Genomic DNA, 72,089 nt, shown 5'->3' with positions numbered 1-72,089 from the left:
TACCAAAATAAATGCTGTTCTCGCAATATCAACACAGGTTTGAAACCAAATTAAAACAACATTAAACTGGTACGAAATGAATGAACTTTGAGGCCTTTTGTAGAACTCCTTCACAGTTTCCACCAAAATATTAAGCAGCACAACTGTTTTCAACATTGATAATCAGAAATGTTTTATTACCATCAAATCAGCATATTTGATCAGTAATGGTGCTAAAAATTCAGCTTTTCATCACAGAATTAAATTACATTTTAACACATATTCAAATAGAAAACAGATATTTTAAACTAATAATATTTTACAATATTATCATTTTACTGTATTTTTGTAATCAAATAAAGGCAGCCTTGGTGAGCATAAGAAACTTTTGAATGGCTGCAAACTTGTGTTAGCGTTTAGTGCTGTGCCCCTACCTGAATGAGTTTGACTTAAAGGATTAAACAGTCATTATTTACTCAAGACTTCAGACTTGAACATAAAAGGCAATGACGTCTGCATAACCTACAATGGTTCTCAACCCTGTTCCTGGAGCCACTCAACAGTGATCATTTTGTAGTTTTGAGTTTATTACAAGTGATCTAATAAAATGTGACTCTGGACCACAAAACCAAAAAAAATAGTATAGCAATAGCCAACAATACTTAGAATGGGTCAAAATTATATATGCTTAATTTATGCCAAAAATCATTAAGATATTAAGTAAAGATCATGTATCATATATAAAAACTTATTTTTTTATTAGTAATATGCATTGCTAAGAATTTCATTTGCACAGCTTTAAAGGTGATTTTCTTAGCATTTTGATTTTTGAGCACCCTCACATTGCAGATTTTCAAATAGTTGTATCTCAGCCAAATACTGTTCTAACAAACCATACATCAATGAAAAGCTTATTGATTCAGATGATATATAAATCTCAGTTAAAACCAAAAGACCCTTATGACTGGTTTTGTGGTCCAGGGACACATCAGCCCCAAATAATGTCCCATGTCCAGTGATTTCCTTATGTAGCAAGCAGATGTATAAAAAAAACAGGATAAGTGTACAAAACACAAACCCTAAAAACGACAGGATGTACATTACATTTACTCAATATAAGAGTTGATATAAAAGAAACCAGCTTATTTTTCTTTTTACGCAGCAAGCATAAATTGCACCAGCAAATGGATGAACCATAGTTTCAATAAGTAAATAAATAAGATTGCTCACTTTGCTGAAAAGGCATGCCAACACAGTTATAGGATTTCCTTTCAGAGAGAACAGCAAAGCCATGGGTAAATTGATGCTTTCGTAACGTTTGCTGATTCACTCTCATTGCAGGCTATGTGCACCGTTTATGGATCTGTGGGTCTTTTTATTTTTACAAATGTTTTACAAGAAAACATTTTATGCAAACATGTAATAAAGTAGCACTTAACCTGCCTCACAGCTTGCACAAAATATGAGCATCTAAAAAATATGTTTGCAGATTTGAGTCTCACAGCACATTTGACGAAGCCTACCCACCGGCTTCTTGACCGTAACTGTTATTAATAGCGAATCTGCCTTCAGTTACCAGATTAGCAGGGAAGGACATAATGTGACACTAATATGATAAACTCAAAAGGCCTGCGGTGGCTCTCTGCTATCTCTGTAGGCTGCTCAGAATTACAGAGTAGTCCTCAGAGTTTGTTGACCCATATTCACTATTGCACAATGCACACACAGACTAATAGAGGCCAAAGGGCAGGACGCAGATGGTTAAAAGGATGCTGTTGTTTTTTTAAAGAGCAGTTATGTCATCTGGTCAGCATGAGGGAACCCAGTGACATGACACCCCGTGATGGCTGGCACCTTGTCAGCTGTTGATGCAGATGACTCATATTCGTCTCAGTCAGCAATGCCATTCTTTCCCCTATGCGTATGGAGAGTTGTTCCCTTTAGGCCCGTAGATGCTTTGTAAACAAACTCACCTTTCCACATGCATTCATGTGGGTGCTCTCATGAAAAAAATTGCGTTAATAGCATGCATGCTTGTCTAGCATAAACTCAAGTGTAAAGATGCATAGGGAGACCTACCTTGGTGACTACATTTTTCTCTAGTCCAATTTGCAGCTCACATCCCGACGGCATACACATGCATTGTTTAGACGCATTAGTGGCGTTGCTTCCATTATTGACGGCGCTAAACGCCGGGGTCGACACATTGGGCGAATGCTCGCTGTTATTCGGCTGCATTTGAGCGCACTGCTGAGGCTCAGCCAGGAGAAAATTGTCCGAAAATTGGCTGAAGCCAATGAAAATGGCCGGGATCCATGTTAAAACGATCAGCTGTTTCTGAAATCTGCCAAATCCGCCCACGTTAGGCAAAACGCGGCCGTCGATCTGCGAAAGTAAATCGGGCGATTTATTAGTTTCGGGGGTGACGAAGCCGTTCTCCGGTGGATGAGGCTCCGTGTCCAGCTGAGATACGGCCATCACCGTCTCGCACAGACTGCAGCCCGGTTCGGGAATGCGTCAGAACCACACAACCCCCGTTTACACTGGATACACAAGCAAAAAAGAGAGCTTTACGTCCAGTGCTCAGGGAGTGGTTTGCGTGTCTTCACCCGTTTAAAAGGCGTCACAAACTGTTCGCGATTAATCAATAGACAAAAGTCGCCGGCTTGGCCCCGACCGCTACACTATCCAAACACGCTTCTGCTCGGAAAACACCAACGACGTTCAATGAGAGCGATTCGTTTCATCGGCAAGTTGCTGATCCGTGCCCATTTCCACCATTCGCAGCCACAGGTAACACACCTGTCCCGGTACACGCAGCCCCACAGACCCGCCGCGCGTGACATTACACTCAGACGTGCGTCATAATCCACTCAAGAGCTGAGGAATCTCTCCGTCTGACACAAATAACCTAGTTATTTCAATTCGCATTCACTCAATGGGCTCTCCAGTGATGATATGGACCGAACAAGCAGTCCTGAGGGCGGAACTTCGACCGAACGTCCCCCTTCAACACACTCATTGGATGGCATTGATTCTAGTCACAGTGCGCTCAGCTTCAGAACCCCACCAGGTTCTGTTTATGACTCGATTAGCGATTTGTTTTAGACTAAATAAGCATATTTTAAAGATTTACGTTTCATAATCGGTTAATCAAATAATTGTGAGGATAATAGACCTGTTTTCATTTTAACAGCAACTGCTGCCATCTACCGGCCCAAACTGGCATATCCCTCTATGGTACGCATTATGTCGCCATATGGCAACAGTGTACCACAGTGTACCACAAGGGAAAATGGCCAAAAATTAGTTTTTCTATTAAACTACCGTATGCACATTTCCTTTTAGAAATTGATGCATTCAATCCTAATTTCCATCGAAATCTGTCACACACACATGCAGACACATATACACATGCACAAACACTCATTTTGACTGACATCACATGGAAGAGCCAAATCTGCACTCTCCGTATTGCCCTTTCTGTGAAATATTGCTGTATCTATTTATTGAAAAGAATAAATAATTTTCTTATTCATGCATAAATACAACTATACTACAATAAACACTTCAAATAAATAAATAACTGCAATCAAATTACTGATGTTACTATCTATAAAAAATCCCAATGGGGAAATGCATTACTTCAGTTCCACTGTGGTACAGAGTTGCCATATGGCAACATACCTATTTTTCTGTAGTGGCACAGTGTTCCCATATGGCAACATTGATATTTTCTCATTTTGCAGTAAAACTATGTTAGATAATGTTGATTTGTAAATAAAAATATGTAATTTACTAACCGAAGATGATGCAAAAAATCCCCCTTGAGAAGAAATGTTCAGAAATGAGTTTATCACAGCCATTTCTGGAGCACATCAACAGGTGTCCTCCATGTGAGGGTGACGGTGGGAAAAGTGTTTTGGAGAAACATTCAAATGTCATTTGACCTAAAAACAGCACATCATTGACTACCTTAGGGCTGGTCCTTTTAATTACCATATTCCATATTGTATTTTTTTTTTTTTTGGAATAGCAAGAAAATCAGTAGAAATTAATTGTTGCCATATGGCAACTCCGTACCATAGAGGGATAAAGACAATTTAAATGACAATACTTTATCAAGTCTAGTGATTAAAATCAACCAAAAATGTATTATATGTTAAAAAAGGTAGAAAAAAGGTACAAAAGCTGTCACTAGAACGGAATAACATTTCAAAAGGCAGCCTACTATTTTGTACAATTAAGGTGCTAAGGTACTAAGCTTTTAGGTACTAATATGCACCCTGAGGGGTAAATAAGGTACAAAAGTACGCCCCATTGACACCTTTTGTACCTTTTTTTCTGAGAGTGTATGGACAGCTGGTCGTGTTTTATATGTTTGCAATATAGTTAATTGCAATATATATATATATATATATATATATATATATATATATATATATATATATATATATGCAATATATATGTATACTATATTTGCATACTAAAACGATGGAAAATATTTACAGATGAAAGTACTGTGGGCATTTACAATTAATAATTAAATTTACAATTTATAATAAAAAAAAGGAAAAAAGTGAAAAAAGATCAGAGGAGAAAAGTTGTGTTTATAAGACTCTGGGGAGCAAGTACTTGTTGGTAAAATTCAGAAAGTTTAATTGAAAGTTTTTTATGTTATAATTACACATTAAAAGACATTCTAAACCACCAAATGAGAGAAAATAAATCGAGGATTTTTTTTTCCAAACAGATGAAGCACTTTGAAGATATTGTCTTAGCCAATTTATTTATATAAATTATATAAATTACTGTTTAGAGAGCTAAAAATCAATCAAATTCAGACCACCTTTAACATATGAATTCAAAATTACGGATTTCCTAATATAATAATAATAATTTGTTGTAAATTGTGTAAATAATATATAATCATGTAATCCATAATAAAATGTAATTTAATCTAATTACAAGTACTTAAATCTGATTACCCAATCCAGATTACATGTAATGAGTGTAGGCTATACACAGCTGGTCTTTTATGTGTTTATATAGGTTTGCAATTATATGATTAATTGAATGTTAGAAGCAAAAACTCTACTAATATTTGTGGACAAGCATTATTTGATTAACCCTGCCATCTAGTGGTGACCAGTAGTGTTACAGGAATTGTCTTTATTGTAGTTGTGTTTCCGGAAGAGAGAAAACCTTTGAAGCAAACGAACTTGAGGATTTGAAGGCAGTGGTTGAACAGCTGGACTCCTTTTGTCCCAAGAGTAAAACACGTGCTTAAGGTTTGCTCGGAGAACATGTTTTTACTTGTATTCACATTCAGTATGCTCCTTTATTCACTAATCGAAAGTCACGTGACATGAAAACAAAAATAGCAATACTTTTTTAAATCCTTAGCCAAGACTTGTAAAGATGAAAGAATCCTTTCATAATCAAGTATGATCCAGATAAAGTGAAAGAGAAAGAGGGACTCCTACTCCAGTGTATTATTTACTTGCTTGTTTGTTCATTTTATTTAGATCACAAGGATGGACTGAGTTACTCATCCATTAGCATTACTCAGTTTTGCTACTTTATGTCCGTAACCTTGACATCATGATCTCTGCTTTTGTTATGTTTACACTGAACGTGTGAACGTTCACCTGTTATGAGACATGCTGGTCACACCCTTTTATTAAAGTCTTCAACCTTTGATTCCAGCCATGAGTCATAAACGCAGCCATGTGATACAAGACAGACACTGTATGGCAAGCCGTTTTAGCCTAAAATATACTATGAGTTACTCATCGTAATTTTTACTAGTAACAATTTCAATTAGAGAGCTCTCTAAATCTATTTTTACTTGTAACAATTCCAATTAGAGAGCTCTACAAATGAATTTTTACTAGTCATATGTCTCCATTGACTTCCATTCATTTTAAATTACAGAGCTCTACAACATAATTTTTACTACTAAGAATTACAATTAGAGAGCTCTCTAAATCAATTTTTACTAGTAATAATTCCAATTAAAGAGCTCTCTAATTCACTAGGTTTACTAGTAAGAACTGAATTAGAGAGCTCTTTAATTCAATCACAGAGCTCTGCAATATCTTTAATGTGTTTTTTTTTTTACTAGTAAAACATTGAATTATAGAGCACTGTAATCACATTTTACTAGCAATAATTAAATTAGAGAGCTCTCGAACTGGAATTGTTACAAGTAAAAACTGAATTAGAGACCTCTCTAATTGTAATTGTTACTAGTAAGAATTCAGTTGTAGAGCTCTGTAAATAAAATCAATGGAAGTCAATGGAGACATATGACTAGTAAAAATTAATTCGTAGAGCTCTCTAATTGGAATTGTTACTAATAAGAATTTAATTCGAGAGCTCTCTTTTTGGTATTGTCGCTAGTAGGAATTAAATTATAGAGCTCTCTAATTGAATTGTTACTAGTAAAAATGCAATTACGACGAGTGACAGTTATTAGTATATTTTAGGTGAAAACGGCTTGCCATACACAGTGCCGTTTTATTGACTTATTTCACAGTTGTAGTTCTAAACTAGATTAAAAAAAAAAAAAAAAGTTTGCCAAGACAAACTTTAAGTTGGCTTGAGAAAGCCTGATCAGAAAGTTTTTAAAAGTTTTAAAAAAAGTTTTTAGAAGTTGTAGAAGTTTTTTAGTCTAAAGCTTGAATGCTTTGAAGGCAATACAGTTTGTCAGATGGATGGATAAATGGATAGATAGCATGTTTTATGTTACTAGCATGATTGACATATTACTAGTGTTTCTAACTTGATTAGCATGTTACTAGCAAGTTGCTAGCACGCTTCTGGCATGATTAACATGTTGCTAGCATGTTTCTAACATGATTAGCATGTTGTTAGCATGTGCTTAGTATGATTACATTTTCTAACATTATTAGCATGCTACCATGTTACTAGCCTGATGTTAGCACGATTAACATTTTGATAGCATGTTTCTAGCATGATTAGCAAATTATTAACATGTTTCTAACATGATTAACAAGTTATTAGCTTGTTGCTAGCATGATTATGTTTCTAGCAAGTTTCTAACATTAGAATGTTGCTAGCATGATTTTAGCATTGCCAGCATGTTGTTAGTATGATTAGCAAGTCGCTAGCATGTTTCTAGCATCATTAGCAAGTTAACATTATTCTAGTTGCTTGGATGTCAATGTAAATCTGTGGGATTTTTCCCAGTTTTAATCGTCCTTTTTAGGAAAACCATAAGTCCAATCAGTTAGAAAAGATACAGCAACTCAAGTCAGACGAGTCTGAAGATCTGGGCTGAGTTTGGAGTTTGTGGGGTTAGGAGTAGCAGTCAGAAATTGTAGTCTCATAATAATAATAATAACTGTAGTTTTAAATAGCATTTCAGTAAAACTTAATTATCTTTAAAAGACAAATGTGGTATAGAGAAAACAGCTGCTATTTGTCACACGGGACGTTCTTACAAAAAAAGTAAAAAGTAATCATAAAGTTTTGATTTAAAAGTCTAAATGCTTGTTTTATGCTGTGATTTTGTCAAATTCATCAAATAATTCCAAATATTTTTGTGGGTTCTGACTCTCATTTAAATTCCAATATAATTTTTTAAATTGCTCTTGGGTAAATCAGTGAACACAATAAAACCAACTAGACACCAAGACAATGCTATCAAGACTTATGAAGATTTATGATCTGATTAAGACTGATCTTTGTTGTCAGATTGGGTGTTAAATACACAATTGCACTTTTAGACAATTGATTAATGACACTACCTGTTAATCTTTACCATATGCTGTTTAATGGATTGTTTTGTGCTCCATAACTGTTTATTTAGTCTGTAATGGTTTCAATCAAACCTTTATTTAAAATCAGCACTTTTAACAATGCTTTGACAGTTGTGTCAAAGCAAATTTACAGTATTACATAAGACAATAGTGTCAGGAGTTGCAGCAAAGGCAGATTTGCAAAGGACTCTTCTGGTTCCCATAGTCTTGCACCAGTGGCCGTCTAGGTGAGGAGTTCTTTACTGATGATCTGTCTCTGGGCCTCATATAGATTATGTGGTCTCTGCTGACATTCAAGGCTGTAGATGTCGTCTCTAGGTGTTGATCCACCATCCGGGCTGGGTCTGGTGGCTACAGTGACCTTGGAATAAGAACAAAACAGACTAATATTAGCGTGGATGACATTCTTCGAGTGCATCAGGTGTTATGGGAAGTGTTCCCGGTTCCGGTTGACCTAAATAATGCAGCCTAACAATCCTTTAAAGCAGGGGTCCCCAAACTTTTTTCTGAGCGGGCCACATAATTTTTTTTTTTCTTTAATGGGGGGCCGGGTCGGTTTATAAAAGAAAATTCCATGGGCTGGACTATTATTATTATTTTATTATGATTTTACCTGTATTTATTATACCTTTTAATGTTAGAATAATTTATTATTTTTTTATGCACCAGACAGACAAATGATCATTTCTTTTCAAAAGATATACAGGTGCTTCTCAGTAAATTAGAATGTCATGGAAAAGTTCATTTATTTCAGTAATTCAACTCAAATTGTAAAACTTGTCTATTAAATACATTTAATGCACACAGAGTGAACTAGTTTAAGTCTTTGGTTCTTTTAATTGTGATGATTTGGCTCACATTTAACAAAAACCCACCAATTCGCTATCTCAACAAATTAGAATATGGTGAATATGCCAATCAACTCAAAACAACTGCAAAGGTTTCCTGAGCCGTCAAAATGGTCTCTCAGTCTGGTTCACTAGGTTACACAATCATGGGGAAGACTGCTGATCTGACAGTTGTCCAGAAGACAATCATTGACACCCTTCACAAGAAGGGTTAGCCACAAACATTCATTGCCAAAGAAGCTGGCTGTTCACAGAGTGCTGCATCCAAGCATGTTAACAAAAAGTTGAGTTGAAGAAAAAAGTGTGGAAGAAAAAGATGCACAACCAACCGAGAGAACCGCAGCCTTGAGAGGCTTGTCAAGCAAAATCGATTCAAGAATTTGTGAACTTCAAAATCAATGGACTGAGGCTGGGGTCAAGGCATCAAGAGCCATCACACACAGAAGTGTCAAGGAACGATCGCGATGACACATTATGGCAATGTACCCTTCTGTTGGTGAATTTAACAAATAATTAGGCTATGTTAATAACTAAGGGAAATTTTAGGTTGAAAGCCAACCTTTATTATCAAATACCGACATGATATAAGTAAAACATATTTAAAATGACATTTTGAAAATATATCTCTGGCATTGTGGGCCGGTCCAAATGTGGGGGTGGGCCGCATTTGGCCCCCGGGCCTTAGTTTGGTGACCCCTGCTTTAAAGGATTTGGATTATAGAAGTGTGTTCATGTGTTAAGTGTAGGCCAGGTTAAAGAGTGTCTTTAATCTAGATTTAAACTGACAGAGTGAGCCTGCCTCTCAAACAGTGTTAGGTAGATTGTTCCAGAGTTTAGGCGCTAAATAAGAAAATGATCTGCCGCGCGCAGTTGATTTTGATATTCTTGGCATTTTCAAGTTTTGAGAATGCAGCAGACGTGAGGGACTATAATGTGAGAAGAGCTCGCCCAAGTACTGAGGAGTTAAACCATTAATAGGGAGCCAGTGCAGTGCTGACAGAACCGGGCTAATATGGTCATACTTTCTGGTTCTAGAAAGAACTCTAGCTGCTGCATTTTGGACCAGCTGGAGTTTGTTTATTAAGCGTGCAGAACAACCGCCCAATAAAGCATTACAATAATCTATCCTTGAGGTCATGAATGCATGAATTAACAATTCTGCATTTGACATCAAGAGCTATGTCATAATTTCTATATATTTTTTAGATGACAGAAATCGTTTTTGCAAATGCTATAAATGTGCCTACAAAAGATTGCTATCGAATAGCACACCTAGGTTCCTGATGACGAAGAATTGACAGAGCAGCTACAGAGTATTAGACAGTGTTTTAGGTTATTACATGCAGGTTTTAAGTCCAACAATTAACACCTCTGTTTTTTCAGAAATTAGCAGTAAGAAGTTACTCGTCCTCTAGTTTTTTTGTATTAACTATATGCATTTCATTCGTTTTTCAAATTGGCATGTTTTGCCGGGCCACAAAGAAATATAGAGCTGAGTATCATCAGCATAACAGTAAAAGCTAAGACCGTGTTTACTGATATCACCCAAGGGTAACATGTAAAGCATAAAAAGTGATGGCCCTAGTACTGAGCCTTGGGGTGCTCCATACTGCACTTGTGATTGATTTGATACCTCATCATTCACTGCCACCAACTGATAAGTATGATTTGAACCATGCCAATGCACTTCCACTAATGCCAACATAATATTCAAGTCTATGAAGAATGTTGTGGTCAATAGTGTCAAATGCAGTACTAAGATCCAGTAGCACTAATAGAGAGATACAAGACCGATCGGCTCATAAGAGTAGGTCATTTGTAACTCTAATAAGAGCAGTCTCAGTGCTATGATTCGGTCCAAATACTGACTGGAAATCTTCACAGATACCATTTTCTGTAAGAAGGGACATACTTGTGAGGATACTGCATTTTCTAGTATCTTTGACAGAAAAGGGAGATTTAAGATCAAGAGGCTTAATGACAGCCAGTTTATATGTTTTGGGGACATATCCTAATGACAATGATGAATTAATAATATTCATAAGAGTATCTATGACGTCTGGAAGCACCTCTTTTAGAAGCTTAGATGGAATAGGGTCTAACATACTAATAAGTATTAATGTTGAATAGATAATATAATATGGATAATATGGAAACAAAAGGTTTCTTTTAAGACCACTTACCCCAAAAGTCAACAATTCAAAGTTGAAAAGTTGAAAAAAAAAAGTGTCTGGTCAGGTTTTTTGTGTAGATTAGGCTATATGTAGATCTTTTCCTCTCCAGTTGTGGAATCCAACAGTAGTTAAAAAAAAGAAGTGAATAATGTTACATAAGGTGGATAAAGCCATGGTTAATAACTCTTCTGATCTTTGACGTTTGTATAGCCTATAGTGACAGTACAGCAGCATTCACTTAAAGATTTTACAGTCTTTTGTGATTGCGTAAGAGTGAAAATGGGTTAGTCTTTGTTGGTTGATGAAATCATTAGGTGTGCGTCATCTGTTGTAGTATCTGATGAGTTAGTTTCTAGTGTGTGAATGTGTGAAGTTTTGATGACTAAGCGACAGACCAAATCACAGAATGGTCTATCTGAAAGATGTTTCCTTGTCACACTGTCTAGATGTATTTTGTACTTTGACCCTTTCAAGTTCCTCACAAACTCGCTCTCGCTTGGAAAGAAAGTGCTTATTATTATCTACAATAAAATTTGCTATGATTGTCAGATACTTCTCCAGAAAAATAATAAATCAATCAATCAAATCAAAGCCTATCAAAAATGTCATTTTGCATTCTGTGTTCTTTTGCCAGGGAGTTTAGACAAGCTGGAGAATTAGCTGCTATGGGTGTGTCAGAATCAAGTGTGAGTAATGTGTTGTCACGAAAAAGGCTTATGCATAAACACAACAAGTGGTAACACAGCAGGTGTAGACATGGGGGTATTTGAGCAGCCACACCCGACTCATAGAGAAGCAGTGGGAAAAAAAAAGAAGAGAGGTGTTGGCTCACCTTGTGACCCATCCCTAGCAATACCTGGAAGTGATATTCTGTGGAACAGTTACTGTATAAACATATGTCTGGATAATGCACTATCCATGCATGAAAAGTCAAACGTAAAGGTGGCCTAAGCAACATCTATAAAATGTCTTTATTACTTACATATTACTGAAATATATGTCTAAGATGGATATAGAGTGACTGAAATCATGTTAAGCCTTTTTGGGCTTTTTGGTTTTTCATAAAGTGTTTTTTTAGACTAGTGGTAAAAAAAAAAACATCCAAAAGACACTGTTAAGTGTTTCTTTTTTGGCACTTTGTCTAGTTGTGTCAATAGATTTCAATTACAGTGCATATTTTTAAAAAGGTTTTCTCAAAATGAGTTTTTTTCTCTGACACTGAGCCATAAATCTCCACTTCAGTAGCACTTACTGTACACACACCAAACTTGATATATTTTTTTATTTTTGTCTATATCCTGAAGGTTTTTTTTTTTTACAGAAGGATTTGTTCATATATAATTAGCTTGATTTTATACAACATTTTATTCTCCCCAAAATTGTAAAAAAAAAATGTATTCAGTGTTTTCTGAATTCCCTCAGAAAATTCCCTCTGTAAAAACATTTGACTTTAATTTGTACAAAAAATTTATCAAGGATTTTGAAATTGCCCAGTGTTTAGATTTTTGTGCTAGAAATTCATTAACTAATTAATAATGTCTCATTTGCATATTTAAACCTAACATTTTAGAACACTTGTTAACAAAAAATGTTTACAAAAATGTAAGATCATAACTACTAGTTTTTTTTTTAAATCCTATTCACCTGCAGTGTCTCGCCTTAAGAAATATTTCCCTAAAATGTATTTCTGTCATCATTTACTCACCCTCCAGTTGTTTCTAAACCTGTATGAGTTTCTTACTTCTTCAACTGAGCACAAAAGAAGATATTTTTAAGAAAGTTGGTAACCAAAACAGTTCAAACAGCTGTTGACTTCCATTGTACTTTTTCCATACAGTGGAAGTCAATGGCTACCGTGAACTGCTTGGTTACAGACGTTCTTTAAAATATCTTCTTTTGTGTTCAACAGAAAAAAAGAAACAGGCTTGGAACAAGTGGAGGGTGAGTACATGATGACAGAATTTCATTTTTGGGTAATCTTCCTTTAAGGGGCGGGAAAGGGGCAGTACACTTTCCTTCCCTCAGGCTCATCTGATATGTCAAATGACTCGCCTTGACAGTAGACGGGAGTAGGCCGATACAATCAGGGAGGAGTGAAATAAGTGAAGTCAAGATGAACCATTCTTCTCGTAGTGGATCAGACAGGCAGATATCATCTGATTCATGCTCATGAGCTTTTTCCCTGATGCACTATTTAACCTACCCCCCCCAAAGACTTGTAATGTTTCTTAAAGAAGTATCTTATGCTCATCAAGGCTGCATTGTAATATTGCTAAATAAAATAATGTTTTTTAAATTTTATTTTAATATACTTTAAAATATAATTTATTCCTGTGATGCAAAGCTGAATTTTCTTCAGCTGTTAGTCCAGTCTTAAGTCTCACATGATCCTTCATAATTCATTCTAATATGCTAATGTTTTATTAGAATTATCAATGTTGAAAAAATTTTTTTGTAACCTGTGATTCTTTTTTTTAGGATTCTTTGATGAATAACAAGTTAAAAAGAACAGTATTTATTCAAAATAGATAGCATAGATTTACATTGTATTCAACAATGTAAATCTGTGCTATCACTTTTTATTAATTTAACACATCTTTGGTGAATAAAAGTATTAATTTCTTTCAAAAAAAGAGATATAAAGAATATAAAATTACTGACCCCAAAGTTTTGAACAGTAGTGTAAATTGTTCTATTTTAAATAAATGCTGTTCTTTTTAACCTTTTATTGACCAAAGAATGCTGAAAAAAGGTATCAAAGGTTCCAAAAAATATTAAGCAGCACAATTGTTTTCAACATTGATAATAAATCAGCATATTAAGATGACTTCTGAAGGATTGTGTGACACTTAAGACTGGAGTAATGTATCACAGGAATTAATTACATTTTAAAATATATTCACTTGATGAGCATAAGAAACATTAAAAATCTTACTATATATCTTACGGAGGTTGCACTGTGTGTAATTGTCAATATTATTATAAATGTAAAACATGATATCACATTATTAAAATAAAACAAAACATCACAATTGTTTAAACCAATGAGTTTTAAGCTGTGTCAGCAAGTCATATTCTAGCATACCTTTAGTCAGTGCATTTTTGCGGAGAGCAACTATGCAATCTTTGTTTTGCAATACTTCAGCATGACATCAGAGCACAATTGACGACATTCTGACACATTGACGCATCTTTAGGCATCTCATGGTGATTGGTTTTGTGCATATTTTGTCTACTGACTTCCATTCATACAGTATGCATGTGAGTGCATGAGACTGAAAATGCAAGCTCATGTGAAATTCATTGCATCACAAGTTCAAGTCTGGTAAACTCTGCACTGCGAATTCGTATCATGTAAAAATGTATGACCAAAAGAAGACATATGTCACTTCATGACCATTTTAAAAAGCATATCTTTTTTTTTTTTTTTTAAGGCAAGAATTATTCTTACCAGAGACCCTGAGAGAGTGGGTCAGGAGGGGTCAGCAGAGATTATTGGCAAGTTTGTGGCTTTATTGTTTTATTGCACTGTGTATTGTTTCTGTAGAAGTTCCGAAGTGAAAGTTCCTGACGAGGTCAGTCTCGTCAGAAAACCAAGCCAGCCTTACAAAAGACTGACCTTGTTTCTACCAACGTTGACCTCTAAATTACACTGCAAAAATGCTTTTCTTATTTAGATTTTTTGTCTTGTTTCCAGCCAAAATATCTAAAAATTCTTAAATCGAGAAGGATTTTAGATGAGTAAAATGTCTTGTTTTCCAGAAAAAAAACCAAGTCAAAATTAAGTGCGTTTTTGCTTGAAACAAGTAAAATAATCTACCAATGGGGTGAGAAAAATAATCTTGTTTTCTGTTTGAAATAAGATTTTTTTGCTTAACCTCATTGGCAGATTAGGTAGCTTGTTCTAAGCAAAAACTCTTTTGACATTTTGGCTGGAAACAAAACAAAAAATCTAAGTAAGAAAAGCATGTTTTGCAGTGTTCTCCACACAGCAAATTAATCAGTGTTAATTTAGCTCTGACTGAGTGAACGTATTGTCCCAATAGTTATACAAAACTTGCAATACTTGCAAGTGGCAAGGGTCCTTTGAGATCACACGGAAAGTGGGGGAGGTGGTAGGACTGGAAAATCTTACTCTGTTGAAAACATGTAAGTAAGGAAGTGGAGTTGGCGACAACAATCAAAGAGACGGCAGAGCTTGACCTGGAAGTGAATCTAAAATTGCTTATGCACTGCCTAGGTTTTGAGTTAAATGCAGGTCAAATTTTATTTGACACTGCAAATGAAAAAAGGATATTGGCAAATCCATTCCCATGAAATTATTTCCTTTACCACTCTGTTATGTTAACACCAATTTGTGACTCTTCCTTTTAGATAGTTTGAGGCCCCATGTACAGTGCTTTTTTTCAGGTTTTATGTTGCTGCCTTATGTTAAACTGTTTTACTTTGTTCCACATCAATCTACTCTCCATACACTATGATGACAATGCAAAAACACAATTGTCACAACTTCATACATTTATTAAAAAAACTCAGTACTTAGCTGAAGCACCTTTACAGCCTTTCGGTATGATGCAATAAGACTTGCACATCTACATTTGGCAATTCTTTCTCTTGACCTCTCAAGTCCTGTCAGTTTGGATGGGTTTCTCCGGAAATGCTTGATTGGGTTCAAGTCCAGGCTGTGACTGGGCTACTCGAGGACATTCACAGAGTTGTCTATAAGCCACTCTTGCTTTGTGCTTAGGGTCATTGTCCTGTTGGAATGTGAACCTTCGGCCAAGTCTGATGTTCTGAATGCTCTGGAATTGGTTTTTATGAAGGCCATCTCAATATTTTGGTGCGTTGAGTTTTTCTTCTACTCTGACAAGTCCCTCAAATCCTGCCACTGAAAAACAGTCCCAGCTACCAGCACACTTTACTTTTGGGATGGTACTCAGGACGTGATGAGCAGAGCTGGTTTCCTTCAAACATCTTGTTTCTCAAGAGTCTGAAGGTCCTTTAAGTGATTTTTTTGCAAATTCCAAGTGTGTTTTTATGTTTCTGCACTGAGGAGAGGATTGAGATTTGCAACGCCACCATAAAGCCCAGATCGGTGGAGTGTTGCAGTGATGTTTCTCCTTCTGTAAGCTTCTCCCATCTGCATACATAACCATGTAACTCAACAAGAGTGAACATCAGGTTCTTGGTCACCTCTCTAACCAAGGCCCTTCTCCATCAATTGCTCAGTTTGACCAGGAGGCCAGCTCTAGGAAGATTCCTATTTTTTTCAAACTTCTTCCATTAAGGGTAAAAAAGACTACATGCTTCTGTGAACCCTCAGTGCAGCAGTTTTTTTTTCTGAACTCTTCCCCAGATGTGTGGCTTGATGCAATCCTGTCTCTGAGCCCTACAGGATTTTTTTGTAACCCCAGGGCTTGGTTTTTGCTCTGATATGCATGATAGTCTTTTATTTAGACGTGTTGCTTTCCAAATCATTGCCACAGGTTAAATTCACTCAAAGTGTATTTGAAGTGTCGTTGCAATTGAATTATTTTAAGAAATTTAGATAAAACCTGTTGTTGCTTAAATGTAAAAATGTTAAATGTAAATGTTACGCCCCTTACCATGCCGTTTCTCAGCGCAACAAGACAGAAACGATAAAACCCATTATAAACAAGCTCTTTGTTGCATCCAGTGGGGACATAACTACTGATTATAATGACTCATACTGTGTTTTTACGCCTTGCGTTGCATCGTGCCATGTAAACATAACACCATGTCTGCATTTGCGAGAAACAATGAGAAACAACAAGCACTACTTTGCACTGCTCAAAACTCCCGTTTGAATAGTCAGTACTGAATTCTTTATATATGAAAACATATTTACAGATCATCAGTCGAAAGCGCAGACTGTCCTTGCAACATAGCTTTATAGCTTTAACTCTTTGTGGCTGGCATTGTAAACTGCTCTCCCAGGTTCAGGAAACAGTCCTCCATTAAATGCGCAGCAACCAATAGAATATTTGCGTTGAAGAGTGTTATAAATATAACTTAACCACTGATTTCTAGTTGAGTCCTCATTTGGAAGCAGGGTTGTTGCTAGACCTAAATCTCTACTATACCCCCCCCCCCCCATTACTTATATCACTTTTCTTGTTTGAAAGCCAGTTGCATTTACAACACAATTAACTATACAAACTTGTGTAACCAATTATTCCTACACTGCAACAAGCACTATAAGTAAATGTATACATTAATGCTTTATGAACACATTTATTTAAGCATCTTCATCATACTTCACATAAGGATTTTCACTATTTTTAAGGCAATTAATTCAGGGCACAGTGCTGCTAAAACTGAAGCGAATAGGTGCGTACCAGGCCGTGTTCGACCACTGGCTTCGTAATTTTTTCATAGCCCACCTCAACTGCATGCACTTCTGTGTGAAAGGCTGCGTGACATGCACATTGCAGTTAAATACACAGACGTGTGCAGGCATATGTATCTGCGTGCATAGTCTTTGGTTAAACTATGTTGCATGTGCCCCAGTAAAAAGGGTCTTACGACGCCCCTGTTTGGAAGGCAAATACTTTCGCTTTCGCACTGAAAGTACATTAAGCTTTGCAACTTTACAGATCTTATTTACAAACAGTTTGTAACACTCCCAAGACAAAGAAAAAACCAGAAACAGTATCATATGACCCCTTTAATCCTCCCACCTTAATGCATCCGTTGCCTACCAAGAGAGCGTTACATTGAACAGGACTCACGGCGGTAGTCTCTGGGCTTCAGCTTGGGTCATAATATGTGACCCTTTGCTACCTCTCGGGACAATCCTTTATGCTTTGTTTGAATCAAGCCCGACTCCAGTGGCTCCACCGCATAGAGGATACCATTGTGTGGATCACCCATTGGTATCTTGTTTCACAGCCCTTTAAGTTTGAGATTGTCCAATAGCTGGAGTGTAGATGGGTGGGGGTTTATGGCAGGGGTGAAGTGGTCTTGTGAGATCCACAAGGGGGAGTAGATCTTAGAGCCTGCTTGCTTTTTCCCACAACTTTGTTACCATGTGGTTAAGTGCTAATTACATTCTGCATGGTTGAGTGATGAGTCCAGTGCCAGTGACATATTCCACAAGTTGTGATGGGCCATTTTGCAGAATGAAGAAAAGAGTTGGCTGTTTCAACAGCCTTGAACTTGAACTCCTGAAACCAGGAATATCATTGTAGTCTGGAACACACAGAAAAATGCACTTTTATCCACATTTTTGTGTGGCCATTTTTAAATTTTTTGGGTCTTGCTTCCGGTCTCATCCGTGTCCTGCTCTTTTTAGGTGTACAAAACAGCTCACTTTGCTGCTTAATATTGCAAATTGGTGAGTCTTACCAAGTTGGTGTGTATTATCTTATTTAGAAACACATTGGCTTGTAGTCCAAACTGTTTTACTGTTTACTGCACGTTGTTATTTTTCTCGTTATTTCCCTACAGCGGATAATAAACCGGAAGTCCCACCCAAAGGCTTATTTCTGCCTTGAAGTAAAAGGTGGATAAGTGAAGGTTCTGAAGTTGTTGCAGAAAGTCTTGGCATTCTGAAGCAGGCAGAAAGAGCTTTGCAAGTGAAGTTTCTGAAATCAATCCACAGTATTTAATCTGAAACCAAGTCATCCATTTATGTTGTCCAGAAACTTCATGAAATGAAATGTTTCCACAGCATTGTTTGAAAAAGGGATTTCTGCCTGCTGTGCACTACAAAGGGAACTTCCCTGCATGTTCTTCCAGGTATTCTGCAATGAAGTGGTGAGAGACATTATCAACAAGTTTGCCTTTGTGTACCTACATAACGATTTGATTTTCTCTCATTACCTCCAGGTACACATTCAGCACATCTGGTGGAATGTCTTTGATAGAGTTGACCTCCACAAAGTTTCTCTTCCACTTCCCATTTATTATTCCAGCCATACTCTTCAGTTTGTCTTTAGAGGCAGGATTTGGGTTCTTTCCCAAAGACTGTGCTCCAACCTGTCTTACCAGTTAGCTTTAGTAATGGTAAAGTCACGGCAGTTCAATCTGCATGGTGGCAGGGCCTGGGGCATGTAGATGTACATCTGACAAGCCTTGACTTGGAACGAAGCACCTGAGGGGTGTCCAGCGGGCCTCCTGTTTCTTTGCAAGTTAGTCTAGCCAGACAATTTATAACTGCATTGCTTAAAAGTGCGCTATGATCACTTTACATAAAATGTCAGTGTTTTTTTTTTATACTATCAGTAAGTTCTATTTAGATTTTCATAAGAAATACAGCAGAAATTTACTTAAGCTTCATTTGGATATGTGTGGTGTGTGATGGGATTTTTTTGTACTTCACAAAAAATGTAACGTTTTTTGACGAAAGAGCAACGGTTTGTTTGTTTGTACATTACATACCATACCAGTGCTGCATTGTTATATCTATGTGTAATAGGGTAATTATCCTTTCAATCTGGGTGTTTGCATTCACATGAATGACATTTAGAGTCATTTTAATAAAATGTACCATTTCTAACAGTCAAGTAGTTAATTTATTAGTGATGAAAAACATGAATGACTACACAATAGGTGTAATTCTGGAACGTGTTTAGATGTGTACCAAAAAGTCACAATTTAACAGTAAGTATACTTTTAGCATGTAATTAAAGGACTATATGTGATCCTGGACCACAAAACCAGTCTTAAGTAGCACTGGTATATTTGTAGCAATTGCAGAAAAAACATTGTATGGGTCAAAATAATAAATTCTTCTTTTATGCCAAAAAACATTAGGATATTTAGTAAAGTTCATGTTCCATGATGATATTTTGTAAATTTATATTTCAAAACTTAAATTTTGATTAATAATATGCATAGCTAAGAACTTCATTTAGACTTTTTTTCTCAATAATTTGATTTTTTTTTTTTTTTTTTGGCACCCTCAGATTCCAGATTTTCAAATAGTTGTATCTCGACCCAAATATTAACAAACCATACATAAATGGAAAGCTTATTTTAAAAAATTGAACTGGTTTTGTGGTCCAGGGTCACATATTTCTAATGTGGAAAGAGTACTAATGACATTGTAACAATGTACTTGATTGTATTATTGTATTTTTATACTTTATATATTTTAAAGACACCACAAACATGTAGTGAAGTATATCATATAAAAGGAATGTTAACATAATCACAAAACATTTGAAATGAATTAATCCATAAAAATATGTGGGAAATACATTATAAATACATTTTGTATGTATTTATTATATATTATTTGTATATTTTAATATGCATGAGTATATTTAAAAGTGTATGAAAGATGGTTTCAATTACAAGTGATAACCATTTATTTAATAGCACAGCTGAGTACACTAAAATGTTCTAGATTATCTTAAGAAGTACATAATGGATCAATTTTAGAATATTAAGTACAAAATTAGTGCACAAAAACAGAGCACTTTAAGTAAATCATGGAAGTGTACTAAGTATACTTAAAAAAAAGTGCCCCTTTTTTTACCTGGGCCATGGAAGAACCTTTTTTGTCTAAATGGTTCCATAAAGAGCCTTTAACATCTAAAGATTCTTACTGTTTCATAAAATGTTCTTTGTGGCGAAAAAAGGTTCTTCAGGTTATAAAAAAGTAAGAAAGAGATGGTTCTTTAAAGTACTTTTGACTAAATGGTTCTTCGATGGCATCGCTGTGAAGAAGCACCTTTATTTTTAAGAGTGTTCTCTAACAGCAACGCATTAAGGAAACCAAATAATAATAATAATAATAATAATGATATAAAAAATAATTGTCACCCAAGCACTAGCTTCAGTGGTGAGTCACAGTATATTTACATTAACTACAATAATTACAACAATGGGCAAACACCCAGCCACACACACAAAAAAACTGTTTACAAATGCATGAACTTTATTATTTCACCATTATCAACAAAACTTTCAACAACAACCACTTTCCAACTCCTCAGCATATTAAAGACGAGATTCTTGATAGCTAACCAATGCACACATTAGTGTACACTCTCAGAAATAAAGGTACAAACGCTGTCACTGGGCCAGTACCTGTTTAAAAGGTACATGTTTGTCCTAAAGAGTATACCTAATACGTCCAAAATGTACCTTTTGAAAAGCTTTTGCACCTTTATTTCTGAGAGTGTAGGACATGTGAGCAGTATATGAGACAGAGAGAAAGAGAAAGAGAAACAAAATAGACACAATAATACAACCTCTGAGATTACAATAGGCCTATATTTAACCAGTTTGTTATTTTTTGCTAAATGAAAAATAAAAACAGACTGTCAAAATCATAAAAAGCAGGGTCAGAACTGTCACTAGTACCCCTTAAAAAAAAAAAAAAAAAAAAAACTAAACAAATCAAAATAATAATAAAAATATTTCCTATTTTAAAGAGAGTTAAACAGTATGTATGTTTTCCAGTTTCCAGTCCCACACATACAAATATACATATGCAGATAGAGTGTTTTAGTCTTGTGTTTAGATATTTTATTAATATTGACTGTTTGTCATATCCTGATCAGGTAAAGTGTGGTATCTTAGGCTTGGGCGATGTTCTTTTCTTGTTTAGTCATGCTTTTCAAGTGTGGCAGTCTTTCAGTCGCTACATTTTATAACTTAGGCAAGTTTGTTCATGCATAGGCTCTTTCTAGAAGTGTAACAATTAACTGTACTGAAAGAAATGAATTCGGAAAATTATTAAGGGCTTGACTGGTGTGTCTGTAGGTGTGTGCCACTCTGGTTAAACAAGATTAAGAGAGACACAGTGTTCCCAGCCACAGACGGCAATCAGCCACAAAAAAATATGCGCACAATGTCGTTCTCTCAAAAAGGATTTAAAATGCACTCGGAAAATGTAAAACTAATTTGGAAGAGACGTATTTACATAGCACTTTTTCAAGGTGGTTTGCACAGAAAGCAAAGTAATAAGAAATATTACTTATCTCTCTGGGCTCTCTGTCTTATCTTTATTTAGTTGCAGAAAGTTCACTTAAATGCACACATTCATGCTGTCTGTGCACACCAACATACTGATCAACTGCACAAGATAGCTGAAATGGGTTAAATAATAATGGGCCCAGTAGTGAGCCCTGGGGGACACCATCATTTTACATGACGCCTTGAGGAGTGTACACAATGTCACATAGTTGTCCTTGTCCCCTAAGTAGGACCTAAATCAGAGAAATACAAGACAGATAACATTCTTATATTTCGCTAATCTTGCCTGGAGCAGAAGCCATGCCAAAAATTATATTAAATTAACTTTAAGCATGACATGCATTCACAAGAAAACAACTCACAATATTACAAAATTACTTTATTTTAAGGTGTGAGCAAGACTAAGTTGGTCATTTCTATTAAAAAAACAAAAAACAAACAAAAAAAAAACTAGAGGCTTTTTTTTTTTTTTTTTGCTAATGATTAACCGGTTATAAGCAAAATTATAAGGGCTAGACCTTCAGAGGTTGGATTGATTTAACTGTTTCAACTGTAAACTTTACATTAGTTGAGTGTTGAGGATTTGAAACAAGATTTTAAATTTCAGATCTCCAGCTTTTTTAAGTTTGCACCTGATGAGCAGGTGTGAAAAAATAAAACTAAACTGGTTGGTTGAGATAAGCTTGTGCAAAAGCCTTGCTGTGTTGCAAAATCAAAATCATGGCTAGAATGCTAAAAACTCTAACTGCGCAAGTTGGCACGTAGTATCGCGCACATGCTATGTTGCAATAAAATCTGATTTGAATAATTATAGTTTTAAACGCTGAGATATGGAATCATTTTATGACTCATTTTGAATCTATTAGATTTAAAATCTCTTCCTAACTTTCCCACACTAAATGGTAAATTAATGTGATATGGCATTATGCGTAGTGCTTTTGACTTGTCAAACAGGCTAATGGACAATTACAAACTTTTTGTACTACCACCATACTACACTTTTTTCCAAGTTAACCTGTCAAGAACCTCCCTGTAATCACTGTGAAGGGTGTGTGAGGCTGGGTGAGGTGGGTGTGTCACTCTCCTGTGGACAACACGCACACAGAGGAAAGTCCTCCGCAGATAGAGTCTGTGCATTTGAGTCAGACGGGGTGTGCTTTATGTTTTTTTCTGATTCCCTGCAATCACGTGTAATTGATTGATACAATTTTACTATAAAATTGTATAAGTAAATAAAATATATTTGCAATCTTTAGCTTTTGAAACCAATTAATCAAAAATAAACATATACAGTTGAAGCCAAAAGTTTACATTCACCTTGCAGAATGTTCAAAATGTTAATTAGTTTAGCAAAATAAGAGGGATCATACAAAATGCATGTTATTTTTTATTTAGTACTGACCTGAATAAGATATTTCACATAAAAGATGTTTACGTTTAGTCCACAAGAGAAAATAATAATTGAAGTTATAAAAATGACCCTGTTCAAAAGTTTACATAAACTTGATTCTTAATACCGTGTGTTACTGGAATGATCCACAGCTGTGGTTTTTTGTTTTTTGTTTAGTGATAGTTGTTCATAAGTCCCTTGTTTGTCGTGAACAGTTAAACTGCCCACTGCTTTTTAGTAAAGTCCTTCAGGTCCCACAAATTCTTTGGTTTGCCAGCATTTTTGTGTATTTGAACCCCTCCCAACAATGACTGTATGATTTTGAGATCCATCTTTTGACACTGAGGACAACTGAGGGACTCATATGCAACTATTACAGAAGGTTCAAATGCTCACTGATGGTCCAGAAGGAAACACAGGGGTTAAAACTTTTGAACAGAATGAAGATGTGTACATTTTTCTTATTTTGCCTAAGTATTATATTTTTTCATTTAGCACCGCCCTTCAGAAGCTACAAAAGATGTTTCCCAGAAGACAAAATAAGTTACATTTACCCTGATTTTTAAATTCCAAAAGTTTTCACCCCCAACTCTTAATTTATCATATTTCCTTCTGAAGCATCAGTGAGCGTTTGAACCTTCTGTAACAGTTGCATATGAGTCCCTCATTTGTCCTCAGTGTGAAAAGATAGATCTCAAAATTAATCAGTCATTGTTGGAAAGGGTTCAAACACACAAAAACCAAAGAATGTGTGGGACCTGAAGGATTTAAGTGTTCAGGACAAACAAGGATCTCATGAACAACTATCACATTTTAATAAATTATTTATAAAGTATTTTCCCTTGTGGACTATATGTAAATGTCTTTTGTGTGAAATATCTTATTCAGGTCAGTACTAACTAAAAAATAACATGCATTTTTTTTGATCCCTCTTATTTTAGTAAAATAATTAACATTTTGCAGATTCAGCAAGGTGTATGTCGACTTTTGACTTCAATTGTAATTAATAAACAACAATGTAAAAAAAAGTTTTCATTTCTGAGAATGCTTGATAGTGCTTGCTCTGCAAAAAATGCTTTTCTTACTTAGATTTTTTGTCTTGTTTCCAGCCAAAATATCTAAAAATTCTTGAATCAGGAAGGATTTTCTAGACAAGTAAAAATTTGTCTTGTTTTTAGTAAAAAGAAGTCAAAATTAGGTGAGTTTTTGCTTAAAACAAGCAAAATAATCTGCCAATGGGGTAAAACAAAATAATCTAGTTGTCTGCTTGAAATAAGATTTTTTTTCTTACCCCATTGGCAGATTATTTTGCTTGTTTTAAGCAAAAACTCACCTAATTTTGATTTCTTTTTACTAAAAACAAGATAATAATTTTTACTTGTCTAGAAATTCCTTCCTGATTCAAGATTTTTTAGATGTTTTGGCTGGAAACAAGACAAAAAAATCTAAGTAAGAAAAGCAAGTAGGTGTGCTTCAAGTAGGGACAAAAATGTATTATTTAGTAAAATATATTTTGTATTTAGTTCTTCTAATTTAGTGACAACAACAGAAAAAAATCACAGGAAGTCCTCAGCTTTTGATGGAATGCATATGCAGCTTGTTGGCTGAAGTTCAAGTAGTGAAAAAAAAAAAAAAAAAAAAACTTATTTGACCGTATGAAAGAATTCCGTGGGAAAGTGTCGATGACTGATATCGCGCCTCAAGAGCCGCACCTTATGGGAACACTCTCCTTAGGCGGACGGACGAGGCAGTGAGAATGTGCAGGTGTGGTCTAACTGCAAAACCGGAACTATCCAGAGCACAGTGACCAGTATCTGCGCAGTTACCGACAAGCAAAGACGCGCAACAAGAGCAGAGGAGAACAGGAGGACTTTTATAACTTTCCTTTGGGTTCTTTGATTGAGACTGGTCACTGAATTGGTGCTGCGGTCCGCTACAGAGATGAGTTTGTCCGGATCTCAGACCAGGCTCCACCAGATCGGCCGCAGATCCAACTCCCGGCCTGATCTGACCACCGTGGGCTACAGTTTACCCAGGAATGACGGAGCAGGGTTCTACATGAGTGGAAATGGATACCAGTCGGACTTCAATGATGGCTATGCGCAGACCACCGTACACACTTTCTCCAGAAACTCACTTGGAGGAGGCGGAGGAGGAGGAGGAGGAGGACAGAGGTAAGTTTCCATTAATAAATTATCAAGTTTTTATTTTTATTCAGCAAGTCTGCAATAAAATTAGGGGAAATTATCTTATCTGAACTATGCATGTCAGTCCATTCAATAACTCTCTACGGTTACACTACAAAAATGCTTTTCTTACTTTTCCAGCCAAAATATCTAAAAATTCTTAAATCAAGACAAGTAAAAATTATCTTGTTAAAGTTAAAATTAAGTGAGTTTCTGCTTAAAACAAGCAAATAAACTGCCAATGGGGTAAGCAAAATAATCTAGTTTTCTGCTTGACAGACCCCATTGGCAGATTATTATGGTTGTTTTAAGCAAAAACTTAAACTCACTTAATTTTAACTTCTTTTTTTCTGAAAACAAGATAATAATTTTTACTTGTCTTGAAAATCCTTCTTGATTTAAGAATTTTTGGCTGGAAACAAGACAAAAAGTCTAAGTATGAAAAGCATTTTTTGCAGTGTACTTACTGTATGTCAACAATTGTTATTTTTGGTTACATTTAGTAAAACATCTGAAAGAAAGTCGATACTTAAAATGAAAGAGTCTACATCTATGTTTTATATTGCCAGTGGCAAATGTGACAGTTGTGCATATGGACTTTGAATGTATTGTGCATTTTTGTTACGTGGTCACACATCAGAAAATGCTATTATGTTGTGCGACTTTGGATGTCAATGCATGCATTGTAATGGTTTGGTACATGATGTACACTGCAAAAAAGTTCCTAAATCAAGAAGGATTTTCTAGACGAGTAAAAAACAGGAATAAAAATAAGGCAAAATTAAGTTTTTGCTTAGAACAAGCAAAATAATCTGCCAATGGGGTAGGCAAAAAAAAATCTTATTTCAAACAGAAAACACGATTCTTTTTCTTACACCATTGGCAGATTATTTAGCTTGTTTCAAGCAAAAAAAAATGTGCTTAATTTGGACTTGTTTTTTTCGTAAAACAAGACAAATTTTACTCGTCTTGAAAATCCTTCTTGATTTAAGAATTTAGTAAGTAAAGTAAGTAAGAAAAGCATTTTTTGCAGTGCAGTTCATAAAGTAGCCTGGCTTGTTTGTTTTTAAACACAACACGCCAATTACTATTCCCATTTGAGAATCTGTATCTGTCTTTTAAGTGAATCACAGTTAAATCTATTTAGCAAAACATTAAAAAACTATTTGCTCTGCTTAAATAATGCTCTGTTAAAATTGAACAATTCTATTGTATTTTAATTTATTTATTTTGCCTTTTTTTTTTTTTTTTAGCGTGTCATCCATTTCTGTTCAAAAAAGAGCTCAGATGCTTTACCAAGACTGTATGGGTTACCTGAATCGAGCACAGAACATCCTAGAGACTGTAAGTGCTGTTTACAAACACTTTGACAAAGATTTATGCACCGCTTTCCACATGATCCTAACTTTTTTCTCTGTCATCTTTTTGCAGATGGGACCAGCAGCCGAAGTGGACAAAAACATGAATGCAGCAATGGCTATAATGGAGCAGATGAGTAAATATGGCATGGATTTACGCAATGCCGGTCAATCCAATGAAATGGTCCTTCGAAGGTACCTGCAGTGTGTGAATGTGTGTTTTCACATGAATAAGTGGAAGCTGCCGTCACATAATGCACGCTTTAGCAGCCCTGCCCACTATGAGTAAAATGTCAATAACTAGAAATGTATTGTGAAATTTGTTCAGCAGCAATGGGTGTTTCTTCAACTGCATTGTGGAGTTTTAGATAATCAACTTTCTCATGTGTAATTACACATTTGTAATGATAAAGTTGTAATTAAGCAGGGATGGGTATGAAAAGTAATACAAAATATTAGTTTGTATTTAAATACATTTAATCTTAGTATTTTGTATTTCGAAAATACAAAAATACTAATATTAAATGTATTTAAAAGCAAAATGTATTTCAATTTAAAATAGTATTTTGTATTTGAAATACTGTCCATCACTGCAATTCAGTACATTAAAAAACAGTTAAAATTATAATTATGTTACATGTGCTTTAGTATGTTAGTCAACAAATCAAAATAAGTGTACTTTAAAGCACAGCAAACAATGACGTAATGATTTAAAATGTACTTTAAAGTAAAAAGTGATTACAAAAATCACTTTTTAGAAGTCAGCAGGTACAAACACAGTAAATCAAAGTTATTATATTTAACTAAAACAAATTGAATTAATAAGTAAAAATGCATTTAACTTTAAAATAAAATATATTTTTTGATTTCAGGTAGTTGAGAAGGCAGCATTTCTTATTTTTGTTTACTTTTTTAACTTGATCGAGTAAAAATGTAAAACTAAAACTGAAATAAAAATGTATAAAAACAATTCAGATTAAAAACAAAAACTAATAAAAATGAAAAAAATAACAACACTAGTGCTAGTGCACATTAATGCACTTTTTTCACAAGGGAAAGCTAATTTCACAGCTAATATTTTAATTTTTTTTGCACAAATTTAAAAATATATATAAATTGGAAATATTGCACAATTTAAAAAATGCTTTTTTTATACGTCTCATAATATATCTCAAGCATGCAGGTCACTGACACGATTGTCTATTTGAAAATCAAGTACACAATATTTAAAAAATTTTATCTCGGTGGATTGAAATTAGTCTAAAAAAATCACTTCTGCTTTAACTACTGTCGATGATAATAAAAGTTGAAATCTCGAGTTTTAATCCAAATCAACTAATGGGACATAAAAGGGCAGTTGTTGAACAAACACGCCAGTAATAAAAGATCGAAAGCAAAGTGTCTAATCCTCGTTCTGTCTTTCAGTCTGGAAGAATGCCACGCCTTTTACTCAGATATTCGAAGCTCCATCACAGGCACCACTCTCCGGAGATCCGTCGGCGGCGTTGGTGGAGGTGGAGCTACTCGGCTCGTTGGGTCAGAAGTTGCCGTTGCCTCATGGGAGGATCCTAACAAGAGCTTCCAGGATGCAACCGCATGGATCAACCAGAAAAAGGTCTGTCTCTGTGCCACAAAACAGCACACCTGCTCTTCTCTTGCACGGAAGTCTATTCAAAGCTAACCTTATGTATGAGTCATTCATTGCAAATATAAATGAATATAAAAAACAATCCAGCTATCTAATGAAAACAAAACAATCGAAATAATGAGTTGTCAACCCGTTGTATAGTTTCATAGCAACAGCAAGATGAGGTTTATCTAATGATCTACAACCCGTAATGTTGTCAAGACTACATAATTGTCACAATGCACGGTTTTGTGTGCAAAAAAGGACACAAAGAGACTAATTGTATTGCTAGAAGCTAGAAAAGTCACTTTCACTTTTTTCACTTTCAGAAAAAAACGGTACAAAAGCTGTCATTGTGGCTGTTACTTTTTAAAGAGGACACTTTTGTACATTGTTTACCAATATAGGTGTGTTTTAGTACCTTAAAGTGATTAAATATAACATATTAATACCTGATGTGCACATAATAGTATCTAAATGGGTACAGTCGAGCCAAAAATTATTCAGACACCAGATATAATTTTTGATATTTTTTTACTTGTGGGTGCAGGACACCGTAGTTCATTTATGATAGCAAAATGAAGTAAACTTTGACATATTATACCCAAGAAATGTTTATGCAGTGGACTACCAGTGAAACTGATTTGGGAATTTGGGACCAAAAATTGGGTTTGACACTTTGACCTGACCATATTTTGTTACATACCTTTCTATCAAAGTTATCTGACATTATCAAGATGAATTAACTCTTGATTATTTGTCATATTTTATTACCATTTTCTAAACTATAGCAAATAAACACTGATAATGTGAGAAATGTTAAAGGTGTCTGAATAAATTTTGGTTTGACTGTACCTTTTTTTCTGAAAGTGATGCAGCGATTTGCATGACCAACTTAAACATGAGTGTAATCTTTGTGGCAATAATCTAAATCTCAGCCTTTTTTTAAGATATTATCCGTACTATGTTTTGAAAAACTAAAAATCTTGATTATTTAGCAGTTTTTGACTACTGAAATTTTTTGTTACTAGTATATATGTCTTACTTTGCCATCAGTTCTTGGAGTTGGAAATGCATAGTTCACCCAAAAATGAAAATTCTGTCAACTTAATTGTTTAATTTATTCACACTCCAAACCAGGATGAATTTGCGCTTTTCTGTTGAACACAAAAGTAGATATTTTGAAGAATGTGAGTGGGAAACAGCAACTCATGTTTGGATGTTTCCATGATGCTGACTTTTCACTACAAAAAATGCTTTTCTTACTTAGATTTTTTGCCTTGTTTCCAGCCAAAATATCAAAAAAGTCTTAAATCAAGAAGGATTTTCTAGATGAGTAACAACTATTGTCTTATTTTCAGAAAAAAAAGTCAAAATTAAGTGCGTTTTTGCTTGAAACAAGTAAAATAATCTGCCAATGGGGTAAGAAAAATAATCTTGTTTTCTGTTTGAAATAAGATTTTTTTTGCATGTTCTAAGCAAAAACTCACTTAATTTTGACTTTTACTCGTCTAGATAATCCTTGATTTAAGAAGTTTTAGATAAGAAGAAAAAGTAAGAAAAGCATTTTTTGCAGTGAATATGTTCTCTTAATGTAAATGTCCAGGAAACACACAATGAGTTATATTAGCAGCTTTTCAAAGTTTGAAAATACAACTTCCAACTTTTCTCCATTACTTTTTAATTTTAGCCTAAAAAAGGCTTGAACATCTTTGCGCCGAAAAACTAGAACATGGGGGCAAACAAAAAAAGCTACACTGCAAAAATGCTTTTCTTACTTTTTTTGTCTTGTTTCCAGCCAAAATATCAAAAAATTCTTGAATCGAGAAGGATTTTCTAGACAACTAAAAATTGTCTTGTTTTCAGAAAAAATAAGTTCAAATTAAGTGAGTTTTTGCTTAAGCAAAATAATCTGCCAATCTAAGAAAAATAATCTTATTTCAAGCAGAAAACTATATCATTTATTTTACCCCATTGGCAGATTATTTTGCTTGTTTCAAGCAAAAACGCACTTAATTTTAACTTCTTTTTTCTGAAAACATGACAATAGTTTTTACTCGTCTAGAAAATCCTTCTTGATTTAAGAATTTTTAGATATTTTGTCTGGAAACAAGACAAAAAAATCTAAGTAAGAAAAGCGTTTTTTGCAGTGTTTATTTTTGGGTGAACTACGACTTAATTTAGACTAAAGGGAAATTCCAGGAAAATACAAGTTATGCTCTTCTGTCTTCATCTATTTTATATTTGCCTGATAAACTTCTAATGTAAGTGTGAAATCATTCCCTGTGTTCAATCTTTGGCTCAACCCATAGAGCTGAACTGCCAAAGCAGATTTGTTGGCCAGTTTGTCTGGAAAATAGCAGTGAGTTGAGAAGATTGTGAGTTCTCACTCTGTTGAAAGACATGTGCAAGGTTTACAGACCGTACAGCCCATAATGACAGCACCTCACTGGAATTTACTCTCACACCTCAGCCTCCTCCTCATGTCCAGGCTGGTTCAGTGCCTATGAGTGTAATAAGATTCAGGCTTATCTGACATCCGGGCCCACTGAGACCTGACGCATTTCCAAAAAAAAAAAAACAGAGATAGGAGTGGATCAGACTCCCTGTATTAGACAGCAACTTGTTATTACTTGTGCAAGTGTGGAGTTGTATGGCGTCCACACCTATAGTAGGCGACACACCCGGTGTTTCTGCGACACTCCCACTTCACCCACCCATTTGAGCACTTTTACTTTAACGCAAATGTGTGTTAGAAAACGCAAGGGTTTTTGAAGGTCTCAATTCGCCATTCCACAAATTAAAGCCTTAAAGGGTCATAAACTCATCAAGTTGCGGCGTCATATATGTTGCATGCATTGCAAAAAATAAACGTCGACCTCAGTATATTTGTTTTCTAACATAAAAATAGACTTGCTTAAATCTAGACATTGTTACTTGAGATGCAAAAGCAAATTAAGTCTTAAAAAAAAATATATATATATATATAAAAATAAGGTAACAATGTTTGCGGCAGGGCGGTATGAAACCTTGTTTTAATTAACCCGTTTAATTACATTGGCAGATATTTGCTCTTGTTTTAATCATAATTAAAATTCCACAGAAAATTAGATTTATATTATGTCATAAACATATCTTGATTTAACAATCTTCAGACATTTGCACTGGAAAACATGACAAAAATAGTAACAAAGAACATCAGTCTTCTATTTTTTTTTTGGCCTCCATGTTCTAGTTTTTCGGAGCATATTTGTTCAAGCCTGTTTTAGGCTAAAATTAAAAAGTGCTGGAGAAAAGTTGGAAGTTGTATTCCCTGAAAAAACTGCTTTTCTTACTTAGATTTTTTGTCTTGTTACCAGCCAGAATATCTAAAAATTCTTGAATCAGGAAGGATTTTCTAGACAAGTAAAAATTTGTGTCTTGTTTTTAGTAAAAACAAGTCAAAATTAGGTGAGTTTTTGCTTAAAACAAGCTAAATAATCTGCCAATGGGGTAAGAAAAATAATCAAGCTGTCTGCTTGAAATAAGATTTTTTTACCCCATTTTTCTTACCCCATTGGCAGATTATTTTGCTTGTTTTAAGCAAAAACTCACTTAATTTTGACTTGTTTTTGCTAAAAACAAGATAATATTTTTACTTGTCTAGAAAATCCTTCCTGATTCAAGATTTTTTAGATGTTTTGGCTGGAAACAAGACAAAAAATCTAAGTAAGAAAAGCATTTTTTGCAGTGTTTTCAAACTTTGAAATGCTGCTAGTACAACTCATCATGTGTTTACATCTAGATTAAGAGAACATATTCACTGCATTTTCTTACTTTTTCTTCCTATCTAAAAATTCTTAAATCGGAAAGATTTTCAAGACAAGTATAAATTATTGTCTTGGTTTCAGAAAAAAAAACAAGTCAAAATCAAGCAAGTTTTTGCTTAATACAAGCAAAATAATCTGCCAATGGGGTAAGCAAAAATATATTATTTCAAACAGAAAACAAGATTATTTTTCTTACCCCATTGGCAGATTATTTAACTTATTTCAAGCAAAAATGCACTTAATTTTGACTGGGTTTTTTTTTTCTGAACACAACACAATAATTTTTACTCGTCTAGAAAATCCTTCTTGATTTAAGAATTTTTATATTTTTTGGCTGGAAACAAGACTAAAAAAATCTAAGTAAGAAAAGATTTTTTTTTTTTTTTTTGCTGTGCAGATTGACTGAATTTAGACGTGGCTGAATGCTAGCATTGTCATTGAAATTTTTTTTCACTTGGCCACTTCCTTTGACTGGACAAACAGAAAGTTCCTCTTCAAATTCACTCCACTGTTAAGTCAGTGTTGTTTGGTCAGGCCCACTCAGGTTCTTTGCTTCTTTATTTGTTTTTTATTTCTTAGTAACCATATACTGCAAACAAAATTGCACACTTATCGCCTACCTATGACACACACACACACACACACACACACACACACACACACACACACACACACACACAGTTCATCACAGGTTAGACAGAGCACACATTGTTTAACCCGAGCAGGAAGGAGGGAGGAAAAAACAGGGAGTGGCTGGAGCAAAAGAAACCAAGACAAAAGCAGTGAGAGTGACTGGGGTGTGACGGCTTCAGAGTGGCTTTTTTCTTATCCGCGCTGAGCTCTGTCAGGACAAATACTTCAAATAACTCTACAGACACCAAAACAACAGTGCGGCCCTCCTGTGGACCCAAATCTGAATTCCTAGACGTTATATAAGAAGCCACGAAACTGATCTGGGATCAGTGTGAAAGAAACACTTTCGTCAAAGGCTGGCGGGTAATGATTAAGCACTGCCACCTAGAGGCTGTAAATCACAGTAATGATTAACTTTTGTTCAAACATCTACATGCACTCAGACACAAGTTGAGACTAACACTGTTAAATTGTGATTTAACGGTGAGCTTTCAAGTGTCACCAAACAGAATTACAGAAGTGATGGATTTCTCAAATATAGATTACAACAAACATTGGATATTATTAGTTTTAGAAATGTGGTTTTGTTTCATTTTGATTTATATTCACATCCACTGTTGGGGAAAGTTAATTTTAAAAGTAACGCATTACAATATTACGTTACTTAGTTACTTTTTATGGAAAGTAATGCATTGCATCACTTCTGAGTTACTTTTTAAATCTGGGTAGGGCTTGCTTGTTTGTTTAGAAATTAAAAGGTTCGATTTTAAGCAAATGTAAAAGCCCTTTCACACCAAAAAGTGAAAGTAATTTCCTTATATTCGCATTTGTACAGATAGTACAGTAGTAAAAGGAAGTTCAACACTCTTTAATGAGAAAAATGAAGCACAAATTTTAGTTAATCTAAAGTAAATTTTACTTGAATTAGATCAACAAAGGTCAGCAGCAAAGACATTGGTTAATAAAATGGGATTAAATACATAAAGGTAACAAAACAAGTAACTGCACTGCAAAAAATGCTTTTCTTACTTAGATTTTTTGTCTTGTTTCCAGCCAAAATATCTAAAAATTCTTGAATCAGGAAGGATTTTCTAGACAAATAAAAAATTGTGTCTTGTTTTTAGTAAAAACAAGTCAAAATTAAGTGGATTTTTGCTTAAAACAAGCAAAATAATCTGCCAATGGGGTAAGAAAAATAATCTAGTTGTCTGCTTGAAATAAGATTTTTTGTCTTGTTTCCAGCCAAAATATCTAAAAATTCTTGAATCAGGAAGGATTTTCTAGACAAATAAAAAATTGTGTCTTGTTTTTAGTAAAAACAAGTCAAAATTAAGTGGATTTTTGCTTAAAACAAGCAAAATAATCTGCCAATGGGGTAAGAAAAATAATCTAGTTGTCTGCTTGAAATAAGATTTTTTTTTTACCCCATTGGCAGATTATTTTGCTTGTTTTAAGCAAAAATCCACTTAATTTTGACTTGTTTTTACTAAAAACAAGATAATAATTTTTACTTTATTAGATTTTTTAGGTATTTTGGCTGGAAACAAGACAAAAAATCTAAGTAAGAAAAGCATTTTTTGCAGTGTGCTGCTACTTTTTTGAAAAAGTACACTGCAAAAAATGCTTTTCTTACTTAGATTTTTTGTCTTGTTTCCAGCCAAAATATCTAAAAATTCTTGAATCAGGAAGAATTTTCTAGACAAGTAAAAATTATTGTCTTGTTTTTAGTAAAAACAAGTCAAAATTAGGTGAGTTTTTGCTTAGAACAAGCAAAATAATCTGCCAATGGGGTAAGAAAAATAATCTAGTTGTCTGCTTGAAATAAGATTTTTTTTGTCTTACCCCATTGGCAGATTATTTTGCTTGTTTTAAGCAAAAACTCACTTAATTTTTACTTGTTTTTACTAAAAACAAGACAACAATTTTTACTTGTCTAGAAAACCCTTCCTGATTCAAGAATTTGTAGAAATTTTGTCTGGAAACAAGACAGAGAATCTAAGTAAGAAAAGCATTTTTTGCAGTGATAACTCAGAAATTTTCTTGTAAATGAAAAAGTAATGCATTACTTTACTAGTTACTTAAAAAAAGTAAGAAAACACTGTTCACATCTGTACTTTTGCTACAGTAGTTCAGATGTGTTTTATATGTGTTGTCGCAGTGCTGCAAAGAGAAACGTGCATCTAACTACAGCTCTTATTGAAGTAAGAGTACAAACCAGGAATAGAGGAATGCATGAGGAAACCATGGAAATGGAAACGTGAAGAACAGTAGCTGACAATAAGCTTAGGAAAAGGAAGGCTATATATATACAAGATAATACTAAAGCATTACTAGACTTAGGTGAAGATAAACTCTAACTAGGGGATAGAGTGAACAACAGGAAGAAACACAGGAAGTGAATATTACAACAACAGAAACTTATGTTATCCTTATACTGTGCCCTACTCTAAAAAGTATTCTTTTTGTGAAGAAAAAGTGGATAGGGTGTGTAAGCAAATTTTGAGACATATTAAAAGGTCATGATTGTGTCTTTAAAATGCTCAAAGTCAGTTTTTATTCACGTTTGTAGTTCTGAACCAAATTCAGATTTGAAGTCAAATAAATTGTGGTCAAGATTTACTCATATAATGTGCATAGATATGCACTTCACTGGAAATATATATTTTTGGGATACTCATCTCAACATACTATGATTTAGGACACTGATTTGTATTTCGATTAATATTTAAGACCAATAGTATGCAAATTGGGATTTGCATGAAACCTAAAAATCAAAATGTGATCCTGGACCACAAAACCAGTCATATGGGTCCAAAATTGAGATATATATCTGAAATCCGAATAAATAAGCTTTCCATTGATGTATGGTTTGTTAGGATAAGACAATATTTGAGGTGCAAAAAATTTTAATATTGTGAAAATTGCTTTTAAAATTGTCCAAATGAAGTTCTTAGAAATGCATATTACTAATCAAAAATGTAGTTTTTATATATTTACAGTAAAAACTTACGAAATATCTTCATGAAACATGATCCTCACTTAATAACTTTGAAAAATTGATAACTTTTAACATACAATGTATTTTCATACTTTCTGTACTACTTAAGGCTTGTTTTGTGATCCAGGGTCACAAATAATAATCTTTGTAACAATTGACAGATATTAGTGACTTGTAAATGCATTGCATTTGTTATTATAAGAATAAAATTGTATATAAAAGATGCAAAACAAAAAAGTGAAAGATGAGAAGGTGTGGAGTTTAAGATTTATGAGGTGAAATTAAATTGTCATTGCGGTGTCACAACAGTGCTTTATAATCATATTGCACTGTCACACCCACTGGAACGGATTCAGTTCACAGTTGCTGTGGTTTATCACATACCCTGAGTTTTTGAAACAGAAAATAATGTAACAAACCCTGCTTTCCCGAATATACCTTAATCTGCTGTTTTGACCATGTATTCATATGAAATGTGACAGCATTTCAAATACAGATGATGATTACAATGTGGTGACTCTCCAGAAGACTGTAAATCAGTTGGTTGAGTTTGTGGCACATGTCTAAATGGGTTTGTGTGTTTTTGTTTTGCAGAGACTCATTGAGACCGCACCCTTCGGTGAAGATACAGAGACCATCAGCCAACAAATTCTCAATCACAACAAGTTCCACAGTTCAATCCAGAGAAGCCAGGAAGTGGAAAGAGCACGGGATGAACTGGTATGTGGTTTAATAGAGCTTGCCAAAACGAGTTGCGAGCACACATGCTTATGCTAATGCAAACATAGGCTTGTTTACAATTTAGAACAGAACTGAGAATACATTTTAAAGAATGCATTCAACTAAAATTTGAATTCAAATTCGAATTTTGAAATTTGAATTCAAATTCAAATTTTGAAATTTTAATTTAAATGTTACTAAAGTGGAATGACATTTAAAATAATTCACAATAACCGCTTCAAGTGTTGTTTTATAATACAGGGTATCCGCGGGTTATTAAAAAGTCTTAAAATGTCTTAAATTCAGATTCAGTGCGTCTTGAATATTTTTGGTCACATTACCGCTAAAATATCCTCAGTCTGACAGACCTAATGACTGTTTACAATCATTGGAGAGATTTTGTTTTATAGAGTTTTGTTCTATTTCACTAACAAAACTAGTTCCAAACAAGGATTAAAGCAGAAGCATAGCACATTCTCCAAGCAACACTCGGTGGTGTTTTGCTACTAAATAATTCAGAGTTTAGAACGAATCAGTTGAATGAACGACTCAATGACTTACTCATTAAGGGACGTACCACCACCTACTGGTAATTTAGTATGCTTAAATGTATGTATTTTCCCCACAACATTTCGTATTTGTATATTCATAAATGTGTTTAAAACATGAATCTCATAACATCATGTATTGTAGTTTAATGTTGCAGTGTAAATTTTTTTAATCTGACTGGTAACAGCCCTATAGAATCTATTAATAAATTGTAATAATTTTACTTGAATGGTGATGCATACATTTCAAAAGTAAAAAAAAAATGGCCTTTATAAAGGTAAATAAAAATATGCATGTAAGTATGTAAAATCTGTAAAAACACTGATGAAAATATTGCTTCAGAATAAATTGTTTACACCACCAAAAATCTTGGTGATGTGGTACTTTTGTGGGGATATTTTGTTCTCTTTGTACATTTGAAATTCAGTTTTCTTTACATTAAACACAATAAATATTACATTTATGTATGCAATATAATGTGTGTTTGCATTAAAGGTTTAGGTCTTAAATTTCACATAAGTTGGTTTATTTGTTTCAAGTGTTGCTTTATAATACATTTCATTGTAAGTATGATAAACATGTACTGACAGATTCTTTCTGCTTCAGATGCAGAGCAGAGAAAAGGCTGGACTCCACGCTTTGGACCAAGAATGGGACAATTTACAGGTCAGCTATTAAAACATCTCCCATTTCTCTTTATCATCTTTGAGATGTTTCTACACTTTGACCAGAGTTCACTTTAAACTCGATGGTCAAAATTTTTAATTGTTCCTATTTACCACATTTTGAAGTCATGGTAGAGTCATTAAAACTATATAATAAGACAAATGGGAATATTATGTAGTGATCATTTTAGACTGTAAATGTTTAATCAGTACTCTCAAATATTTGAGCTTTAAAGAAGCCACCATTTGCATTTGCGCACTTGCATCCTTCACCTATTGTTGGCAAAAATGAATAGATTTGCATATTCTGATCTTTGTGTAGAAAATGTCCCATGCACGTGTGGGTCAGCTGCGGGATTTGCAGAACATCATCGAGGAGATCTCCAAAGGCATCATGTGGGTCAATGACAGAGAGGAAGAGGAGCTGGTGTTTGACTGGGGCGATAAAAACATCGACAACTACATCCCACAAAAACAAGAAAGCTACTCGGTAAGGAGATTTGCACCATCATTAGAAAATATTATACACCAATGCAAATGATCACAAATGCATATTTTCACAATCCATATTTTACAGTAAATGCATGCTTTAATGATACAATGTCAATTGACTCTAATGAACTGATAATCTTTAATAGCATTTATTTAAAACTACCACAAACCTTAATGCAAACCTTATCGTAAGGTGTTACATACAGGGTTCGTACAAGGTGCTTAAAGTGCTTCAAGTACTTGAATTTGAGTTTTAATAAGCACATATCTTTTCATGCAAAATTCACGCAATTCAAAAAACATCATACCTTTTTTGCTTTTTTTTTTAGTTAATGTCAGAAAAGTAAATGCTTGAAAAGTCTTTGAAAGTCCTGGAATTTCATTTTACAATATCTGCCTGAACCCTGTACATAAAGCGACTTTTACAAATGAGGAAAATCACAAGCAATTTGTCATGAGATCCAATAATATGTGTAGAATAAATATACCAATTTTAAAGTAAAAGCTTTTTTACACAATTTAGAGCAAAATTATATCATAAAGAAGCAGATCAGGTGGAAATTAGTTGCTAAATTTAATTTTAAGGCATGCACTGATGAAATAAAACTTTAGTGTGCACATGGGCAAACATAATAAAAACATGAAATTAGAAATGAAAATGAAATTAAGACAATGAACAAAAGCTAGTCTCGACTATGCTAGACAGTTATTTCCTGTCAAGTAAATGCCTGAGGATTTTGGCCTATAAAATACATCCTTCCTTTCAGAGACTGATGAGTGATCTGGAAGAGAAAGAGAAAGAGCTGAATAAACTGAAGGCAAAGGTGGACAACCTCCTGAAGAACCAACACCCAGCATCTGACAAGATAGAGGTGAGGAAACACCTTCCTGATCAACCTTGAACAATAACAAAATCGGTGAAGACTTGTCTCATTCATGCTGTGGATATGAGTAATATCTCTTTTTGGCTGGTAAATAATAAAAGCTTAAAGCTGTTAATGTACAGACTCAAACCTAGTTTACATTGTTGTATTATGTATTTATTTATTGAGCAACTGATTGATACAACTGGTTATAGAATTTGGTCAAGGAATTCTGCACATCACTAATAAGAACTTTTCTCTGGTTCTTTCAGGCTTATATGGACACACTGCAAACCCAATGGAGCTGGTTACTGCAGATCACCAAGTGCATCCATGTTCACCTGAAGGAGAACGCTACTTACAGCCAAGTAAGACTTTAGAAGTTTGTTGTATATAAAGCGTCTTTGCTTTAAAATGAAAACAATTCATAGCTAAGGGCTACTGCTGAGGGATCTGATGATATGTATACGATACATATATGTGACCCTGGACCACAAAACCAGTCATAAGGTTAAATTTTACAAAACTGAGATATATACATCATATGAAAGCTCAATAAATAAGCTTTCTATTGATGTATAGTTTGTTAGGATAGGACAATATTTGGCCGAGATACATCTATTTGAAAATCTGAAATCTAAGGATGCAAAAAATCAAAATACTCAGAAAATCACCTTTAAAGTTGTCCAAATTAAGTTCTTAGCAATGCATATTACTAATCAAAAATTACATTTTGATAGGTTTACAGTAGGAATTGTACAAAAAATCTTCCTGGAACATGATCTTTACTTAATTTCCTAATGATTTTTGACATAAAAGAAAAATCAATAATTTTGACCCATGCAATGTATTTTTGGCTATTGCTACAAATATACCCCAGCGACTTAAGACTGGTTTTGTGCTCCAGGGTCACATATATAGATATATATGTGTGTGTGTATATATTGAGGTAATGATATAAATGCATTGTGTTGTTCTAAGCAAGAGGAAGTGAGTCATAAATAGTTTTTTTAAAATATAATTGTTTGTCGCAGGTAAAAAGTCTGAGAAGTATCATTGAGATGCTATGCTATTTAGAATATAAAAAAAGATTTTTTTTTTTTAAGAAAAATACTTTTTGGCTTCATTTTAATTTTAGTTAAAGTTTTAGTCATTGTGTTGTGTTTTTTTGTAATTTGTTAATGTATATGTAACCCTAGACCACAAACCAGTCTTAAGTAGCAACAGCCAACAAAATTATCGATTTTTCTGTTATGCCAAAAATCATTAGGATATTAAGTAGAGATCATGTTCCACAAAGATATTTTGTACATTTCCTACCGTAAATATATTAAAACTTATTCAAACTTAATTTGGACAAATTTAAAGGAGATTTTCTCAATTTTTTTATTACAGATTTACAGATCTCAGACAAATATTGTCATATCCTAACAAACCACACATCAATGGACAGCTTATATATTCAGTAAATCTCAATTACGAAAAAAAAAAAAAAAAAACTTTTATGACTGGTTTTGGGGTCCAGGGTCACATATAATAATTTTATTTCATATAAACGTATCAATTATAATATTAATTCTCTTTCAGTTTTAGTTATTGTTGTGCATCAACTCAAACCAAATAAAATAAGAAATGCTGCAGTTGATATTAACTATGTTTTTAGAATTTATTTATTTTAAGTAATAAAATTTGATATGCTATTATAAGTGTTTTTATGCTAAAATAACCCTGGCACGTGCTTAAGTGTTTAGATGTATTTAAAGCATTTAGATAATCATGTGTTTTGTTGTAAGCAAGAATAAACAATTCTTAAAAAGCATAAACGAAGAGGAGAACAGATGTCTTTTAATAGACAAATGATTGATTTAGTCTTTAAAAGTACAATGAATAATGCATTAAATTTAGACTTGTTCTATACATAAAAAGGTGTATGAATTACTATTATAACACTTATAGTATATGTTGATTTTGTTTCTGAAAGCTGAAATCCCCATTTCCTTTTTTTATTGTAATTGCATGGAAAAGAGCAACCATTCTTTTATTCAAAATTTCTCTTTTTTGGCTTTGTAGTTCTTCAAGGAGGCCAATGAGACATACACCAGACTGCAGAAAGACCATGAGGGCATCCGTAAGAATTTCGCCTGTGACAAGAACACACCTCTGGAGACTCTGACAGAAATGCTCAAAAACCTGGAGGTAAGACTGCCACGTCTGATCAAACGATCTCAAAATCAAACACCCCTAGAGTCATACATCTACATCAGCAAATATATAACATATGATGTTCTATAATGTCATTTTCTATGTCAACATGATTTGATTGCACTATGCAAATCACCGTGAGCACACAAAATCTTCCCATTTTTCATCATTTTGTAAATATTTGTGTGCTTGTGTGTGTGTAGAAAGAGAAAGAGAGGATCATGGAGAGTAAGAGGCAGGTACAGACGCTGGTCAGCAAGTCCAAGAGCATCGTGTGTCTGAAGCCTCGTAACCCAGAGGAGAAGGGCAGCGGGCAGGTCATAGTCAAAGCTCTGTGTGACTTCAAACAAGACCAGGTCAGTCGCTCTCACATCCACACTAATGTCCTCTTTTTGTTCTTTGTAATATTTGAAAATCTGTATGTAGTCAAGTGTTATTCAGAAGGACTTACAGTGATTTCCCAAGCATCAAGGATCAAAATTGTTTGGGGGTGCCACTAACAACTATTTTTATATTAATTAATCTATCGACTGATCTATTGATTAATCGATTATTCTAAACGACTAATTTCCCACCAAAAATCAACAGCTTTACTTAAGAACATTTCATTTTTATTAAAATCAATTAATTGAAGATGCTTTTGATTATTAAAATTTAATGAAACCATTTCATGGAATGCAGAAAAGTAATGGAAAGGAATTTGGTTAAAATAAAACTGTAAAACTCAATTAATTAGACAGACTTTTTGATTTAAAACAATAATTTAACCATTAAAAAATTCTAATGGAAAAAAAATAATTAGAAAATTATATGGATTTCATAGAGCCCTATAATTATAATAATTTTTGTGTGGTAATAAAATAGATGTAAGTGAACAATAGCCTTTAAAATGAGTTAAAATACATATATGTGACTCTGGACCACAAAACCAGTCTTAAGTCGCTGGGGTATATTTGTAGCAATAGCCAAAAATACATTGCATGGGTCAAAATTTTTGATTTTTATTTTATGTTAAAAATCATTAGGAAATTAAGTAAAGATCATGTTACATGAAGATTTTTTGTAAAATTCCTACTGTAAACCTATCAAAATGTAATTTTTGATTAGTAATATGCATTGCTAAGAACTTAATTTGGACAATTTTAAAGGTGATTTTCTCAATATTTAGATTTTTTGCACCCTTAGATTTCAGATTTTCCAATAGATGTATCTCGGCCAAATATTGTCCTATCCTAACAAACTATACATCAATAGAAAGCTTATTTATTGAGCTTTCATATGATGTATATATCTCAGTTTTGTAAAATTTAACCTTATGACTGGTTTTGTGGTCCAGGGTCACATATAGTAGCAATGAGTTAATAATAAGTAGTTCCAATAAAAAATTAAAAGCAATAAATCATATGGAATGCATAATGTATTATAAACAATAGAGCTAATGTACATTACGTGTCGCTTCAACCCGCGGACATGAATAAATATTACATGGAAAAAAAACGCAGACAGTTTAAACTTTTATTTTGAAATCACGATGAACACTTACAAATCTGATGAAATGGCACACATTGTGTTCCAAGATAAACGTTATAATAGACCAAACAACATGCAGAGATGGAGTTTGAGACGCTCCACACGTAAATAATAACAGTTCTTGTGGAACGACATACTGTGAATTGTAAAATTGTATTTTTGGTACCCTTAAAAGAACTTTCTACCCTTTTCACCTCTAATAGGGAACATTTTTTTTTACCTATTAGGGGTAAAAAAAGGTACAAATATGTCCTTTTAAGGATACTGCTTCAGTGACAAGCTGTTGTACCCCAAAAGATACAATTCTGGCCCCTTTTTTCTGTGTACAGCTAGGATTGAAAACTGAGAACTGTATGTATTTTCTAAACATATGAATGAATAGATGTCTTTCATGCACAACAAGCTTCACTTTTAAGTTACACAATGACTCTAAAGTAAAAAAAAAATACATTAATAAATTACAAATATGACTTACAAATATGTGACCGTGTGACCACTCATATTAATGTGACACTACAATGTAGATTTATGATGGCATCATAATCAGCAGAGCTGTTTACACTAGACGCCACATATTAACAGCCACTTTGCCAGTAAATTTTTAAACTTTAGTAATACAATGTGGCATGTAAAATACTGTAATACACTGTAAAACAATTTTAATTTGGCATTGTCAGGAAGTGATTTCTCAGGCACCAAAGAGAGTACCAAGTACTTTAAGAAGTAGGAGGACAGTTGAAAAGTCACATCTGTTATTAATCATGATTGTCAGTCCCAAACACTGACTTTGTTAAAAGGACAGTTGACCCAGCATTTTACCTCACCCTCACATTGTTCCAAAACTTTTAAGACTTTGGTGAATCCTTAAAACACAAATTAAGAAATGTGACCCTGGACCACAAAACCAGTCATAAGGGAGATTTATACATCATCTGAATAAATAAGCTTAGTATTGATGTATGGTTTGTTAGGATAGGAAAATATTTGGCTGAGATGCAACTATTTTAAAATCTGGAATCTGAAGTATTGAGAAAATCCCCTTAAAGCCTTTAAATCGCCTTTAAAGTTGTCTAAATGAAGTTCTTAGCAATGCATATTACTAATCAAAAAGTAAATTAAATAAGAATCAAATAAGTTTAATTTAAGTCTTAAGAATAGATATGATGGCTTTATATGATGTAAATAAAAGCCTAAATGAAATCTAAACAGTAATCGGCACTCATATTGTACATAGAGCACATCACATGGTAAATAAGCTTCTGTGTTTTCTATATATGATGCACTCTATGTATGTGGTCAGGGCCTAAAACTAACTTTTTGTTACACCTGCCAATGGACTGTGACGTGATCAAATTTACTGGCCAAAATTTTTTTTTTATCGGCCATAAAACTCTTTTTGCAAAAACAGGCAGTTATTACTACAAGAACTTAACCTATTTACGATGTTTTTCATTTTTTCTTTACTTTACTTACAAAAAAATAGATTTGTTGATTTATTAATCAGTGTTTAATAATGTTTTTAAGTTTCTTTTTTGTCCCTTAAAACTTTGAGCTTCCTGCCGTTTGCATGTTTTTAGAATGTTTATCATATCAAAACTCAAAATAGGTCATTTCCATAACTAAACTACATATTGTACAGTCACCATTATGCAGGTTAATCATAAATGCATTTTCCTACCACAGTGGTCTTCCTTCACAAAACTTATATCTACCACAGTTTCATCATAGGTGGAATGCAAAATGTTTCAATACAAGCATTTCAGTCAAATGTAATTTATGCAATATTTCAAACCTTTAACCCACGGGAGAAAATCAACCCGCTGCAACAGTTTAAAAAGCAATACTCTGCATATTGACAACGACTCCCTAATGCGCAAAAATTATATTCAATATTATGTGTGGGGGAGCAGGATTAAGAAAACAGTCCCATGCAAGGCTTTAATACAAAAACGCACACAATGAATGGTGACTGTAGAAAGCAAAAGCCAAATCCCAGACATTTTGGGTGATTTAGAAACACTTTTTAGGTCCAAAAAGAGGAGTGTTAGTTTTAGGCCCTGTATGCGTGTTTAAAAAGCATAAATTAAATCTGTTCGTCGTATAAAGTGATCACATCTCGTCATAGGACTTGCATTAAACCTCTCGATTCAATTTACAATCCACTTATGACCTTTTCGGATCATCTAAGTTTTGGTTACCAGAATTTCAATGGAAACCATAAACTTTTTAGACTTGAAATGAAATTATCTTAATTTGTGTTTGAGGATTAACCAAAGTCTAATGGATTTGAAATGACCAGAGGATGAGTAAATGATGACAGAATTGCAATTTTTGGGATGATCTACTTCTTTAACACAACCATTGTGTATTTAAAACATAACGTGGTTGTCACTACCTCAATTTTTAGGGAGTTAATTTGTGTCTAAAATAGGCAAAAATACATTGTATGGGTCAAAATTATCGATTTTTCTTTTATGCCAAAAGTAAAGATCATGTTCCATGAAGATATTTTCTATATTTCCTATTGTAAATATATCAAAACTTAATTTTTGATTAGTAATATGCATTGCTATGTACTTTAAATGTGATTTTCTCAATATTTCGATTTTTTTGCACCATTAGATTGCAGTTGTATCTCAGCCAAATATTGTCTTATCCTAACAAACCATCAATGTTTCAAGCTTATTTTTTCAGCTTTCAGGTGATGTATAAATGATAAAGTATGACTGGTTTTGTGGTCCATGGTCACATTTGGGTCTAGACGATGTTTGAAGTTTGTGTTGTTACCACTTCTCATGTTAGGATGAATGTCTTTGTTATATTCCTCAATTGTAAATGCAATTTTGTCTGAATTAAGCACTTATCAGTGATTAATGTATTTTTCAATTTAACCCAAAAGTTAGTGGTTTCAAATGTAATTTAAAGCTAGACCTAATTTTTCCAGAAGCACACTGCAAAACATATTTTTCTTACTTAGATTTTTTGTCTTAAATCAAGAAAGATTATTTTCTTGTTTTCAGAAAAAACAAGTCGAAATTAGGTGAGTTTTTGCTTAGAACAAGCTAAATAATTTGCCAATGGGGTAAGCAAAAAAATCTTATTTAACAGAAAACAAGATTATTTTTCTTACCCCATTGGCAGATTATTTTGCTTGTTTCAAGCAAAAACACACTTAATTTTGACTTGTTTTTCTGAAAACAAGAAAATAATTTTTACACCTCTAGAAAATCCTTCTTGATTTATAAAACAAAACAAAAAAATCTAAGTAAGAAAAGCATTTTGTGCAGTGCAGTATGCAAGCATAGTCTGTATGTATTTCTACAAAACAATATGAAACACTGAAACACAGTTTGGCTGTTACAGAAGGGCATTATGAAAGGGAATGAAGGTATCCTGAAGGACAACTCTCAGCGCAGTAAGTGGCACGTGACTGGACCTGGAGGACTGGAAATGCTCATCCCATCAGTGTGTCTGATCATCCCACCACCAAACCCTCTGAGCATCAGTCTGGCAAACAAGTACGGCAAAAACACACATGCACACCGATTATAGAGCAACCGATAGTGTCATAGTCAAGACGTGCACTGATTTACTGATTGCTCAACAGGAACGAGCAGTACTATGAAGCCATCATGTCCATCTGGAGTAAGCTGTACATCAACATCAAGAGTATGATCTCCTGGAAGTACTGCATGAAGGACATTCAGTACATCAACTCCCTCACACTCTCAATGGTATGATTTGATCAAATCAGTCTTTTAATGCTTTAAACTTATGTTTTACATTGTCTCAATCTCATTTTTTCCTTCTTATCTCTTGTCGGTTTTAGCTGTCACAAATGCGTCCCGAAGAGTATCGCAACATCATTAAGAACCTGGAGCTCCACTACCAGGAGTTTATGCGCAACAGTCTCGGCTCTGAGATGTTTAGTGATGATGAAAAGAGAAAGATGGAGATGCATTACACAGGAGCTCAATCCCATTATGACCAGCTGGTGATCCAGCTGCCCAACTATAGTAAGACACTCGCACACAGCATCCAGTTACATTTTACAATTGATATGCATGAGTATAATTAGGCATGGAAGTTGTTTTGGCATGGAAGATCAAACTGGTGTAATGTTTGCAGAGGTACTTCATTGATTAATATTTGTAGAAGAGCTCATCTCTGGTTTACCATCAAGATATGATTAGAAAAAATAATGCAATGAGTCTCTGAGACAATTAAAATGCCTATTTTCTGTACAAATGTCAGTCTACTGAAATAAGCTGAAGGTAGATGCCATTTTAACCATTAAAAAACTTTTTCATTACTTGAAATAAAATGAAAAGTAACTGAATTAAAGTAAAACATTACTTGATCAAAAATATAAAAAACAGGAATCTTGTGAAATATTATTGCAATTTAAAATAACAGTTTTCTATTTTTAATATACTGTAAAATATAATTTATTTATGTGATGCAAAGATGAATTTTCATCATCCGTCTTCAGTGTCACACGATTCTTTAGAAATCATTCTAATTTATTCCAAAAATATAAAACAGCAAAGACTTTTTTCAATATTGATAATAAATCAGCATATTAGAATGATTTCTGAAGGATCATGCGACAATGAAGACTGGAGTAATGATGCTAAAAAATTCAGCTTTGCATCACGGGAATAAATTATGTTTTAAAGTATATTAAAATAGTTAACTATTATTTTAAATTGCAATAATATTACTGTTTTTTTTATATATATATATATATTTGATCAAATAAATGCAGCTTTGATGTGCATAATAGACTTCTTTAAAATAAATTTAAAAATATTTCTAATCCCAAACTTTTGAACAGTAGTGTATATTTTCACAAAATATTATTTTTAAATAAATGCTGTTCTTTTTAATTTTTTCATTGAAGAATCCTGAAAAAAGTATTACAGGTTCCAAAAAAATATATAAAACAGCAAAAACTTTTTCCTATTAAAAATAAATCAGCATATTAGAATGATTTCTGAAGGGTCATGTGACGCTGAAGACTGGAGTAATGATGCTGAAAATTCAGGTTTGTATCACAGAAATAAATTATGTTTTAAAGTATATTAAAATAGTAAACCATTATTTTAAATTGCAATAATATGTCATAATATTTTAGTTTTTTAAATATTTTTAATCAAATAAATGCAATTTTGATGAGCTTAAGAGACTTCTTTAAAAAACATTAAAAAAATAATAATTCCAAACTTTTGAACAGTAGTGCATATTTTCACAAAATGTTATTTTTTAAAATAAATTCTGTTCTTTTTTACTTTTTTCATCAAAGAATCCTGAAAAAAGTATCACAAGTTCCAAAAACATTAAAAAAACAGCAAAAAAAAAAATCCAATATTGAAAATATTAAAAATTAGAATATTTCTGAGGAGTAATATGATGCTGAAAACTGGAGTAATGATGCTAAAAATTCAGCTTTGCATCACAGAAATAAATGATGTTTTAGAGTATATTAAAATTGTAAACCATTATTTTAAATTGCAATATGTCATAATATTACTGTTTTTTTCTATATTTATATTGATCAAATAAATGCAACTTTGATGAGCATAAGAGACAAAAAAACATAAAAAAAATTCTAAACTCCCAAACAGTAGTGTATGTAAAAAGCACACAACATAACTAATAAAACAAGACCTAAAATTTAAATGAAATGGAAAATACATCAAAATAAAAATGTATTGTAATACAGTATCTCGTTGATAGTAAAATAAATAAAAGTCAATATTATTAGGTACTAAAACTATTACTATTACTATTACTGCATTCCTAAACACTTACAAATTACAGGAAGGATGTTTGATTAGAGATTAAGGCTAAACTCTGCTGTCCATCCCTGATTTACTGTAGAGCTTCATTCATTTACTGTAGCTTTACAAAGGAACCAACCTAACTTTTGTGTTATTGTTTGGTTTGTCTTCTAGGAGAGAATGGAGTAAGAACAGAAGTGGTGAGGGTGGAGACAGATGGGAAGCAGTCGGGGCCTGAAACGAAGCCGGTGGTGACCAACGGGAAGCTGGTGAGCTCAGGGCTGAATGTGAGTCTGATGTCAGATCTGAGTGCTCTCAGACGCAAAGTGGAGACGGCGGAGTCGGGCTTGATTCAGAACCTCCACGTGCCTATCAAGGAGAACGGCGTACAGGAGTGCTCCCGAAGACTTGTGCTGCTGCAGGTACGATCAAACACAGTAACATCACCACCAATTGCACTCTGCAAAAAATGCTTTTCTTACTTAGTATTTTTGTCTTGTTTCCAGCCAAAATATCTAAAGATTCTTAAATCAAGAAGGATTTTCTAGACGAGTAAAAATTATTGTCTTGTTTTCAGAAAGTCTAAATTAAGTTTGTTTTTGCTTAAAACAACCAGAATAATTTTTTTTATTATTTAGCTTTTCCTAAAAAACTCAAAAACTCACTAAATTTGGACTTGTTTTTTCTGAAAACAAGAAAATAATTTTTACTCATCTAGAAAATCCTTCTTGGTTTAAGAATTTTTTTGGCTGGAAACAAGACAAAACATCTAGTAAGTATTAGCATTTTTTGCAGTGCATGATCTGTAGAGACTGATATATCGGCCAGGTGACTATCAGACGATATTTGACCATTGCCAACATTGGCATACTCCATGCCCAAACAAAAGTGCTGACTCTATCATATTGCGTACTGACAATGAAAAATTAATCTTTAATACAGTGCATTGCTTAATCATAAAATGTGGTCTGATATTCATCCGTTCACAATTATAAACACAATCTGACATAACAAATATAAACAATGTTTGCAAAACATTATTGATCATTCATTTGACACTGAATGATCATTTTACTTTCATACTTTTTAAACCGTAGTTCAACTTTAGAACATGAATTAAGGTGTTTTTAATATTCTCTAATTATTTTTGTCCATGCAACTAACATTTTCAAATTTCAAAAAATGTATAAAGCCCTATTCGGACTGTTAGACTGTAAAAAATGCTTTTCTTACTTAGATTTTTTGTTTTTCTTAGTTTTTGCTTGAAACAATAGAGTAAGTTTTCTGTTTGAAATAAGATTTTTTTGCTTACTCCACTGGCAAATTGTTTAGCTTGTTCTAAGCAAAAACTCACTTCATTTTTAGTTGATTTGTCTGAAAACAAGAAAATAATTTTTACTTGTCTAGAAAATCCTCCTTGATTTCAGAAGAAACAAGACAAAAAACTAAGAAAAGCATTTTTTGCAGTGTTAACACAATCTGACTTACATTGCATACAAACAGTTATACTTCACAAAACATTATTGAAGACGCTGAATGATCATTTTACTTTCATGTTGTTCCCAAAAACTGTAGTTTAACTTCAGAACATGAATTAAGGTGTTTTTAATATTCTCTAATTATTTTTGTCCATGCAACTTACATTTTCAAGTTTCAAAAAATGCGTAAAGCCCTATTCGGACTGTTAGACTGCAAAAAATGCTTTTCTTACTTAGATTTTTTGTCTTGTTTCCAGCCAAAATATCAAAACATTCTTAAATCAAGAAGGATTTTCTAGATGAGTAAAGGTTATATTATTACAAGTCAAAATTAAGTGTGTTTTTGCTTGAAAAAAGCTAAGTCCATCAATGGGAGAAAAATAATCTTGTTTTTTGTTTGAAATAAGATTTTTTTTGCTTACCCCTCTGGCAAATTATTTAGCTTGTTCTAAGCAAAAACTCACCTAATTTTTAGCTGACTTTTCTGAAAACAAGAAAATAATTTTAAATCCTTGATTTAAGAATTTGTAGATATTTTGGCTAGAAACAAGACAAAAAATCTAAGTAAGAAAAGCTTTTTTGCAGTTTATGTGCTTGGCAATTGTTTCCTATGGGGACAAAATGAAATGTCAACATATATAGAGGCTAGTTTGTTATTTATTGGCGTCCAAATTCAAAATATTGACTTCTCTCAACAACCACTGCTGAATTTCCTACTGATCTCTGAGTTTACAGCTAAGGGATCAGTTAAAAAATCATTTGTAAATCCTTTTTGGCCACTGCCGATTCATAAAGCAGCCAAGTTTGTCTACTGTATATAATAATAGACCAATGTTATTAGATTGGGGACCATCTTGACAATCTCTTGATTCATATGAGTTAATTTTTAATGTAATCAGTAAATTTGTATATAATCTGTGTCTGGTCTGTATTGTCAGGGTGTACATCGTGATCTGGACTCCATCCGGGACGAGTACCTGCGTCTGAGGGAGAAGATTTTGAGAGAGCTGGAAGGAAGTACTAACGCAGAGCAGACCCACTACCTGCGCTCTGAACTGGAACACATCAACACAAAACTTGGCAGCCTGCAAGGCTTCTCAACCGCTTATATCCAGAGGCAAGAATATTTAAAACGATCAATAATGCATCTATTAATTGTTCTTTTTTATTTTGCAAAACCAGCGTCCTAAACCAGCCAAATATCCTACTGTCTACAGGAGACACATGAATCACAAAGTTCACAATAGTTACAATTTGTTTTTAAGTGTGAACCTATAGAAATTGGACTTTTTTCACATTATTTTGCTTTTTGGTCCACTTCTGGGTTTAGATTTTGGTTACATTTCCAAATTTATAATTTTATATGTCTTTATCTGACATTTGCATGATTTAAAGATAAAAAAAAAACATTATTTTTCTGATATTAGACATTGCTGCAGCACCTATTTTTTTTACACTCTCTCTTTAAAGCCCGACTTTCTGAAAAGGTCTGCTTTGTCATCTGACCAAGTCTGTTCACTGCAAAAAATGCTTTTCTTACGTAGATTTTTTGTCTTGTTTCCAGCCAAAATATCTAAAAAATCTTGAATCAGGAAGGATTTTCTAGACAAGTAAAAATTATTATCTTGTTTTTAGTAAAAACAAGTCAAAATTAAGTGAGTTTTTGCTTAAAACAAGCAAAATAATCTGCCAATGGGGTAAGAAAAACAATCTTATTTCAAGCAGACAACTAGATTATTTTTCTTACCCCATTGGCAGATTATTTTGCTTGTTTTAAGCAAAAACTCACCTAATTTTGACTTGTTTTTACTAAAAACAAGACCCACATTTTTACTTGTCTAGAAAATCCTTCCTGATTCAAGAATTTTTAGATATTCTGGCTGGAAACAAGACAAAAAATCTAAGTCAACTGATTAGAGCATGTCGGAAATATAAAGCACCTAACCATAATTGGGTTTCATCTCCAGAGGCTTCATTAGCAGCTTCAAACATTATTATATCTATGGTGACTATGGCGTTGCTTAGGGTTAGGATTAACGTTAAACATTAAAGTCTATATGTTTTTTGCGATTGCAATATAAACAAACAGCATCTCCTCGACATCTAAAATCTATGAACATATATGTTCATAAAACAATAAAGGTAAAATCAGGCTTGGGCTGTCTTTCTAATTCAGTTAACCAATGAATGGCTTACTTAGAATTGTTTCTGTACATCAAGGGGTGATCAGAGGGGGTATTAGTATGAGGATTAATTAGCAGTAATCGTCTCCTAGTGTTTTTCATGAGGATTTGTCTGTGTTTTCAGGCTGACTGCTCTTCAGGCTCTGCTCCAGAACCTCCTGCAGGCTGAGGACATCATTAAAGTTCATGAGGCTCGTCTGACAGAGAAAGAGACTTCCTCACTTGATCTGAAAGAAGTGGAAAAGTACCACACGACTCTCAAGGTAAACTTAACATTTTTGAGTTTATATTTCTGAACTCTGTATTAATATGACCCCTTGATTGAGCATATGTCACATATATGTTTTTATTTGAATGTGATGTCTTGCAGACGATGAAAGCAGAGCTTGAGCAGAAGAAAGGTGTTTTGAAGGCTATGGAGTCTGAGCTGTCCAAGGCTGTGCACTTTAACAGTCAAATAGACAAATCTTTCCATCAGTGTGATGTAGACCTGTCCAGATTCTCAGAGCTTGTTGGACAGATGAGTGACCGGTGGCGCCGTATTGTGACTCAGATTGACAGCAGGTATGGAGAAAAATATTGTGTTCTGACATTGGCTTGAATTTCCACATGCACTTTTAGAACACGCAATGACAAATGCTGTAGAAATGTAGAAAGTATGACCACCATAATTAGTTTTATTAATTTTTTTGTGCTTGTTTGTCAGGGTATGGGACTTGGAGAAACAGGAGAAACAGCTGAATCACTACAAGCAAACCAACTCCATGATGAACAAATGGATTCAGGACACACGTCAGCGCCAGGATTCCCTCCAGATTACTAAATTCAACAGTCTGGATAGCTTGATGGACCACCTAAATCAGCAAAAAGTCAGTTTAATACTTACAATAAAATACTCAAACCTGGTCAAATGTTAATCTGTTGCAAAATATAGTGGGATACTTATCCAGACAGATGAAATTATCATATTAACAAGATTATGACAAGATCACCCTTTCAAAAGGTTCTAATATGGACACTTTAGGCACTAATATGGACACTTTTGCTACTAATATGGACACTTTAGGTATGGACACTTTAGGTACGAATATGTATACTTTAGGCACTGATATGGACACTTTTGCTACTAATATGGACACTTTTGCTACTAATATGGACACTTTAGGTATGGACACTTTAGGTACTAATATGTATTCTTTAGGCACTAATATGGACACTTTTGCTACTAATATGGACACTTTAGGTATGGACACTTTTGGTACTAATATGTATTCCTTAGGCACTGATATGGACACTTTTGCTACTAATATGGACACTTTTGCTACTAATATGGACACTTTAGGTATGGACACTTTAGGTACTAATATGTATACTTTAGGCACTAATATGGACACTTTTGCTACTAATATGGACACTTTTGCTACTAATATGGACACTTTAGGTATGGACACTGTAGGTACTAATATGGACACTTTTGCTACTAATATGGACACTTTAGGTACTAATATGGACACTTTAGGTACTAATATGGACACTGTAGGTACTAAAATGTACACTTTAGGTACTAATATGGACACTGTAGGTACTAATATGGACACTTTAGGTACTAATATGGACACTGTAGGTACTAAAATGTACACTTTAGGTACTAATATGGACACTGTAGGTACTAATATGGACACTTTAGGTACTAATATGGACACTGTAGGTACTAATATGGACACTTTAGGTACTAATATGGACACTTTAGGTACTAATATGGACACTGTAGGTACTAAAATGTACACTTTAGGTACTAATATGGACACTGTAGGTACTAATATGGACACTTTAGGTACTAATATGGACACTGTAGGTACTAATATGGACACTTTAGGTACTAATATGGACACTGTAGGTACTAAAATGTACACTTTAGGTACTAATATGGACACTGTAGGTACTAATATGGACACTTTAGGTACTAATATGGACACTTTATGTACTAAAATGTACACTTTATGTACTAATATGGACACTTTATGTACTAAAATGTACACTTTAGGTACTAATATGGACACTTTAGGTACTAATATGTATACTTTTGGCACTAATATGGACACTTTTGCTACTAATATGGACACTTTTGCTACTAATATGGACACTTTAGGTATGGACACTGTAGGTACTAATATGGACACTTTTTCTACTAATATGGACACTTTAGGTACTAATATGGACACTTTAGGTACTAATATGGACACTTTAGGTACTAATATGGACACTGTAGGTACTAAAATGTACACTTTAGGTACTAATATGGACACTGTAGGTACTAATATGGACACTTTAGGTGCTAATATGGACACTTTATGTACTAAAATGTACACTTTAAGTACTAATATGGACACTGTAGGTACTAATATGGACACTTTAGGTACTAATATGGACACTTTATGTACTAAAATGTACACTTTAGGTACTAATATGGACACTGTAGGTACTAATATGGACACTTTAGGTACTAATATATGGACACTTTAGGTACTAATATGTACTTTTGATCTCTATTTGATCTAATTGATCTCATATTTTGTAACATGCATTTTTTTTGCACAGTAAGTATTTTTCTAATCTGAATTTAAGGAGCCTCTGCTTCTGTTTCTAAACTTGCTTGTTAAATACTTTCAAATGGCATGAAAGAAAAATAATTTTGATGGAATATAGTTCACTATTTAAAAGCCGCATTATTGCACTATGGCCTCTCTATAACTAAAGATAGAAATATAAAAATGTGGTGTAGTTCTTTTAAGTGAGTTGTGCTTCAGCACTTCTCTTCTGCAACATAGTGTGTATAAAAGGTTTTTTCAGCAAGTGTCATGTGGTTCGGTGGTTCAGATCTTGTTGCTCTTTGCTCAATGAAATGCAATAATGTATGCCCGTAGCATAATTTCAGTTCAACTAATTACGATTTTGCTGATGCATTCTGATTATGAAAGGGAATTTTGGATTTGGGTAAAGTTTGGATAAAATATGTAACTGAGAAAATTATGTTGTCAATAAACAGGCGCTGTATTCTGAGATAAAAGGGAAGAAAGAAAAAGTGGATGATGTGGTCAAAGATGCAGACACATGTGCTGCCTCCATAAAGGTGAGACTTTTTGTTTTGATAATTACAATAAGTACATACAAACGATTAAAAGAGAAAGTTCTCATATGTGTACTGTTTTTCGTAGGACTATGAGCTCCAGCTGGCATCTTACAGCGCAGGACTGGAGACGCTGCTCAACATTCCCATCAAGAGGACTATGCTGCAGTCTCCATCCACTGAACTGAGGCAGGAGGTAATGACATTACATCCAAGAGAGAAAAAGTGAATTAACAAGTGAATTTAATTAATGAGTACATTTTTTGGCTTTACTGACTCACAATTGTTTCACTAAAGGCGGCAGATTTGCAGTCACGCTACATAGAGCTCCTGACGCGTTCAAGCGACTACTACAAATTCCTTGGGGAAATGATGAAAAACATGGAAGAGTTAAAGGTAAAGGTTTTGTCTGAAGTGTTGTGAATATATCTTTCCAAATAAACTTCTAAATCAGGCTTAATAAGGAAACCCCACTGAGTTTATGAGATGCCAGTGCCAAATTGCATACAAATGTATAATTTATATTATATTTTAGCTTTTGTAGAAATCTTAGAATAAGAAAATCAAAACATAAAGATGTTGGGAAATTCATTAAATTTTTAAGGTTAACATTTTAACAAAAAAAAAATGGTATTAGGAGAAGGGTTTACTAAAACTGAAACCAAATTAAAATCATAAAATAAACTTTAATATAAATAATATATAATATAAAAATATTTATATTTCAGATGCCAAGGCAGCATTTCCCATTTTAATTTAGTTTATCCTGATGTTCTAATATAAGAAAACTAAAACTAAAATGAAAATTTATAAAAAAAAACTATATCAACATATATATTAAAATACGCTATTAAAATTGAAAAAAAGCAACAAGACACTTGCTTAAACTTTAACTAAAATTAAAATGAAAATGTAAAAAATAAAAACTCATTCAAAATATGAATAAAAACTCTATTATTATCTCTTATAATAAAATAACACTGACCAACAGGTACAAAGGGAATTCCTGAAATATATAATTTAAAATGCTTTCTTTACTTTCACAAATACATTTGTTTTAAGGCTGTAAATGTGACTCATAAGAATACCAAGAACAAGACAGGACTTTTATGAATACTAACAATTGGTACATAGTACCAATATTGTCAATTTTGTGCTAGATTTAAGTCACTTTGTTTAGGACAATAAAGATTAGTCACTGCATAGAATGAGAATTTGTTATGTTTGTAAATTACTACCACTATTTTAAACTATCCTTTTTTTTTTCAATAGATGCGCAACACTAAAATTGACCTTTTGGAGGAAGAACTAAGACGTCTCAAGGACAACCTCAAAGATCAAGGTCAAAAAAACCAGACACTGGAGGATAGCCTGGCTCGCTATCGGCTGGAGCTGAACCAATCTAAAGAAGAGCTTATATCTATGGAGGAGGTCAAGAGAACCCAGGCTAGACAATGCAATTCTGCTCAGGAAAGCCTGGACAGCACCCAGTCTCAGCTAAAGAAATTACAAGATGAGATGTCCCGCCTCACCTTTCTCATCGAAGAGGAGAAGCGCAAACGGAGGCTGGCCGAAGAGCGATACACCAACCAGCAGGAGGAGTACGAGCTCGCTGTCCGCAAGCGACAGAAAGAACTTGAGGAGCTCAGTATGTCCAAAAGTCAATTTGAAAGGGCCATCAAAGAAAAAGAGCGGGAGATTGAACGGCTGAAAATGCAGCTGGAGGATGAGGCCTCCCGGCGCAATGCAGCAGAATTAGAGACCTCAAAGGTAAGAACACAGTTGAACCAGGACATTAATAGCCTAAAGCAAACTTATGAATCTGAGATCCACGTCACCAAGACCAGTGTGCTCAAGACAGCGCAGCAGAAGGATGAGGAGTCGGCATCTCTAAGAATTCAGCTGGATAGGTTAATCTCTGAGAAAAGAGACCTGGAAGAGGAACTTAGAAAGCTGCAGCTTTCGTTCTCCCAAGTCGAAGCGGCACGAAGGAAAGCAGAAGAGGACGCTCATCAGCAGAGGTCTTCGGCCACCGAGGGGACCAGGTTCAAGAAGGAACTGGAGACACAGATTCAGGTCATATTGCGTCAAAAGGAAGACACTGAAACAAAACACAGGGTGGAACTGGCAGAAGCCAACAGAGCGGCTCAGGAAAAGACCCGTGAGATTTCCTTGTTGAGCCAGAACCTCCAAGACGAGAGCAGGCGGAGGAAAGCCTTGGAGGTCGAGAATCAAAGTCTCAGACAGTCTCAGGCTGAACTGCTCTCTAAGCACACTTCAACCACTGAAACCATTAACAAGTTAAAGGTCTCCGAGCAAGAGCTGCTCATCATAAGGCGAGAGATGGAGACACAGAAGAATGCAAAGAGCACACTGGAACAGAATGCCGCCAGGCTGCAGAGTCGCATCAGTGAGCTGCAGACGAAGGTGAACGAGTTGCAGGCTGAACTGGAAAAGGAGAAGAGGAGTAATCAAGATGAGCTCACAAGGAGGAAAAGGATCGAAACCGAGCTGGAGAAGGTGAATCAGACGTGCCGCGAATACACCACCACCATCAACACTCTGCGGGTCCATCAAGAGCAGGAAAGTGCTTCTGGACGCAGGTATGAGCAGGACCTTCGCAACACGAAAGATGAGTTGGAGAGAAGCCAGAAGGAGTACAAAATTACAATAGAGAATCTGAACAGAGTCAATGCCGAATTGAAGGCTTTGCAGCAGCAGCTTCTGCGGGAGCAAGCCCTCGTCCGTGAGGCCAATCAGCGCAACGATTCCCTCTACAAGACCATAGAAGACAAGAGTCGAGCGCTAAATGAGAGCACCAGTGAGATCGAGAAGTTGCAGACCCTCACCCAGAATCTTACCAAGGAGCATCTGCGGCTGGAGGAAGAACTGAGGACCATGCGACTAGAGCGAGATGACGTCAAGCGAAGCCTGAGCACCATCGAAAGCGAAAGTGCCTCCCGATTGTCCGCCATTCAATTCCAGTTACAAACCAGCAATAACCGAGCACTGGAACTGCAGGATCTAATCAATGAACTGACTAAAGAGAGAGAGAGTTTAAGGGTGGAAATCGCCCAAATCCAAAAGCAGTTCTCGGAGGTATTATTTTCTGAGCGACATCAGTCGAATCAAAAATACATCACCAATTGGCTTTGCTGGATAACACTTTGCTGCATAATTATTTTCTGCATTCGAAAGCACACTTTCTGCATAACACTGCATGGTTGTAATCTTTCCACAGAATGCTTTTTTTATATTTAAATACTTGCTTTGTTGTTTTATTCTAACCATGTTCTAATCAAAATGGTGTTGGTGAAATCTTTTCTTGGTTAAATCCTCTAAATAAATTTAAATCTGAACGAGTTCATCAATAAGCCGTTTCTCTTTTATGTTTACAGACATCCATGATGATCCAGCGATCTGATGCCAACTACAAAGGGATTGTGCAAGAGAGAGATAGTCTTCTAGTCAAACTGAAGATGTTGCAACAAGACAAAGACAAGCAGCAGCGCTCTGAAGAAGAGCTCAGGCGCATCAAGCTTTCCTTGGAAACCGAGATCAAGCAGAAGCAACGTCTCCAGGATGAAATTGATAAGCTTAACAAGGACTTCAAGTACTGGAAAAGCCAGTACGAGTTAAAGGAGGGCCAGATCAGACAGAGCGAGGCAGATAAAGACAAAGTACAGAGAGATAGGGCCTCTTTGCAGAGTGAGATCCAAAGGTTGACCGCCGAGCTGAGGAGTCTAGAAGAACGCTACAAGAGTCGTCTTCAGATGTCAGACAAGGAGATCTCAGAGCTCACTATAAAAAAGGAGACTTTGGAAAGGGAATTGAGGGCGCTGCAACAGCGTCCGGCTGCATGTTGTCGGTGTACACAGACCACTGGGTCTGTCACTGAGAGCTCAAAGAGTATGACAGTGAAAGGTCTCCGTGGTGAGGTCTCGCTCACTGAGCTTGTAGACTCCAACTTGCTTGATCAGACAGATTTGGATAAAGTAAACCGAGGACAACTAACAGGCAGAGATATCGAGGACAGACTCAGATCGTACCTAGGAGGCTCAGATTGCATCGCTGGTATCTACGATGAAGCCAATGATAGGGTCTTGCCCATTTACCAGGCCATGAAAGATGGTCTGCTTCGGAGGGGAACCACCCTGGAGCTCCTGGAAGCCCAGGCTGCTTCCGGCTTCATAATCGATCCGGTCAACAATGTCTGCATGACGGTGGAAGAAGCATGGAGGAGAGCTCTTGTGGGAAAGGAGTTTAAGGAGAAACTTCTGTCTGCAGAAAAGGCTGTGACAGGATACAAAGACCCTGCAACCGGGAAGATCATCTCACTCTTTCAAGCGATTGAGAAAGAAGTCATCGAGAAGGGTCATGGGATTAGACTGCTTGAAGCTCAGATCGCCAGTGGCGGCATCATCGATCCCAAAGGGAGCCATCGAATTGATGTGGAAGTGGCTTACAGGAAAGGTTACTTTGACCATGAAATGAATGACATTTTGAGTTACGAGGGTGACGACACCAAAGGTTTCTTTGATCCTAACACCCATGAAAACCTCACATACCTGCAGTTGAAAAAGCGGTGCATCAAAGATCCCAAAACTGGGCTTATCCTTTTGCCTTTGACAGACAAGAAGAAGCCAAAGCAAACGACATCTCAAAAGAACACTTTGCGCAAGAGGAGAGTGGTGATTGTAGACCCTGATACCGGCAAAGAGATGACCGTACGAGAAGCGTTCCATCGAGAGTTGATTGACTATGACACTTTCCTGGAGCTTTCGGAACAAGAGTGCGAGTGGGAGGAGATCACTATTGAATCATCTGACGGCAGCAAGCGTTTATTTATTGTCGATCGCAAAACTGGAACCCAGTATGACATTCAAGAGTCCCTGGATAGGGGAGTCATCGATAGACAAACCCTGGACAAGTACCGCGCCGGGACTCTGACGCTCCACGAGTTCGCAGGCCTGATCACAAGTAAAGCCAGCAGTTCTGAGCTTTCCATCTGCTCCAGCAGTCCTGAGGATGTTGCTACTTGTAGTAGTCCGACACAGATATCGCCATCCTCTCCGAAGGTCCGCAAGCGCTTTGCTAGCGTATCCATCACACTCTCCCCTCCATCTGATATTTTTGATGACCACAGCCCTGTGGGAGCTATTTTTGATACAGAGACCCTTGAGAAGATAACCATCCCTGAGGCACAGCGACGTGGAATAGTGGACAACATCACCGCTCAGCGGCTCTTGGAAGCCCAAGTTTGCACCGGAGGAATTATCAATCCCGCTACTGGCCAGAGACTCTCTCTGAAAGATGCTGTACAGCAAAGCCTTATCGATGAAGACATGTCCATCAAGCTTAAACCAGCACAGAAGGCTTACGCAGGTTTCGAGGATGTGAAGACCAAGAGAAAACTTTCTGCCGCTGAGGCCATGAAGGAGAAATGGTTGCCTTATGAGGCAGGGCAAAGGTTTCTGGAGTTCCAGTACCTAACGGGTGGACTCCTAGAGCCAGAAACTGGCCTGCGGGTGACCATTGAAGAGGCCATCCGAAGAGGATGGCTTGATGGCAAAGGAGCACAGAAGCTGCAGGATACAAGGAACTACGTTAAGAACCTGACCTGTCCTAAAACCAAACTTAAAATCTCATACAAGGAGGCCATGGATAACTGCATGGTAGAGGAGAACAATGGCATGAAGATGCTCCAGGCTACTTCTATGTCTACTAAAGGCATTAGCAGCCCTTACAACGTGTCCTCAGGAGCAAACTCTCGCACGGGATCCAGAGCAGGCTCTCGTAATGCCTCAAGAAGCGGATCACGCAGAGGCAGTGTTGACTACACCTCTTCGGTTACTTACTCCTACGTCTCATCTTAATAATACAGTTAATAGTAATTCCTATGCTTAGTGTGTACAATTTACATTTAAGAATGATTTTCTATTCACAAGGATATAAGTATGGGTTTGGGATATAAAAATGTAGATTAACTTCTTTTACTGGTGCTAATCAGTTGTCTTGGGTGATTGAGATGTCTTTTAGATTGTTAATGTATTGGATTTTTTAATTATTTACACATGGGGAGTGTTAGATTTATCATGGCATTTAACAATGTTTTCACTATCCCTTATTTGGTTGAAATTGTTTTCTAATATTTTCCTTTGCATGTTTTTTTTTTTGACAATTTATATTACATGTATTCATTTTGCTGACACTTCTGTTAAAAGCAACTTACAAATAATAAATGTAACAAGCAATTCATCACCAGCATTATCCATAGTTTAGAAAGCTGGATTCTAGATTTGAAACAAGTACTTTTTTTATTTGAAACATCTACCGACTTTGTATCAACATGAATCTACTGACTTCAAAGTGGACAAATTTGCTTTTAATGATTAAATATTTGATCTGATTGTGTTTATATGGAGCAATTGAAACAATAAATAGTATCAAATTATAAACCACCATTCTCTCTGTTACTAATTGTTAGAATAATCTAATAGTCTATAGGCATAATTTGCAGGTGTGACAGGTCCCTACCACTTTTTACCTCAAGTACCCCAACAATTTTTTAAAACCACTGAAGAAATAGCACGCAGAAGGCTAAAGTTAAAGTATGTGCGATATGCAAGAATCTGACATAAAAGACATAAAAGATACACCTAGAAATCAGTTTAAGAGGGGAAATATTGAAAACTTTGGGAATTAGCCGTCTATGACAGGCCTAAACCCGTCAAGTACAAATAAAAACAGAAAGATTGTCTCCAGTCAGACCGCTACCATGAGGCCAACAGGAACAAATGAAGCGTACAGAAAGCCCATTCAATTACAATTGCAACTATTCTGAAAGTGTGCAGAAAATAACAAAGAACAGTGCAATAGAAAGCCAACCTATTAAATTATTATTGGACAAATGTCTAATGAACACATCCAAATGATAAAGTTGGCACACATCTGATATTATCAATCACTAATCAGCATCCATGTTTGAAAGCAGCTGCCTATCAGCAAGTACTGAATTGAGTCTGTACTTGGTACAGTACAGCAAAAAGGCTGGTATTGTTATGTTTTATTAAGCAAGCGACGAGATAGAATGAAAATATGACTACATGAACAAGATGTTTTTTGCTCTATTACATTATTTATTTATATACATTATTAACCACTGCATTTTAATTACAATCCAATAGGGCTGGACAATAATTCAATATCAATATATTTTGCAATATAATATTGTAATATGATTATTTGTAATACGATATTTCAATATACATTATTGATTTATTTACATTGATTTATTTGTGAAGGTTGACTTCTATGAATAAACATGAGCACTGCACATTTCAAAATCAAAACACTGTGCAGGTGTTTTAAATGAATCTTTGAAGGGAACTGATTGTCTTCAGAAAAGTTTTGATGGCATTTTTATTTCATCTAATAAAGTAGCATCAATGAGCGCAGTGTTGCTTTGTGTACAGCCATTACCAGGAAAACTGATGTTTCTGCCACTCCAAAAGTGCCTCCTAGTGGCAGATGATAAATTTGGTATTTTCAATAACCCCATTTCCAGCAGCATGTTTTTGTTGTTGCTCTTTTGTTTTTCCGGGCTGAAGCACTTTACTTTCAATCTACGAGAATAAACAGCTCATGTTATACTGTAGTTTAGTTAATATATTAATACTATTAAGGTGAGTCTGAAAGTTGTATGTTTATTTGATGGTGATTTCACATTTCTTGTTTGTATGAAGGCTAAATACAAATAAAAGGTGAACAATAATTTATTTGTACCATTTTTTCCTAAAATATTATATAGTTTTATAAAAGGAGGTTTCATAGATTTGGCAAATTCATTTTTCAGAAGTTTGTATACACATCTGTTGTGGTCGTTCTTGGCAGTAATTCTGGGGCTTTTTAAAATATTGTTCATCAGAATTATATTGTATCAACCAAAATTAAGAAATATATCATGATATACATTTTGGCCTTTTCGTCCAGCCCTATGACCAAAAATAAAGATTCTACATACATGTGCAGTTTCTGATCTAATTTTAAAATCTGAAGCAAAAACCAAATGTTCTAACTTTATCTTCGTGAAATTATGTTACTTGAAATATTATCTGCAGGAAACAAAAACAGTGGTTGATTGTGAGCACAAATTCCCTCTCTGACAGCAGGTAGTGCTCATGAAACAGTGAGCTTGCCAATATTTTCACCTCTTTGCGTTAGCCTTCAGCATCTCTGAGCTTTGTTAATGTCCCATTACAAGATTTCATAATATGTCCACACCAATGACATTTTGGAAAATGCTTGCAATACAGTTTGTGTGCAAGTGTGGAACAGAGATCTTCTGAAATGAAATTAAACAAAAGAGCTGATTGCTGATCATGCGTTTGGAGCAGAAAATTGCCACTTACGATTTATGGCAGTTCGAACATTTTCTACTAGTAGTGTTATTTGTTTCAGGCTTGGCTAAAGAAGAACACAATTCCTTTATCTATCTATCTATCTATCTATCTATCTATCTATCTATCTATATATATATATATATATATATATATATATATATATAATATTTTTCCAGGACAACTACAAGATTTTCCAGGACATTTTCCTTTTCTTTTTTTTTCATTTTCCATGTGTTTTCCAGGACTGGAAAATTAGTCATCAATTTTCCAGGTTTTCGTGGGAAACCTGTGCAATTAAACAAAAAGGAAACCAGAAAACAGTAATAAAAAGAGGTAATTTAAATCTATTAAAAAACAATGTGAAATCTTAGAGATCCCAACAATCAAGAGATCCACACTTCAGTATCATGAACTCAAAGCGGCTTGCTTTTTGTACAATGAGAAGATAAACACTGTGCAAAACAGTGCAAATATGAATATGGCATACAGCAGAAATGATAATGACAAGAGACATGAATAACAACATTATAAAAGCATGAATAACATAAAATAGCACAGGTTTACAGAGCCAACAAAGAAAGACTGCCGATTCTATACTATACCGTAAGAATCCATTTGGTTTGTGTGGATCTATAAAATAGTAATCATCCATGAAAATGTTTGCAACTTTTAATTTTTCAATTATGTATATAGAGACAGAGAGAGATTATTTTTGGCACCACCTGTATGATTTTGCACCTTTCATCATGAGTTTGCACCTTTGGCAAGTTTGTCTGAATCACCCTTATAACTTATCGACATAGGAACATATGATAGCATAACATAACGCACGCTTACATACATTACATGAAAGGCCTATACTGAATGTAATTTGGAGTAATATATAATACATTCATTGTTACACTTGATGTAGGCTATCATATAGCGCAGTGCCTATACTGTAGGTAAACAGCGCTTATGTTACACTACAGACTCACCGTGACTCAGCTTTTTCTGCGCACGGAATATGTTTAAATTACAAATTACACTGAATATTTGTTCAATTTTGAGTGCAGACAACATGCATACAGATACCTACCTATTTATGTGTTTAACCTCAGTTTGAAAAAGAATAGTAGAAATGGAAAAAAATAAATATACCAGAGTAAACTTCTGAATCCTGCGACAGTATATGTTTCCAGAGAGTTCATACAATAGCATCCTATGTATTATGACTTTTAGCGCAAGTCCTCTGAAGTGGGGTTGTTCGTCTGGAGCTTTTTGGAGTTAATCATTAATATCAGCATCCTTAATAGGAGCTCTACCTTCATAAATCATGGAAATTATGCTGGAGATGTACCGTCAATCATTGATTAACTGTTATCTGTTAATTTAGAAGCAGAACTGGTTTCAGTAAACAACTCTAGCAACAGTAAAGTAAATTTATATTTATTTGTAATCTGTAAAACAGGGATATAACTCATACATGCACTTTTAAAGTGGCAGTCATACACAAAATACATTTGAATACTGCACATATGATCTAAATAATACTGCACAATGTATTTGAAAACACAAATAAATGTAAAATAAAGCAGAGGCCTAGATAATTATGGCAATTTCCTGTCTGTGAAGATAGTACGTGATGTACAAGATGTGGTTAATGTAGCTTTGAACTCTGCTGAACTCAGGCATTGCACGCAAGGGTCACGCCCCTTCGCTGAAAAAAGTTGTTTGAAACGCCATTTTTTTTTTTTTTTTTCAAATTAAAACTTCAGATGAAAACGTAAAAATTCACATATGCATTTAAACACTTTTTAATAGATGATATATTTGAAATAGAAAAGACTATATCTCGAAACGTATTGTTCTGATTGTTTGATTTAACAACGAAGTTGTGCAGTTAATTTAAAGAGACTTTTATTTTGGTAAACCAGATTGCCTGTATATCTACGTCACTTTGACGCGCGACATATTACATCACTCTGTTCCGCACGCAGACGGTCACGCTTACCAGCTCTCAACCGGCAGAATCGAGCAGCTTCACTCCAGCTTGCAGCAGAAAACTTCCTAATTAGGTATTTCATACGTTTTGTTTAATATCTGAATGTATGGCTAATATAAATCAGTCTTTTATTTTAAAAACAGAGAACGAAAGTGGTTTTGTGTGCTTTCAGTCAGAGACAAACGTAGCAGTTTGTTCTTGAGGAAATGCCATATCTTTCATTGAAAGCGAATAATATGTATAACAAAAGACAGTCAATAATGTTTGTTTTATTACACATCAATTCTTGAAGTAAAAACCGTGTAAAATCATGCTTTAAATGGCCTATGTGCATCGTTTGACCTTCATGTAACATGTCTATCACTTTTACTCAACTTGGTCAATCACATCAACTGATTGATTTCCTGTATCTTTCTTTGATATAGTCCTTCCTTGATATGTTTAACCTGTTGCTGTGCCTCACAAATGACCTAAAGTCATGTTTCTAACATTTTTGAAATACAAATAAATATATTTTTTTAATATCTTAAGTTTCATAATATAATATCTTAATATGTATGTTTTTAATATTATAATAATGTAATGCTTTACAAATTTATTAGCCGGATTTATAAACTGATTTATTGATTATTGGAGGTGGCAACTTATAAACCTATGTATCAAAAATTGGCAATGTGGGATTTAATTCATGACATCTAACCTTTATTTATTTATTTTTTTTTTATTTTTTTTTTAGCCAAGATGACTGCAATGGAATACGAAGACAATGAATCCAAGTTTATCAGAAAAGTCAAAGAGAATCCATTTGTCCCTGCAGGTAAACATTTAAACATTAAACATTATAACTGGTTACTTGCTCAAATGTGTGCAATATGTATTCAGTTCGTATGTCATTATTAACTCGCATGGCTTTATATTAAAGTACAAAAATGCGTTATCACTTATGATGACCTTAGACATGTGTACACTACATATGCATCCATGTGTGGACCACAAAACCATTAAAATAAGCTTTCCATTGATGTATAGTTTGTTAACATACAGCAATTTGAAAATCTGGAATCTGAGGGTGCAAAAAAAAAAATCTAAATATTGAGAAAATCACCTTTAAAGTTGTCCAAATGAAGTTCTTAGCAATGCATATTACTAATCAAAATTAAAATTTTATATATGTGCGGTAGGAAATGTACAAAATATCTTCGTGGAACATGATCTTTATTTAATATCCTAATGATTCTTGATAATTTTGCCCCATACAATGTATTTTTGGCTATTGCTACAAATATATCCGTGCTACTTAAGGCTGGTTTTGTGGTATTTTATCTATAGCTTCTAACCTAACTATTTTGTATATCATATTTCATGTCATGCTATGATGTCTTTTAAGGGATGGCTGGGTTCTTTGCCATTGTGGCTTACAGACTGTTCAAACTGAAGAGCAGAGGAGAGACAAAGATGTCAGTCCATCTGATTCACATGCGTGTGGCTGCGCAGGGCTTTGTGGTGGGAGCGATGACTTTAGGCGAGTTGCTTTCTTAGATTTACACAGACATTCACATAATTGCAGATAAATGTGTTGTTTAATCCAATATTTTGTGTTTTTGTTTTGCAGGAGTGATCTATTCTATGTACAAAGAGTACGTTCTCAAACCTCATGAAGCACGGAAAGCATTAGAGCAGAAGGCTTTGGAAAAAAAGTGAAAAGAAGTGTGTTAGATTCCTGAGATATCCTTAATACCTCATGTTAAGGTGTCCCTTTGTATTTATTGCTAATGTAATTTAGGACTTTATTTTTTAAAAAATATATATAATTTCTTTAAACTGTTTTCTTTTTAAACTAATAAACCTCAGAAAAGAGGTTAGCATTTTCATTATGTTGCCTGGCATGTTTAAGAAACATTGTACAGTATGTGTGACGGAAATGTAGCTATTGCCGCCAACCGCTATTTATTTATCATATCAGTAACAAACTGATAAAATTTTTTTGGAAAAAAACATTTGGATTAGTATAATTTCTGGTAAATGCTGCTGCTCTTATTTCGGAAAAGAGGTGTGGCTTTAAGAACTTTGTACGTTGCAATTCAAGATTTGTTCTTGTATTAAGTCAGTAGTCTCAAGAAATTGCAGCGCAAAAACCATAACGAACCATCATCTGAAATTTTACAATAATATTAGGACTTCACCACTGCTAAATGAATCACGGTACTGTTTGTTGTTGCAAACAGGATTATCAGGAGTTGAAACAACTCTCTCGTTTTCAAGTGTGTGTATATGTGTGATTGTCATGAGGAATAAGAGGAGCTTGTTCTTTTGTAAATGTATTGATTGTGTTACTGCGTGAGGTAGTTATTGCACCTTTTTCATATTTCAAAACACAAGTCACAAAATGATACTTTTAGAGTGATATATATTTTGAGGATCTCAGCTACCACTGTTTATCTTTGCCAATAAAACCTATTGTAATTCCAATAAACATTTCTGTTTGTTTCACACTGATGTATTGCTGTGATATGTGTGTTTCGCAGTCCCAGGTTTGTATACTGTCATACCACTCACAAATTTCGTGCTGTATATAGTATGTATATGCATGAGATGCCCTATAATGCTGTCAAGTTGTGCAGGACTAATAATACTGTATCCAAAATGCTTTTTTAACTTGACCTTCCATTTTCAGTGGGGTAAATGAACCTTTATTTTGTTTACTCACTCGATTAGTTCAGACGTTTTTAAACAAAATGAGAAAATTCAGTATGCTATTATTTCATTCTAAATAAAACTTTGCTGTCTCTTTACTTTTCAATTTGTGACCCTACACTCTTGGAAAAAAAGGTGCTTTAAAAAGGTTCTTTACAGCGATGCCATACAAGAACCATTTTTGGTTCCACAAAGAACCATCTCTTGCTTGACTTTTTATAATCTGAAGAACCTTTTGCCACAAAGAACCTTTTGTGAAATGTTAAAGGTTCTTTATTAAACCATTTAGACAAAAAAGGTTCTTCGATGGCCTCATGAAGCGCTATTATTTTTAAGAGTGTGGACCACAAAACCAGTCTTAAGTAGCACGAGTATATTTGCAGCAATAACCAAAAATACATTGTATGGGTCAAAATGATACATTTTTCTTTTATGCCAAAAATCATTAGGATATTAAGTAAAGATCTTGTTCCATGAATATATTTAGTAAATTTCCTACCTTAAATATATCAAAACCTGTTTTTGATTAGTAATATGCATTGCTAAGAACTTCATTTGGTCAACTTTACATTTACATTTATTCATTTAGCAGACGCTTTTATCCAAAGCGACTTACGATTGGGTCAACTTTAAAGACGATTTTCTCAATATTTAGATTTTTTTTGCACCCTCAGATTCCAGATTTTCCAAATAGTTGTATCTCGACCAAATATTGTCATATTCTAACAAACTGTACATCAATGGAAAGCTTATTTATTTATGTTAACATTAAATTGACCCTTATGACTGGTTTTGCGGTCCAGGGTCACATGCATTTAGCAGATGCTTTTAGTCTCCAGCTGAATGTTGCATCAGAACGCCTGCTTGTTTCAGAGATGCTGAAGAAGGGAATCTGCTTCTCACATTTCTCTCTAAAACTATCCGTAGTGGTTTGACAATGTTCAGGTCGGGTGTTTTGTCTGATCAGGGCGGATGATGAAATTGATCTTGTGCTCCAGCTGTCCAGGTTTTATGATCATGACCCAATCTAGTTTGTACTTCAGCACTGGTGTCTGAGATCAAAGTTTTAGTGATTGCAGCTCTTTCATGGATGTTGGCTTTGTGAAGTTTTCTGGAAATGTTTTTCAAGGGCAATATTGAGGTTTGCTGCAGCGTAGACAATTTTTCATAGTCCATATCCATTCTTCTTTGCTGATGAAGTCTTGCAATGCTTTGTGTTACTATCGTAATCATAAAGACTTGTTCACAAAACACCTAAGAACTGAGCTGAGAAGGTTACAGACTGCTAATCAGACTCACATTATTTGCCCCTTTTGGAAGTCACCAGTTTCACACTTTAGCTTGTACTAAACACTGATGAACACAACTACAGCTGAGGCAATGAAAACATAAATTAAATATAATTGCAACATTTTTTTTTCACTGCAGTCAAATTATATAAATCCCTATAATAATGAGTGTTCACATACTGTACAAGAAAGAAACATGAGAAATTAGTCACAGAAGCAACAATTTTGTAGCAGAAAAAATGTATTTATTAATTTTCATTTGAAACACAGTTAGGGTCATTGATTTCTTTTTATATTGTAGGAGTATGATAGATGTCCTTAGATGATTGTATTGGACAAATTATAGGGAAAATATTAAACAAAATTGTATGAATTAAAATTGTATTCAATAAAAGTTTGACACACTTATGGAAACGGAAAGACAGGTATTTCCAGTATATTCAGTAGTATATAAATGAGAGAACTTTGTGTAAGTTTGGACTGCATACACAGTGTTCTCACAGACATTGCCTAATTCTATTATTTAGATTTCATCATGGTTTATGTGAACTGTTGAAACAGCCTGTCACACCTAGCTAAAAGATAACGACCAACCATTTTCTGCCATCTGTATTTATTATATTTAATCATTTTACAAGACAACAGGTGACACTTGGCAGAAATGCTAATATCCAGTGACTGATACATCTTTAGATTTGTAATGACCAGAGAGAATCAGGCCAGTTTAGCGTTCAAAAAAGCACAGTGCTTTTAAGCACCATCTGCTGGCCTAACTAGCAAATGATGGTAATCCAGCAGGGTTTACAGTAGTTTTCTTGTTTTCAGTAAAAACAAATCAAAATTAAGTGCGTTTAATTAAGCGCAGATTATTTTGCTTGTTCTAAGCAAAAACTCACTTAATTTTGATTTGATTTTACTGAAAACAAGAAAATAATTTTTACTTGTCAAGAAAATCCTTCTTGATTTAAGAATTTTTTAAGATATTTTGGCTGGAAACAAGACAAATAATCTAAGTAAGAAAAGCATTTTTTTTTTTTTTTTTTTTTTGCAGTGTTCTAGGATATTTTTGGACCATGCAGGTCACAATATCACTGAGATTTAGAAGAAAGCTATACAAACACTTTTCCAGTATCTGAGACTGATTTAGTAATAATAAAAATAAGACCAAAACCCACAGGACAATGTGAAATATATGTAACATGTGCAATGGACACTATGCACACTTTGAGGACATTCTATTAAAAAAAGGTTCTTTATAGTGGAAAAGATAATTAAAATGTTTGTTCTTTTTAAGTAGTGCAGTGCTATAGAAGAAGAATATTTGGTTTCCTAAAGAACATTTCAGAGAACAGTTCTTAAAAGAACCATAGTTTAAAGAACATTTTTAAAAGGTTTTGTGGAACAAAGAAGTGGAGTGTAGCACCATTCGTTCTACAAATTGGACAGCAACAGTATGTTAATTGTAGTTTAACACTGTAAGGCTGAGCTGGAAGATTTTGAGAATGGAGGAAATGAGAAAATGAGTGAGTCACCTGATGAGTGACACTCATATATGGACTGGTTTCTGAGTAATTCAGTCATGAGATATTGTTCGTATCAAAGGTACTTTTAGTACACTTCATGGTGGATAATGTCCACGATGGATTACACATTTCTGATAGCCGGTTTAACCTGGAATCAACTAGTAATCAACCACAACACATGCCCACTTTTTAGACTTTTAAGATGTACAATAAAAATGTTTAACCTTCAGCTCTGCACCCCCCAAGAGGACATTTTGCCTCCCTTCAATAAAATCTCTGTAACTTTTTTTAAAAATGGCACAATTTAAATAATTTTTCCCCCATTTTACTGGCACATAGTGGAATCAAAAAAAAAACTTTCTGCAGCATCATAGACCAAACAGATCTCAAATAACAGACGTTCAAATAAAAAATAAATAAATCAAATAAAAAAAGCAAAAGTAGATTTTTGTATTTGTGTTTATCATAAAATTATGAAAAATACAATACAAAATATTAATTATTCCACCCATGTGTTAAAATCTAGCTTTTTGTCTGTAAAATGAAACCATGTTTATCAATTTACTCCAATGTATGTGAGTATTTTAAATTCAGGTATGCCAAAATCAGTAAAAAATCAGTAAAAAGTAAAAAGAGCTGAAGGGGTTAAATTATAGCCAGAAGACTGAAAAAAGGACTATACTCTGCAACTCATGACCAGCTAATAAGATTTATAAAAAATGACACATAACAAACAATATAAGATTAGTTTGGGATATTATCCACAATTCAGAAATGATTTGTGATAATGGTTTTATATTATTCAAGCTTTCGACTCCAAACATCAGGATACTCTTTGATACTAAAATTCAGTTTTGGAATTATTT

The 72,089-nt window shown here is 34.4% G+C and overlaps 2 protein-coding genes across 3 annotated transcripts; both read left to right on the top strand.

The window, feature by feature from the left end:
- The first annotated feature begins 24,950 nt into the window (after positions 1-24,950).
- LOC141344955 (desmoplakin-A-like) lies at positions 24,951-61,789 on the top strand. 2 transcript variants are annotated; one of them, XM_073849858.1, is made up of 24 exons: positions 24,951-25,302; positions 26,568-26,658; positions 26,746-26,867; positions 28,098-28,287; positions 36,334-36,459; positions 37,615-37,674; positions 37,996-38,163; positions 38,933-39,037; positions 39,301-39,396; positions 41,099-41,224; positions 41,434-41,586; positions 46,124-46,278; positions 46,368-46,494; positions 46,590-46,776; positions 48,718-48,965; positions 50,960-51,138; positions 52,329-52,467; positions 52,575-52,768; positions 52,911-53,073; positions 55,251-55,334; positions 55,420-55,527; positions 55,629-55,727; positions 56,604-57,101; positions 58,730-61,789. In XM_073849858.1, the coding sequence occupies exons 1-24, from the start codon at positions 25,070-25,072 to the stop codon at positions 61,205-61,207; spliced, it is 6,129 nt and encodes a 2,042-aa protein (XP_073705959.1). In that variant the 5' UTR covers positions 24,951-25,069; the 3' UTR covers positions 61,208-61,789. The 2 variants fall into 2 exon arrangements, with proteins under 2 accessions (XP_073705959.1, XP_073705958.1); XM_073849857.1 differs by having other exon boundaries at positions 56,604-58,430.
- Positions 61,790-65,689: 3,900 nt separating this feature from the next.
- higd1a (HIG1 hypoxia inducible domain family, member 1A) lies at positions 65,690-68,213 on the top strand. The gene is made up of 4 exons (XM_073849144.1): positions 65,690-65,790; positions 66,454-66,534; positions 67,105-67,239; positions 67,330-68,213. The coding sequence occupies exons 2-4, from the start codon at positions 66,459-66,461 to the stop codon at positions 67,416-67,418; spliced, it is 300 nt and encodes a 99-aa protein (XP_073705245.1). The 5' UTR covers positions 65,690-65,790; positions 66,454-66,458; the 3' UTR covers positions 67,419-68,213.
- The last annotated feature ends 3,876 nt before the right edge of the window (positions 68,214-72,089 follow it).

This window comes from Garra rufa, chromosome 10 (genome assembly GCF_049309525.1).
Source record: "Garra rufa chromosome 10, GarRuf1.0, whole genome shotgun sequence".
Taxonomy (NCBI): Eukaryota; Metazoa; Chordata; class Actinopteri; order Cypriniformes; family Cyprinidae; genus Garra; species Garra rufa.
The sequence above is the reverse complement of the archived record's forward strand: the minus strand, read 5'-3'. Positions and strand labels throughout refer to the sequence as shown.

Excerpts from the sequence above, each read along its gene's own strand:
- LOC141344955 (XM_073849857.1), top strand. The coding sequence starts at position 25,070 with ATGAGTTTGTCCGGATCTCAGACCAGGCTCCACCAGATCGGCCGCAGA. Across the intron at positions 36,460-37,614 it reads AAAGAGCACGGGATGAACTG|ATGCAGAGCAGAGAAAAGGC; the intron begins GTATGTGGTTTA and ends TTTCTGCTTCAG. Across the intron at positions 58,431-58,729 it reads TCCAAAAGCAGTTCTCGGAG|ACATCCATGATGATCCAGCG; the intron begins GTATTATTTTCT and ends TTATGTTTACAG.
- higd1a (XM_073849144.1), top strand. The coding sequence starts at position 66,459 with ATGACTGCAATGGAATACGAAGACAATGAATCCAAGTTTATCAGAAAA. Across the intron at positions 66,535-67,104 it reads GAATCCATTTGTCCCTGCAG|GGATGGCTGGGTTCTTTGCC; the intron begins GTAAACATTTAA and ends ATGTCTTTTAAG. Across the intron at positions 67,240-67,329 it reads GGTGGGAGCGATGACTTTAG|GAGTGATCTATTCTATGTAC; the intron begins GCGAGTTGCTTT and ends TTTGTTTTGCAG.